Genomic DNA, 68,560 nt, shown 5'->3' with positions numbered 1-68,560 from the left:
GAGTAAACCTGCCTGGTGGTGCTTATATTTCAGGCCAGATACGTTGCCTTTGAATACATTTGAAAACTGAGTATCTAACTCTGCCTGCTGTCAAACTTCCTACCGGGGGATTCAACGTGCACAGTGTGTGAGCACAACCCATGGCAACCGTCAGGCGTGCCAACCCCACCCAGCTTAGCTTGTTAACAGACGCATAAAAGAGACATGTGGCAGTGGTTTGAACATTCAAATTCAATTTGAATTGCAAACTTTCCGCACAAGTCGGATATTTTTATCGTCTGCTGTTTGTTAAAGCTGAAACAGAAGCAACATGATATGGAAATGTGACAAGTCTTGCTAAATGCTAAATGACTTCCTTATCTCATAGCAGCGCCAGCCAAAGGACGTTGTGGAAACAAGATTACAGTGTAAAAGAATCGTCGGTGATAGCATAGATGATATGAGGCAGCATCACTTGTCAAGGTACCAAATTCTCATAACGTTTAGAACCACACCCTAAACGAGGAAAATGTCTGTCGTCTGCACATTATAAATCCAACTACAATTCCGGTCCGTAGGGTGTTACCAACTGTACCTGGTTTTCATTCATAGATTCCCATCAGATGGACATTTTTTCCTTATGAAATAAAACGACTGCATCTGGTATTAATATATGACTTTCCAAGATGTGAGAGATTATCATTGCACCAAGACTGCAACCCCTCGGATGATGAACTGTAGCTACAGACAGATACAGATTTAACTTTGCATTTTTTTTTTCAGTTGCATTGCCTGTGACTCCTCTCTTCAATTTTTTATAGAATAACAGAGATGTAATCATATTTGTCCAGTAAACTTTCAGTAAACACATGCAGAGATGTTTTTCCAAAGAGGAAGACACACCGTGCGGCAAAAACTGTGCAAATGGAAAATATTAAAGCCACATGGAATTAAGTATTCCAAAACCAACATTACGGCCACGTTACAATTAGTGAGGTTATGTGCTGATTTGGGGTGAAAGGCCCTGGCTCATAACTGTTTTTCCAGTGCATCTGAAAGGTGGAGGGTGGAGGTCTGTAAAGAAATGAATTTCTTTAGAGACCCCAGTTTGTACGCAGAGAGAATTGAGGTCAAACTCAATTTTCCATATTTGTTGGTAAAGAAACTATGATAAAAGACCAAAAATATCTGTGTATGGAGAGGTGTATGTATTTGGCCCTATAGTGTATATGTAAGCAGTTTAATGTCTCAACACTAAACATTTTATACTGTGGTATAATCTAGTGTCGACTCATCATGGATCATCCGTGGTCGGTATGTGGTTTTTAGGTGTGTCCGCACCTTTGACACTGGTCTAATTTTCAGCCGATTCAGCACGTTGAATCAGTGCCCAAGTCCTTCGCTAAGGGAGACCACTCTGATTGGCTGGTGAGCTTCGTGGTGCACGAGACGGAAAACAGACATGGCGAAAGTAAACTAAATGGTGAAGTACAAAGTTCATACAAATGGCAGTACAGACTACTGCCACCTGCTGGTATATTGAGTTGCTTATACAGTATGTAGGAGCTGGCCGTTGAGGCTGTTGTTGCCCTCAAAGGTGTGTCAAGCCGTAGGCAGATTGCTAGAGCAGGAAATAATTAAATTCTTATTAACGGATGGTGTGACTCAGTTTATACCTTACGCTTGAGTCTGTGGTTTTCACTTTATTTAGCGTACACAGAGTAGAATACAGCAAATGATAGGAATAATGTACAATCACAGGACGATGATACTGTTTAATACTGGACGCAAGAAGAAGTTTGGGATCCCTATGGTCATGTACATCTTTCTTTTTACCCATATGTTTTGTTCAGTGGCCTTCTTTCTATTTATGTAATTTATTTTGGTGCTCCAGTAGAACAGTGGCGTAATGTTATTTCAGATGCCTCCTCTTGGTACGGAGCCTGCACTGCATCCTGCCCCAAGACCTTCCAGCGCACAGTGAGAGCGGCTGAATAGATAATTGGTGCCCCTCTCCCATCCCTCCAGGACACTTATAATACCCGGCCCATGCGCAAAGCCCTCTGCAGTGCGGGTGATGCCACCCAACCGTCTGCGGAGTCTGCGGAGTCTGCGGACCAGGACCAACGGACTGAGGGACAGCTTCATCCACCAGGCTGTCACTACATTAGTGGTCACTACTCTCTGGACATTTATGCCTGTGGCTCATCAAGACTGTGTATATATATGTATATGTTCATTCACTCCACTCATACTTTTCTGCACTATTCAACTCACTGTTGCATCAGCAACTTTATGTATATTATATATTGTCATGCGCTATGTCATGTTCTCTTTAGTCTACTTTATATACAAGATATATTGTTTTCATATTTTTATATATTCTCAACGTTTGCACATTTTTGTTTACATTTTTTTGTTTAGCTGCTGCACCATAGGCCTTTGAGGGAGGTCATTTCGATCCGGTATTGTGTTGCACATGACAGTAAAGTTGACTTTACTTGACTATTTGGTCACAGAGCTGACGAGCACAACATGTTTGAAGCGCTCACCAGAATACCGACCAGGCCTACATGGTCCAGGTTCATCCGTGAATCACATCCCTGCAGATCTGCCCAACTGGTGAACACGTGGCCCTCAGATTTCTGATGCATGACAGAAGTAAGTAAATACAACACCATTTAAAAATTGACCCTAACTACGGCAGAGAGACTGTGAACACTATGTACTGTATGTATAGACCACACACTTGTTGTACTGGAACAGAGAAAAAACACACATACCAACAATTTACATGCACTTCCTACTAACACATGCCTCCACGGACATCTGTTTTAATTTGGAATAACAGAACAACAAAGTCCTCCTCCTCCTCCTGCTGTTGGAGTGATAACATGAAGACAGTCACCGCACACGTCAACTTGTTTATCTGAACTTTGCTTACACCAGCAGGAAGGCTTTACACGTGCCTCTTGAAATAAATATCACATAGTGTCACAGTTGTTTTGACTTGGAGCCACTTTAGGTACCAAAGATATTTCGATGTGCCTTACTGTTACTGCAATTTGTTAAACATAATGAAAACTTTGCAGATTGTCATTCTGGCTGGCATTCATCTAGCTTGTGTCCCTCTGATCAGGTAGCTTTCCCATTGCAGCTCACCACTGTGAATGCTGGGCCACAAATAAGCGAAATGAGGCTGATACTGAAGTATTACTATAGTAAGTACTACTTGTTCTTTGATTTAAAATGAAAGAACAGCGTACACTACAGTATTTCTTCTCATTACGGGAGCTATGTTCAGTTCGGTACAGGTGTCCTGACAACCGTCTCTTTGTGTTACGTCTTTATGTGTGTGTGTGCATCAGAAGGATTCCTGTTGGTGTTTATCATCTTTGTGCATTTTAAGGCCCTGACGCATCAAACAGACATCAAACTACTGGCAGCAAAGGCAGACTTTGACTCACATCACCCATGTCTAGACAACAAGTTGCGTTCGGAAACTTCAGGGCCAACCTCTGCGTATGCATGAGAGAAAATTATTTTCTATATCAGGGGTCTGCATTTGTGGTCAAATGGGGGAACACATATCACACGAGAAACTAGAAAGAGGTTCAAGCCCTCTTAGGTAGCTGGTGGCTCGTAACATGGTGCGGTGTGGGACAGAGTGCCAAAACTAGGGTCACAAACGCTAACCAGTTAACACTAACAAACAACTATCCACAGGCTCGGCGTGTGACAGCCTTTGTAAGTAGTAGTATCCAAGTATCCAAATGCTGAAACTTCAAGTATGTAAAATCCTAATGCTTACCTTAAAGGGTGTTTGTCTATGTCGGCCCTGTTTAGTGAAAATTTGGCCACCTTTTGCCCAATAACAGCTGGGAAGGGCTTTGGCTCGCAATAGTGTCGAGTAATCTACTGTAGTGGTCAGTTTGTAATCTTACAAGTACATTTGCAAGTGTTGGAATCCCATGAGCGCAGCCTCATTTACAAAACCCACTGCTTTTAATTACATTATAATTACATGAAGATCTTTCTATAATACGGGACATTAAATGTTCATAAGAGCTGGATTTACTGTGTCTGCTCCACCCTCTTTTTGGTCATCAGTTAAATTTTGTGTTGTTACAGTTGTCCTGAGAAAATACACACCTTTTTAGGCACAACAGCCATTCCCTTAGCGTCTGACCCCTGAGACTGCAGACAGCAGCAAACTGAGCTCAAATTATCCATTGCACCAGGGTTCTTTTATTTCATACCAAGTGATTTGTTTATCTCCCTCCGAAACTATGTCCACATAGGCATCCATAGGCTGCTGTTGGAAATCTGTTATAGATTATTTCTCAGGCAATCAAGCCGTGAACTGATGTTTGAGAAAAGCCAGAACTCATTTAAAAGAAAACAAGAGTTTCTGGAAATCGGTATTACAGTACACTCCTCCGTTCTTTCAGTCTATTGCATACTTGATATTTATCCAGGGTTTGGGGGATTTTCACTTTTACATCCAAAGGAGTAATGCAATGAAAGCAAAAATAAAATACAAATGCAAAACATGTAATTTACTCTAGATTGACATAATATAATTCTTTAAATATCTAGTGCGATCAGAAGGCTGTAGCCTTTACGTTCAGGACGCATGCTGGATGACTTCCATCTAATGGTGTTCTCTAGCATTTATTGATCATGCTTGAACTTTATAGTTTCAAGGTAAGAATTCACAAATCTAAAGAGCTTGTGTTTCAAGGTGAAAGTGGTGTGTCTATGAATGTATTATCCTCCGCTTCTCTGTGGTTGAGTTGCAGTGGAAACAGGCTAAGCAAGGAGCTCCAGATGTTTCTTTCCCTGGCAACGCATTCCAGTTCCTCCTGAGCTGTCCCATTGTTTTCCAGGCTCAGTCAAGTTATACAGTATATTATATCAAATTCTGTCTCTGCCCCAAGGTCTGCCAACTCACTGAACCTTCTCAGTTATCTCCTTTTTAAGCAAAGGGAGAACAGCGGTTTTACCCAGAGCTCTGAGGACCCTAGCTCCTCACCCTATCTCCAGGGCTGAGCCTAACCCTAACCCTAAAGAGGAACCTCATTTTTAAGGCTTGCTTAGTAAATGGCCCGCATTACTGCAGCATTATTCACCACTTGAAGGTGTTGTGTCAGGTGGGTAGCTGGCAAAGGTGGGGATCTAGGCCTGCTCACCCCTGGCATTGCAAACCGATTCTAGTCACATCCACATTCTGTGTCAAAAGTCACGTCTGTGTTCATCGTGTCGCTGTATGCTGTTGTTGCATACGTGTCCAGAGAGCTTTCACATCTCGTTACTGCAGCCACTTGCATTGGCACCTTCTTGAGGCCACCACCTGTTGCACTGATGGGCGCAACATGTGTGTGCATTATGTCTGAATTTGCCTTGCTCACAACGTCAGATATCTTCAACGTGTTAGCGCTTCTCCAGTCTCCAGTTTGTATCCTGCGTACCCCTGAAGGAAAGCAAAGAAGAAGCCACACATCAACCGTTAGTCTATCCCTCAAGGCTTGTTCAGCCGCAATCAGAACGGTACTCCTGCTATGAAAACAAAATTTAGATATCCAAGCTTAATTATTGTATCCTGACCAACTTTACAGTGTGTGCTGCGTGTTATGGCATAATTATTGCTTTCATTTTATGCACTTTAACGGCTCTTATCAAAACACCAGGAATGTTCTGTCTGTATGAAACCGCTCACCCAGCGACATGTGCACACATGAAGAAGTAACCAGACACACACGCCCTCACCCACATAGTCATCTCAAGATATTTTCCTTATTAATCCCACAGACATTTCTCCTCAAACAAACTTTTGAAAAGAAAAGATTTCCAGTTTCCAATCATGATCTATCTACATAGCTTCGATGATTTGTGCTTGCAACTTAAGATCTCACATTGTGCCATGGCCACGTTATCGACGATAAATCACAACCCGGAATCTGCAGCTTCAACTGCAGAATCCCATTAAAATAAGAATTATGATCAAATGGGAATCAGAAAAGTTCTATTCCAGTGAGCCAGGGTAAACCTCCTATTCACCTCCCTGCTTTATCCTTGTCTCACTTTGCACCTGGCTTCTCTTTAAAAAACTGCCAGCTGGAGCCTATTTTGTGTCGGAGATGGGGGTGGTTGTGTTTTTGTTTGGTTGATTAGGGAGACAGTGTATGGGAAGAAAGAAAAAATCAAGAATAAAAGAGTTAAAGAAAGAGGTCAGCAAAGGACTGATTAGTTCTTGAAGGATAGGGAGAGGAGAAAAGGACAACAAATGTTAAATGCGTGAGAAGAGAGGAATGAGCAGGCAACAATGAGTCATCTACCATCCCAGGGCAATAATGTTAATGTTATCTCTAGTTCTCCATAGATTCAACAAAAAAAAAAAAAAAAATTAATTTGTCAAATTGGCCACAGTGAACTAATTTCCAGTTCACGCTCCCCACATTTATAATAATTACATTAACTAGGATGGAAGTAGCAGATTTTATTATAGCTGCAGATCAACACTCTGATATTGAAGTTCAAAATTTACATCCTCGCTTAAAGGAACAGTCATGTTGGCAAATGCACATTCTTACTAAGAGAAGGCTGATACTGAGCTGTTCTAGCTTTCCAAAAGCCACAGAGGCTAATGCTACAGGCTACAACAGGCTACAGTACGTTCCCGATGGAAGCTGGCGAATACGAAGGGACAAACTGATAACAGGCACTTGTGGCTAAGTGGCACAACAACAAATTTGAGGTGGTTTCAAATCTTTTTGATGGTCCACCAACACGTCCTCAGAAATACTGTAAAATTACAAAGAAATCTAACTAAATTACAATATGCTGTATCGACTTAGCTAGTAGCACTGCTACTGTTTCATAATATCAGGGGAATATCTCCATACGTTCTCTTCTCATATACACAGTAGACACAACCTCAGGTAAAGGCAGCAAGTGCTACAGTCAACAGTCAAGAAAAAGGCAGCAGAGAGCAGAGCAGGTATAAATACTGCTCTGTGTCATCTTTAAATCTCGCCATTGAACATTCTGTTTTCTTTTGTTTATTTAATCAGAGTACAACCGTATCATATATTACTCTTTCTGAGCATTGTTTATTCACAGCTAGCTAGATGTTTGCCTTTATTTTCTGTTGTTAGGCTTTGGCAATGATGCCCGTCAGCTGCCACAGTTTTGTGTAAACATCTACAGTTGCGTGGCAGCTTTGTTGGCACAGCTTGCGGCCATTGTTACCACTTGAACAGCGATTTGCATTTAGTCTGACTGAGTAAGTCAAAGCCAGTCTTTGAGGCCTGTTAGCAAACTGAACAGAAGGGTGCATTAATTAGTAGTAGTAGTGTTACGCCTGGAGCATTGACTGTATATAATATGAACATGTCCCCACTTTCTTGCATTGGCCATACTGACACTATTTTCCCGGGGATTCGCGCAACCCATTCTTGCGAGTTTGGAGCCAGAGTCTGCACAGTATGGTTTGGAGCCACACAGCGCCGCATCATTGATGACCCATCCGCACTTCTGCCGGACTCACTCGCATTTTCGCACTCTGCTCTACCTCCACCAAGATCAGCGCCCAGTGACCACGAATGGTATTGCACCTTCAGCTAGGTCCACATTGGTTTCACTCTTCAGACCTGGTGGCTCTGTACATCTTTTGTGTTACAGTTCATGCACGTATAAAGGCGACATCAGTCTTCTCTTTCCAACTCCTAACAAGAAAGCAAAATGTCCTGAAATGAAATGCTATTAATTTGCCACCACACTACTGAAGATATAAAAACAGGAATATACTTGTTATTGTTAGTGTTCCCTGATTAAATAGATTTAGCAGTGTGTTTGTTTTTTCCATGTTTAACCAACTAAAATTTTATTTTGATTTGCACAGAGTACTGAGATTTATAGGCATCGTAACCACAATAACACTGTAATTTATGTTTTGCAGAGCTCCTGCATCCTTTCACTAACTTCATCTACTGCATTGACAGAGAAATGAGGAAACAAATGCAACTGGCATAACGTTCATGCTGGCTCACACACAAACACAATAAACACAATCTACTTAGATAGTCTGAAGTGATTCATCTTTGAATCTTCTTCTTTAGTCTGCCAACGGTCAAGATGACCAAAGGTGTGTGTTAGAAAATGTAAACAAGCACCTTGGCAGGAGTGCGTACAGAGATGTGGAGGAGAAGTTCTCCCTTCATGGGAAAGTGATCCTTTTTTTTTTTTTTTTTTTTTGTGCCAAGAACTGGCCAGAGAAAACCCTGCCTGGGCCCAAAGGAACAGCTGGAGGAAATACTGAGTCACACAAAGTTCTCTCTCTCACACACACACACACAAGCACAAAACACACACACACACACACACTGCTGCAGTAGTTTTGACCCTTTGGATGGTTGGTTTTATTAACAGTGATGTCTAGACCGAGTTCAATACAAAAAACAAATAAAACAATGAGTTGACCCAGACCACTGTCTGTCCACAAAGCCTGGGGAGAGGACATAAATTATATTTCCTCTCCCTCTGAGGGCAACAACAACAGAGCTTCTCCAAGAAAAAGCCCCTTTTCTCTGCCACACACGCGGAGGAAGAGCCCGTGGGTCTCCTGGAACACAAAACATATCAGCGCTTGTGTCAGCTGCAGTCTTTCAGCGAGAGAAAGATTGAAAAGAAAAGAAAAAGATGCAGATGTGGACGTGCCAAATGTCACAAGACACGTCAGCGGATGAACAATGCGAGACTTTATTGAACATTATTTGTACAGACACTAAGTATGGTCACAGAGGCTGTGTAATAAAACCTCTGATAGAGAAACAGAAGCTATCTGGAAATCTGGAAGTCTCTGTGCTCGAGCACTATACAAACTAATACAATGGACCAACACAATATAAGCACACAATACATACATAAAATATACTGCACAAATACTTCAGACGTTATGGGAAATAACTTTCTTTCTATTCCACTACACTTATTACTTTAAAGTTACTTTCGCCATTATGGACATTTCAGAACATTGCATTGGTAAAATAGAGCTCTACAAAAATGAATTCATCTCTACTGTCTGCAAAATGGAGATTTATGCATACATATACATGTATATACTCATACTTTTTGCACTGATATTTCAATCAAATATTAACAGACTGTATGAACTGCATGTATTTTTGTGAGGAGAAGGCTGTTACCACTCTCCTGCCTGTTAATCAGGTCAACACTATGCTACATTCAGCTGCTGGTTAGCGTGGCTTAGCTTAAAGACTGGAAAAGGTTTGAAGGTGACAGGGCACCTCTGAAGCTGGTTTATATACACTGACTAACAAACCACCACTCATCACTCTGCGTTTGCGAGAAAAATAAAGTCAGACGTAACTACGCTTCAGTTAGTCAGTTCCTAGCTTCATATTTATGTTTATGTGTCACTCTTCTTGTGGAACTCTCATATAAAAGGGAATAAGCATGTTGTCTAAAATGTCAAACTTGTTCTGTAAGTGACATTTTGAATGCAGAAGTATTTTTTTATCAAGTGATCTTCCTACTTTTACAGCCTCTTCCACCTGCGATAGTAACACTTTAGTCACCGAAAGTGCAAAGTTTAGTCAGTTCAGTCAGTAGCATTCATTTCAAAGATAGCACATCACATATTTTGTTTAAATGGCATGAAGCTATGTGCAAGACATGTGTAAAAAATAGGTTTACCCTTCTTATCGGATTTTCGTCTATCTGTTGGAGTGGAGAAAGACGGTCATTTTTGTCGCTGGGTGAACACCAGTGCAAATATTTATTCAATCTTTTCGTTAGTTTCCTCTGAGCAGATCTCTCTCATAAAAACTAAGCTAAGAAAGACGATTATTATTTCATTATCAGTGACAATCATTTGCATTATTTCACAGTCAAAAAAAAAATTGTGCAAGAAAAGAAATATTGTTAAAACCTAATTTTAAAAAAAGTATGCAACTGGATATAAGTTAAGCATTGTTTTATGTCTTCTCAACAAACTTCCATTCCCACAGCTCTGGCTGAGGACCAGATATAATCCCCACACAAGTTGATTTGAAGGGAGATATTGCCTAACCGCAAAATTCATCATTAAGCCACAAATCATCAACAGTTCGCTCTGACAAACACAGAGAACCACACCCAATGCATATCAGCGGAGAAGACGACGTATTTAGACTGAAAACTTTGTTTTCAGACCTGCAGGAGCAAAACAGATTCCTGAAACTTATGGAAGTCTTGCATCTGCAGTGGTGCTTGCCGTCATAGAAAGGGTTCGGGGATTTTGTAGCGTTGAGCGTTCACGTCTTTTGCACACAGAACACATGTTGTGAGAATTAAATGCATAAAGGACTGGATTCACACAGCTGTTCACAAAAGTCACTGCTCCAACTATGTTCCAGGAGGCCATGCAAAACATCAACAGGCCCTCATCCTTCAGCGAAATGGCAGCCACACCCAGCACATTTACGGTGTGATACGGCACCCACAGGACGAAATAGGTCACGGTGATGCTGGTGACCAGTCTGGTGGTCTGTGGATTGTTGAAAAAGGGCGACTTGTTCACCTTTCTGTTGAGACTTATGTATGCAAACGCCATGACACAAAATGAAACACATCCCACCACGGACTCTGTCATCAGCTCAGCTATCCACTGTGCGTCGGATGAGTAGTGAGCTTCGCAACGCGTCCAGTGCTCATCTGAGATCGGCTGTCGAACCACTAAACTCGGGGTGGACAGGATCATGGCAACCAGCCAGAGAAGAGCCATCAGCCTTTTGCTTCCTACGTTTTGCAAACACCTCTGCACGTGCACCACCAGTAAGTAGCGCTGGACACTCAGCAGCGTCACGGTCAGCAGGCTGCCATAAATGCTGCAGTACACGATGTATGCTAGGAGCTTACAGGATGCCACGCTGAAGGTCCAGCTATAGACCAAAGTGTAAATCCACAATGGAAGTGTCAGCAGACAGAGCAGGTCTGACACAGCAAGATTCAGCATCAGACTCTGGCTCAGACTGGACAAATGCTGCCAGTTTGGTTTGAGGACGATCACGGCGATGTTTCCAGGAACTCCCAGCAGAAAGCAGATGGACAGCACCACAGCAGGGGCCAGACCGGTGGACTGCCAGGAGACAGGTCCAGGAGAAGAGGACACATTAGGAGTCACCACAGTGGAGTTGAGTTGTTCCATGCTGGAAGCTTACTGGTAGAGGAGCGCAATGCTGTGTCCTGAGCAAGCGCTGATGGTAAATGTGCAGCCAGTCAGGGGAACAAGATGTTCCTATTTAATGCAAAGAAAGAGGAACGAATAACAAAGAAAGCACAGTGCTGAGGCAAATGAACTTATTCATACCTAAATATCAGGTGTGCCGTCACGGCTTAATGATTTTCCAGATAATTAGCATGCACATTTGCATTTCTATACATCACAACACCTCCATGCAACTAAAAAATTAAATATTTATCAACCCTGAGCATTTATTTTCATATTTAAATACACGAGATTGCAGATGTTCAATTTTTAGCACTTTATGACCATTTCGGTTTCACTGTCGACCTTTAAAGATTGTAAGACTACCACTACTGACTGCATCTGCTGATCACACAAGACAGAGGGCAGCTTCTTCAGCTTTTTGAATGTATTTCGTGATGAGATGATGTTCTAGTTCAGCAGAAACATTAGGGCGATTTCCGCGGGTACACTCACATAATCTGTCAGTAGAAAACTGGTGTACCAGCATGTGATCAGGGAGAAAGGAGCAGCTCCTGCACTGAATGAACTGTTGTTGCACCGTGCAGAAATGTAATGGTCAAAATAAAGCAACAGCGGTTCCTCAGAACTGCCTCGGTGTGCGCGCGTTTTCCTGAGCGCGTATCTAGAGAAACACCGCAGGCATAAATTTAAACTCGTACTTTCTGACCGCAACAGCGCCAGATAAACACTCACTAAAAGGTAGTTTTGTCGGCAGATCCCTCTGTAAACACATTTACACCTAAATGAATTTCTTTTCACTTCACTGCTTTGCGCGTATTGTCTGCGTGACAGGAATATTTGCGGTATCGGAGAAAAATACCAACACTTGTCTGCACATGGCTCCACGTTTTAACCCTACATCCAGTGTTGTCACATGATCAAAAACTTCAATCGTGCTTCTGGGCCGGCTCCCCCTTCTGCCTGTCGGGCAGTCTTTTTCTCCCCCCTTCTTCTTCAGAGTGGGGGACCTTGCGCGCACCCTCTCCTTGCGCTCCAGTGTTTGTGGAGCCCAGGAAATGATGGACTCCTTCTCATTTTTTTAACTAATGAGAAGGAGTACACTAACTGGATATTTTGGAGGTGTTTCTGAATGTTTGCAGGTAGGAATATTTCTGATTTTGTGATATTTACATCCTCCTCAGACCGTGGAGTAATAAATAAAACCACATCGGCGGTTTTCGACGATCTTGTTGATATTATTTTGTATCTGCTTTTACTAGTAATATAGTCATATAATATAGTCATATATATATATATACACATCTATGATGCGTGTGTGTTTAGGCTGCACAGGAATAATATCAGACTTTAATTTGACTCTATTAATTCATAATAGCATAAAGCCAATGAAGCCAAAATGTTATTTGGTCTGTAATTAATCTGTAAAATAACGTGTTGCATCTGGGTATTGGCATAGTCTCTGTCTTTTGATCCACAGTCTTTTATTATAACTTCAGACCCATCACGTCACTTTATGGTAAAAATTTCAAATACAAGTTGCACTCTGCAGCTCAGACATTGAAATTAAGATTGTGCGCCATCTGCTGGCCATGTATCTCCCAGACTGACAGTGACACAATGATTCTTTTTCTAAACTTTGTATCATTCATTTCTATGAATTATTATTTTATTTTCTACTTTTATTGTCTCCTTCAGCACGATGGGCCTCAAACAGTTTCAGTGCGTGCTGCTCTGTGCAGCTGCCCTCACAGCTTTTGGGGTTTTCAGCCAGGATGAGAGCAGTGACGTGAGAGGGTGGACCAGGCAGAGCCTTCCGGAGCTGTTGGTCACACACACAACACCTTTAAACGCTCCTTTGTTCCAAGGACAGGAGGAGAATGAGGAAAGACAAGTGACAAAGATGCTCTGTGGCATAGAGTGCCAAAACAGCCTACCACCGATAGACCAGACTGAGCAAGAGAGGATTCTGGGCTATGAAACAATGTATGAAAATGGCACTCGCACACATACAGATGTCAAATTGCAAGGGTTCAACAAGACATGTACAGGGACACACTCTTCAGGTCGTAACCGCAGGAAAAGACAAGTATTCGGGGCAGATGGACGCTTTGTGATCTCTGATCCCCACTTCAGCACCAACTACCCATTCTCTGCTGCAGTCCGCCTCTCCACCGGTTGCTCTGGGGTCCTGATCTCTCCAAAGCATGTGTTAACAGCAGCACACTGCGTCCATGATGGCAGGGACTACTTAGAGGGAGCCGCAAACCTTAGAATAGGAATCTTACAGCTCATGTCTAAAAGAATGAGGAGGAGAGGAGGGCAACGAAGGTTTGGGAGGAGAAGAAAGGGGGAGGTGGATGAGGAGAACGGAGGGGCACAGGTAATGAGGGAAGGTGAAGAGAAGAATATCATGGATGGAGAATTACGGAGAGGCAGGAAGGGAGGTGAAGGTAGAAGAGTCAGAGACAGAAAAGGGGGTAAAGACGGAGCAGCTGACGGTGTAAACCGCAAGTCTGAGAAGAGACGGGCAGGGAAACAAAGAAGCCTGAATCGTATACAACGCAGTGCTGAACCCGTAAAGCAGCCTGTCTTTCGTTGGGCTCGGGTTAGTCTAACCCGAATCCCTCAAGGATGGATCCACGCCACGAGCTCTGACAATTCTGTGTCCCCCGACTACGACTACGCCCTTCTGGAGATGAATCGCCCCGTCAGGCAGAAGCACATGGAGCTCGGGGTGGCACCCTCCGCCACGGACCTGACGCGGATCCACTTCTCAAGCTACGACACTGACAAGACCCTGCCGGGTGGGCACGGAGATGAGGAAGTGATTTATCGTTTTTGCTCAATTGAAAAGGAGTCGGACGATTTGATGTATCAGCACTGCGACGCACAGCGCGGTGCAACCGGTGCAGGCGTTTACATCCGGCTGAGGCAGAAAACGGGGAATTCAGGGAGGAGAGGGAAGTTGCAGAGGAGGGTGATTGGGGTGTTTTCGGGCCATCAGTGGGTGGAGTTGGAGGAGGGCACGCAGAGGGACTTTAATGTTGCAGTGAGGATCACGCCTCCCAAATATGCCCAGATATGCCTCTGGATCCGTGGAGATTCAAAACTTTGCAAAGAGGTTTGAGCTCACAGAGCAAAGGTCTTCAGAGGGAAAAAAAGGTCTGAGACTCAGTGATCATGGTCGCTACATATGAAACTTCTGAGGGTTGGTATTAAAAGTTGGTCATTGACGTACCACAATCACCAAGATTGTGGTACATCAATGACCAACCTTTAGAACCTAAGTAGAACTTTTGAAGCTTTGTATAAAACAGTTTAATTCCTAGGTCAGGTTGCTAATTGTGGTAAAAACAAGCCCTTCAACCGTCCTTCAGGCACTGAAGCCAGTAGAACATCTCTGGAGTGCACCTTGTTCAGACTACCTATGATTTATTGCATGATAGAAAGTGTATTGAAGACATGTGCCCCACAGTTACCATGACAATATCCACCTACTTTGGATGCTATTCCTAAAAGTGTGAGAATCAAGATAAAAAAAAAAAGTATGTGTTGTTGTAATAATCCTATTCAGTGCTTCCTTCCAGTAAAGCATTCCTTATAGGAGTACTACACTGACTTAAGTCGAAACATCGCCCATAGTACAACTTGTTCAAAAGCAAGAGATGGAGGTGAAGAACAAGAGCTATCTGTCCAGACGTTCTTGTCTCTTGTTCAGACGTGCTGCCCGTGTTACCCACAATGCAACTGAACCGATGACACTTTGGTCAGGGATTGGGTTTTATAATATACTAGTTGCAGGTGATGTAGCCTCAAGATGCTCTTACATCACGTGATGATGTGGAGTGGGCTTCAGAGGTCTGGTAATCGCACATGTTTAGCACCTCCACATGTTTTTTAACTTGTAGTCATTAGCAGCAAATATATTTATCTCAGCTGAACTGTAAAAAATAGAGGAAGATGGTGTCATTTTTAAACATTTAGGTCACATTTAAGACCAAAACTGCAAGCAGCTTCATGCATGTCAGGCCAGGAGTGCTGATCTGAGACCTGCTCACCTGTTTTCTGCACTATCCTTGATTCTGGATCTGTGGCCTGTTCAGCATCTCATCTGATTGTTTAAATATCATGTTTGTCATTCCACTTTAGTTGTGAGAAAATGTCATGTATATTTTTCTTATGTTTATAAAAAGAGTGTGAAACTTTTGTATTATAACTTTGTTTGTCATGGACTTTGGGTTGGGTGTTGAGATGTTTATTTCGTCCTGAAAAATATGGAATTCGTGCCGGTAATTAATAAATAATGTAGAAATCTCAATAACTAAACCAGAGCAGAGATAAGTGATGAGCCACGACGGTCATTTGGATCTGTGTATTTGTCTTTTATTGCATCTCATTTGGACTCACATGCAGGTGGGGCTGAGGGGGGGAGAGGAGAACGATGCCATCCATAATAGTAATAATATTAAAAAAGAACAAAAAAGTCAGCCTTCGTCAATACTTAGCAAACAATATTTATCCACGTTCTTTTTGTTCTTCCGTGTCATAGTCATCTTTATTTTTCTGTCAACACTTTGTTAATGCCACAATGGAGTAAGATACAGTCACTTTTTGGAAATAAACAACACACAGAACATCCAGCGTATACTTGAGTGCTTTACAATGAGTCTCATAGACTTCAGGGACGGTACAAGAACAAATGCACCGACCGCTGCTGCGTCACAAAAAGAGCTGAGGCCCTGTTTTAATCACAATACCCAATTACTTCCTTTTCTCTTGAATTTCGGCTCTGACATGAACTCATCTTTTGAGGAGACAAGGAAAGGAGCTCTTTGAGAGTTTTAGAACGACTCCCAGATCATTACAATGCAGTATCATCCACCACCAGCAAAGGGCGCAACAGTACACACTCTGGGCAACATTGTCATTCAATACAGTCTCTTAATACAGATTGAGGGGTTCGGGTATGTACAAAAAAAAAAAAGAAAGAAAGAAAACGGGAAACATTTTTGTCTACTTGTTGTTTTTTTTCAAACCACATAATTGAATGTAACTAAAAATATATGATACACTTTTTTTCCACTTAAAATACAGAAAATATGTATAATCTATCATTTAAAACAGTCTAAAATGCATATGTCAATTTGAACATTGTTCACATTTTTGCATGTTTCATACCATCCCTAGAAAGTAAGATAAAGTAAAAATAAAACTGAACACGTCTTCATCGTGTTCAATGATAAGTCCAGATTCGCAGTGCAAGTTGCGTTAAGGTACATTTTGATACTGAGATTTCCAAAAACTTGAAGTAGACAGGTGGGATGGATGGCCAAGCAGATAAAGGTACAACCGAGTCTTCAATGACATTAAACATAGCTCCGTATTAGTTCAGACAACAGGGATACTGGAGTGGGAGTGGGAGGGGAGGTTGGCCAGTGAAGTTACACTGAACACAGTCCACATTTAACAACACAGTCCTCGTCTGGGAGATGCGCAAAGAAACCAACATATATCCACCATTGCAAGTCAGCTGATACGCCAAAATCCAGACTGAATCTAAATACACATTTATTTTTTTGTTAGTTTTTCCTTAGTATATTAAGTAAAGGTTAACACTGAATTACACGCACACCCACACACACGTAAATTGTATCTAGGGTTCACATTCACAGTTGTGCTACAACATTAGATAAGGAGGGCAGGTTTCTTTTTTTTTCGGGGTCTGATGGCTGGTTGGCTGAAGGGGCAGGGAGGTGTGCAGACATCCACATCCACAGAGCTCCAGACACAATGACAAACCTGAAGAGGGGAGAATGTCGATTGAAAGAGGTTCTGGGTAGAAACAGGTGACAATTTGCCACTTCTTCCTTCTGTGCAGTCACTCATATTTATGCTGATATTGTGCAATAACTCAGGTTCACTTTCTTTTCACTGTCTTCATATATTTATTGAACTCTGGACTCACCATGTGGAATAATTCTCTGCAGTGCAATACCCCATATTCAATATTCACATATGCACTATGTTTCTACATATTAATATATATATATATTTGTTATAAAAATTTTTTACATTAATGCGCATATTCTTATTATAATTGCTTGCTTATTATTGATATTACCTACATTGCTCTTTGTTCTGAACACTGGTACATTTTGAGTAGGTGCTGCTGGGATTAATAAAGTAGTTCTGATGTTGATACTTGGATGTGCTAGTATCAGCTAGTGTAGCTTAATGTAGCAGGGCTCTACACGGCTGTGGAAAGCTCCAAACCTCCAGATGTTTTTCATATTGTAGCTTGACGTGTCCCACTGAACCTGAACTAACTTCGGATTTTGCACAGCTCACCTCAAAACCTTTAAATTGTTGCTTCATTATAAACTTGGATCAGGAAAATGAGTTTTCTTTCAGATCAGTATAATATTTGCCATTCACCTCAGTCACATGAAGGACGCTTTAACCCTATTGGCTGACTACAACTGCAGCAAGAAAAAAAAACTGATACGAGGTTAATGTTTGCTGTTTCATGATATGAAAACAACTACTGTTTATGGCAGTTTTTAACTTTAAACCTTGCAACTGTCTGTTTTGTTCAGTAATTGCACCAAGTGTGTACAAAAGCCTAAGTGATGCAAATAGTATGGCGGGTTACTGTAATGTTGAAATCCAGGCTGTTCGGTTGCGTAATAGTCTAGACTTAAGACTGTATTACAAATGAGAGAAAAAAAAAAGATTGCTACTATTGTACCTTGTGGGTTAATGGGTCAGTCGGTCTACATGAAGTCCTTAATATTGAGGTCATCCAGAGCGTTCCTGGGGGGTGGAGGCTTTCTGGGGCTCTGGGCCACTCCAGGAGACATCTGCAGACACATCTTGTTTTAGCACACACACTCCTTCTCGTGGTGCACTTGTCGCCTTTATGTACGAAACTGCTACAGGTGTACGTAATCTGGTAAAGAATGAGTGCATTACCGGTGCTCCGGGGCTCGCTCCGGTGGCAGGGAAGCCTGGCCTCGTCATGGGCATCATGGGAGCTCCAGCGCCCGGTGCCCCAGTCTTCCAAAAGGAACAGATGGAGGGAAAAAAAGAGTTTTAGCCAAAAAGTCTGCCTTCTGATGAATGTGTGAGGGCCGCCTAAGGGGGAGATAGTCCATCAGTATCCAGTAATGTCCACACTGGACATTACCGGGCTGGACTGGTGGTCTTACCATGGTGTAGCTGGGGTGAGTCCCCATAAAAGGAGCGACACCCATTGGTATGGTCTAAAGGTGTGGAAGGGAGGGGGTGGAGAGGAGGAGTCTGTATGTTACTACACTACTTATAGGACACACAAAGGTACTGCACAACAAATGCAAACAAAAAGAAAAGGTAACGCATGAATGTTGACTAGTAAATGCTGGAGACAGACCCACACACACTAATGCTGGACAAAAAAAAAAAAACAAGTCTGGCACACACAAAAAAACGAGAGCACGCCACAACAGAAACCCTAACTTCACCTATTATTTACACATGCACAGGTTATCTTTAGAGAGCAGAGGAAAAACTTGGTGCGTGGAGCCTCGAGATGGAGGTGTCAAATCAGTTGTCGCCAAAAATGCAATCGTGTCCATGAAAGGGAGCGTTCAGCTATGAGGAGAACGGGGTGACAGCTTGTCTAGTCTCTAACAGGCTTGAAAGAAAAATAACGAGAGTTAAGAGAGCTGTTTCCAAGCAACAGCTTCTTAATTTGGCAGTATCATTCACTACTTCATCTCTCTCCAGTATGAATCCCAGAAATATAAAACTCTCTTGGAACCAGACTATGTTAAAAAACTGCCTGAATTTCTGAGCTTGCCTCCGCACTTGTGCTGTTACAGATTTAAACTGCTCTTGGCTGATTTGGATGCAGTGTCTCGTTTCCTTGATTTCCTCACTACCAAGACTTTCCTGTCTTTTTTAGGTCACGCTTGGGACCTGGAGAGTCGGATGAAGGCAATGCCTGTGATTGCTGCTACAGGTAAGCCTGCTTGTCGCTGCCATGCAGCTCCACTCCATGCTATAAGACACAGACAACATTTACCATGGGAGCACCCCAACTGGGGGGAGCTACCTGAGGGGCCGCTGACGTTCCCATTGAGAGATCTGAGGTAAAAAGAAAAAGAGAGAAAGATACTGCAAAAACTGTTTTCATTCACACTGTCATGACCACGTACAATAAGAATAATTGCAATGACATTTGTACATTGCTTTCTTGCTCAGAGGTGAGACGATTGAAACTCTAATTTAACGACAAGCAGAGAGCTACAACTAGGAAGTGATTAGCTTAGCTTAGCACAAAGGAAGCAAGAGTAAACACTCAGTGTTTGTGTCTAAAACCAACTCCTTTAAATCTCTGTTGTGTCATCTGCAGAAATGTAAAACTTTGTGGTTAAAAGTAAGTCAAGTTGTGTTCACACTAAGCAAAATAACAATGGCCTACAATTTATTTTCAGTGGTCCAACCAACCATCCAAACCCCCTAGGACAGTGACCCATGCCGGTTTGTAACTTTTGCTTCTTGTAGTGTGAACGTAGCATCACTTTAAATGTTGCTACTACTTCTGACAGAATATGTAGAAAGTCAAATAGGCCTTTACAACTGCTCCAGTCTTTACAGCCAAGATAAGATAATCACTTCCTGTCTTTTGCTGCATACTTTTAGGAAACTGTTTTTGGTTTTATTTTATTTTTTTCGGGCAGAGAGATGAGAAGATCAATATCCATCCATGTCTATGTCTTAAAATTAGCTCATTTTAGCAGAGGGTCTGGAAACAAACTCTGCCTCCCCACAATTTAATGTCACACAGTGTTCCCCAAAGAATTTCAAAATATTTTTAACCTGTAGATCTTTACACAGATTAAATAATTGTCACTGTGCCCATTGTTTGCAGAAATGTTATTACAGTTGGACAATACTAGGTTTGCTTCATCTTTTTTTCCCCAAGGTTAACTAACGTATTGAAATAACATACATTTAGTGTCAATCTTCTCATCTAACTCTCCACCAAAGAGGAAATAAGCACATTTCTCAAAGCACCATTTCAGAAATCTATTCATGTAAGCGACTACTTACTACTTGCCATGTTAGCCATGGAGGTGTCAACATCCCCCGCCTGAGGGGTCAGAGTCGGCTTCATTACATCCCCTAGGCCATCAAATACTACAGCAGGGGTGGGACAGACACAGGGAAGGGAAAGGATTTAAAAGGGAGGGAGAGCTTAGCATCCTTCAATGCATCCTCACTCTCTACCAACAACTCAGTAGCTGGCAGGTCTTCTTACTACTGGGGATTACCATGACAACCAATAGATGTCTCCATGACGACAGAGAAGAGAAAGGTATTGGAATTGGATCTATTGTGAAGATTAAATTAATATGAAATAAGATATTATCAATAACAAATGGTGACTTTTAGTCAATATAAATAAAATAATTATGGTAATATTTTCTTACAGTATTGTCTTGATTATTTACAGTAAGACTATTACAGTCACAAAATCCTTAATTATATGTGTGGAATGAATATAAACCTGAATTTGCTACCATATATGTGCACTACATTTTCAGTGTTTGGTGTTAAATTTGAATTATGTTGATTTTGACAATGCATGTTGGTGATTGCTGTGGAATCTGTGATGAGGGCAAAAGCACTGCAGCCCGAATGAAGGCGGGTTAATTGCTAAAGAAGCGCTAAATCATAGTGCTACTTCGCGCACTCCTTGTAACCATCAAGCATCTGGTGGCGGAGGGGACAGTGCAGCTGAGCCTTGCCTTACACCACCGCAATGCAGTGCACTGTGGGAAATTAGCGTGTTAAAGAGCAAGGGAACTCACCCAATCAAATGGCAGGAAGCAAGAAATGAGCCAGCCCAAGAGCCAGATGGAGAAAGAGAGCGAGCCAGATAGAAAGAGAGGAGAGTTTAAAGCACAGATGCCAGAGAGAGATAAAAAAGCAATGAGGTTTTAAAGGAGTTGGTGACAATGAGACCGTTGCAGGTTATTGCATGAGTGATGGAAAGAAAGGAGAAGAGAAAGAGTTAAGCCTTAGAGCAGAAGTATTGCAGACCATCAGTTATATAATATATGAGCACAGGAGGAGATGACCAGGTGAGCAGGGGTCCGTGTTGCCATGGTAACAGTTACTACAGTTACCAGCTGCACCGTCACAGAAGGTGCGAAGAATTGGAGGAATCCCCCAAAGACTAATAAACCCAGCAGTAATATGCAGATGAGATGATGCGATCATGACATCGACATGGCCTTATATGGACATTGTGTAAATCCAGTGGCAACAAGCAAAGACACACATTCAAGTGTTTATGCAAAGAATATGAAGTGTTGCGTTTAGTGTGTTTATGACTGAATACATAAAATGACGGAGCAGTCAACAACCAACTGTTTCATTAACTATTTCCACAGTTAATAGAAACAGTGATAAAACCACAAAAAACATTCGATGTGGCAGGCAGACACTACCATTAAGATTAATAAAGTAAAACTAAATTAGTGACGATACGGTTATCAGTAGGAGGTAATGGTAATACAACATGCAGTTACTGAGGAGATTAATGGATCCAACCATGGACAGATTGTGGACAATTGTCCTCAGAGCTCATGGTGACTCTACAGGATACCACAGACAATTATCAAGTAAAGAGGTTTTTTTTATTAACATAAACTGCTTTAGTGACATTACTAGATTTTAATGTAATGTTCAATGTTGAAAACAGCAAATTTAAGAAGCTCTGGTACAGAAGCTTTTTGACCTCCTGACCTGTGGCTACAATGCTTGTTATAACATCCATCCATGGCTACTGTATAATCAGTGAAATACAGATATTTCAGTAAAGTGTTAGTGTGCCCTCCATTGTTCTCATGCTGCTGTCGGTGCTGCACACATCCGGAGGATTTACCTGACATCAGCTCAGCACCGGAGGCAGGAGCAGCAGCAGCAGCAGCCGGGGCGTCTCCTCCTGTGGACTCTGAACCCAAAAATAACCAAACCGTTTCCACGCCAGGTTCAGGTAGGTTGAGCCATTTCCATCGCAGCATGAGGGCAAAGAAGTAATAATCAGCCTTCGGCTTCACACTAGTAATGCCAGACAAAATGTTTAGTGTTAGAGCAGAGGGTTGAAAATGTGAATACACAGTGACAAGCATTATTTTTCAGCAGGTGAACTGGCAGCACACACACTCACACTTCTTACAGTATATTACCCACAGCATTTTGAATACACATATGCATGAAGAAATTACCTAAAAAGTCAATTTACTTTAAAGAAGGCAAAATAAAATATGCTGCTGCAACCAACGCTTTAGTTAAAACTGTAAAGACAACCACTTAATATAATTAATCTTTCCAAAATAAAATGAAAATCCAGCCTACAGCAGTTTTATGCTTTTTGTGTGAAGTCTGTCCTACTCTTCTTGGACGGTGTGTTCGAGAGTAACCGACAGAGTGAGGGCAGGTGCGAGTTACCCACCACCAAACAGGTTCATGATGGCTCCTGTGTCAATTTTGGGAATGGGTGCTGAGGAGAGGATGGGGGCAGGGGAGCCGAACACATCCGCTGGAGAAGGCAAGGTGGACAGGATGTTTAGACTCCGAACAAACACACTTGCACACGTGCACACACTGTTCCCTAGCGATTCATTACAATGCACAGTGCATTATCAATTGAAGTTGCAGTGCACGCAGGGCATGCTGGAATGGGAAAGGAGGTAAGACTCATTTAGTAAACGCTTCAGACAGCTCAATAGCTTTTAGCTGACCCATAAGAGAGCAATCTCATTTCCTTTTTTTTTTTGTTTGTTTTTTCATTCCTGATCAAAGCCAAGGACAAAGCTGAAAAACAGACGCGGCAAGACAGGATATGAGAGGAGGAGCGCAAACGAGATTGAGTGCAAGAGGGTACCTGCTGAAAACAAGTCAGCACTGGGGGCGGGGTCTGCTTTGGAGAAGGTTGAGTCTGGCATGGAGTCAAAGATATCTACAAACACAGGTGCACCGGAAGACAAGGAAATGCTCAAACACTTCAAAATGGTGATGAGAGATCAACTCAAACGTCAATATGCACTTCATCCTCAAGGAAACAAGGGAAAAATGAAAGCAGGGTGAGAAGAAAGAAGAAGAGATGAGGTGAGAGACGACTGCAAGCGGCATCAGACAGGGGATCTAGGATGATGCACATCAGTATGACATGACAGTGAGATTAATAGCAGACCACACACATCTCTAATGTTTACCGCTGAAAAGGTCAGTTGCAGGGTTGGCGGCGCCGGAGGCTATGGGAGCTGAAATGGTTGCAGTGGTGGTGATGGTGCTGGATGAGGAGGTGAAGAGTGGTGAAGGGGAAGGGGAGGGGGAGGGCACCACAGAGATAAAACAGGCGTCCAGCGAACTAGCCGGTTCATTGTTCTCCACTGCCATCATGCCGAAAAGGTCTAGACCTGACGACGCTGCGTTGGTGCCACCGTCCGAAGGAGCAAACGGGTCTTTTGGGGGGAAAAGTAGGTGGGAAACAAAAATGTAACACATGGAGAGGAAGGAAGGAAGGAGGATGTTAGACAATGATTTGGGGACAAAACAGGGTGGACATACAGCACTGAGCTTAAGGCACTATAGATTGTTATTTATCATGCAGTACTATCAGGAGCACATGTGATTGGTTCCCAACATCAACATCAGACTCTGAGAGACAGTCTTAATCCATAGGACACATGTGGAGCAACCTACCTCCAAAGAAACTTTTGTGCTTTTAATTTTAACTGTTTTTGTATGAGGAGGAGTTACTGAGGCACCCTCGCTCTACTTTGAACAGTTTAGCACTGCGTGTTTTATTTATGGTGATAAAATAGAATGAAAGGATCAGAGAGTGGTGAAAAACATCTGAGGAACGTGATTGGAAGAGGAAACGTGCAGAGCCCCAACACACTCCTGATGCCAGTCGAAACAGTCTTTGCGGTGCATGTGCCCATCAAACCACAATTTAACTGCAAATAAAACCAAATGACCACCATGGCCAAGTGTCCACAACAGAATCTGCTTATGGCTTCTCATAACAAAACACAAGAGACAAGTAACGCTGTTGTCCATGATTGCCATGGCAACAGCTCTTCCAGACACAAGCAGTGACGAAGCGTGACTGCACCGCCTGCTACTCCTGCACAAAACCTTGTGATGAAACCCTTGTTTGAAACTTGACACCAACAATAAATGCACGCTTTCACTCACACACACACACACATACACACACACACACACACACTTACCTACGCAACCTGTTGTAAGAAGCATCTTTTCATTCGCAGCCATTGCACTCAAACTATGAAACTATGCAAAAGTCCCAAAACACAAATGATTGAACTAGAACACTGTATTTTAAGTCTTGCTTCAGTGAAAATGTAATGCTGTATTTGTTGCCATGAGTTAAAAGAGATTAAGACTGACTTACTGCCATTTCTGTTGATAGGAACCTATTCTTAATGCATTTTCACAAGGAAAATGGTCAGTCAAAATATTCAATATTCAATATTTTGAAGACATTGGTCTTCAACAGACCTATAGGGGTCTGTGGAGGTACTGCAGGGGATCGCAAAATCTTTGGTTGATTAGACATTTATATATATATATATGTATATATATATATGATGGTATATTTATTTTTTCCCACACAAATTTAAATTTCTTTAAATACACATTAACACAAATCCAACAGATTTCAGTAAAGGGATAAATGGAGGCAGAAGATGTTATCTTTCTATCTACTTCTCACCAGTGCACTGTTTCACACAGAACACCACCCCACACCTGTCAATCTAAGCTTCCTGCACACATTAGGGCCCCGCCCCTGTATTTGCTGAGCCAATCACAAGGCCACATAATACACACTGACTCTGTCAGGTTCCCCGCAATTGGCCAGGGGGTCATTCAGTTTCCAGGTGAAACCCAGAAGCACTCTGCAATATTAGCAGAAAAGAAGCTAACAGACACCTAGCGAGGCTAAAATCAGTCGCTTTGTTTTATTTACTTCATCTTTTAATTTCATATATATATTGTACTGGAAAAAAAAAATTTGATAGATATAGAACACATATAGTAGGAAGGGGGTCCCTACTTAATCTCTCATCAGTTTTGGGTCCTTGGTCTCAAAAACAGACCCCTGCAATAGAGGGGAAAAAAAGTTCACTATTTGTGAACAAAATCTTTCTGACCCTAATTTGATTCACAAAGTCGACAAATGTAGTTGCAGCAAGCAAACTTTTAAAAAAGTAACCCTGTGAAAATGTCTTAAATGCACTAAATATGCACCATGCTATGGTTACATACAATAGTATCACGCCTAAAGAAATACTCTTAATTCGTCCAAGCAAAAAGTCTTCACCACCTAGAAAAACCAGTACCGATAACACATACACACTCACTTGCACACAGATACACATGCACACACACACACACACACACACACACACACACACACACACACACACACACACACACACACACACAGACAGGTTTACATTCACCCACCAGCTCCAGCGTTGGTGGCTGGGGTGGACGTAGCAGCAGCCGCACCATCAGCTGCAGGGGCCTCAGCGGCAGGAGCAGGTGTTGCAAAGGCATCTGAAGTTCACACGAACCCCAGGAGCGGACAGAAGCACCCAGAGAGGACAGAGATACATGAAGAAATAAAGACGAGGAGAGAAAAGAAAGAGTGAGAAGCATGAGGAGGAAAAAAGATTATCAGGATAATGAAGGTGAGATTAAAGCTTTTGAGTGTCAAGAATCTGAGCGCTGTTTGTTAAAGTGTTCAAAACTGTAGCTTACAGCATTGTTATGTGACATCAGTGACTGACAGGTGAATTGACAAATGGGAATACAGACAGGAGGCACTGCAGTGAGGACTAATCTACTGCACAGAGAGCAAAATAAGCCAGAAGTCTACAAATGTTACAGCTGCCATCTGTAGCTGTGACTGTAGCCATGTGACAGAGTTTGATAGAACTGCTTTTCACTGTGGTCAAAGAAAAGCATGCCGGCCTATCAAACAGGACGCATGTGGAGAATGACTGTAGCATGTCTTTGTGCAAGCCAAACGAGAGTGAGTGTTTCTGGAGGAATATTTGGACTGTATGCTTGTGAGAAAGAAGCATGAGATTGTACATTTATAATTTTGCAGGATCTATTTGGTATGGAGCCCCAAATAGGTAATTATTTAATCTATATAAAAACATAATAGACATTTATAAATGAACTAACAGTCTGTGTAATTATTAAAGAAACTGTCTTAGTCAGCTAACTTAGCTGGATGCTAATGTTATTAGTGTTAATGGCAGCAGCCTGTTAAGCTGCTTCCTTGTTAACATTTTAAATAAAGATGTTATTTAATAAGGGTCATCTGACTATGTAAGGGTGTAAGGGTGAGAGTCAAATTGGGAAACATATCAAATCAACATGAATTAACGTGAATTAGCAGGACATTTAGTCTAGTGCTGTGAAGCAAGGGACTGAATGAAGCTGGTGTTGCACGCCTTACTTTTAAACAGTTTTTTGGGCTGTTCCATTTTATGCCATTTTTGTAATGACTCCTTTTTATAAGGGCCTGGTGTTGAAATAAATGCATGAAGCCAAGATCAGCTCAAAATGTTGCTAGTTAGTAGTCTGGATTTGTCTTTACTAGTTCAGAATGAGAAAGTGGCAATAATCTGGGAGTTTGCTAGGAGACGCATTGCTTTAACTCTACTGTCCTTCCATGTGACAATATGAAATATGAAGCAAATACAGAAATTTGCTATAAATAGATGTAAGGAGGAGTTTGTAATTATCTGATTGATGTATGCATTTTGCACATTTTTTGTATATATGATCATATATTCCATAGTTCATTATCTATTTACATATGCCTAAATAATTTGGGGCTCCATAATTTTGAGGCTGTTGAAAATACCTCAAAATAAACTGGAAATGATGCACCAGAGCACTAAGAAATGACTGTATTTGACGATGCAACTTTGCTTACGGTGCACAGACAATATCTGCGGGAAATCAGCAAAGTTCTGTCGACATACTGTGTGTGTTTGAGCATGCAGTCGTCTGTAGTTTTGTATTGTGTGATGGGTTTCAGGACTGAGCTTCCCAGAGTGATTCCTTCGTAGAGAATTTTCTGGAAGCCCACTGACCTCCCAACAGATCCATATTGGCGGCGCCAGGGGAGGTGGCGGCTGCTGTGCTAGTGGGAGGAGCTAGAGAGACTCCAGGTTCTGCCGCTGCAGGAGTGGGCGTTGCTGCTGCAGGGGAGGAGGCGGACTCTGCTGTGAGGGTGGGTTCGGATAGCAAGGAATCGCCCATTTCTGCGAGCACCAATGGGGCGTTTTTGAAATCCCCCAAAGGAAGGCACCAAAATAAACCACAAAAGAGCAACCAAAATGACCAGTGGAGTCACCGGTGTGACAAGTAAAAACCAAAGCCCAAACAAAAGTCCAATTCAAAGCAACCCCATTTAAGATTGTTCAGAATTGACCATCAAAAAGAAAATCCACATTGTAAATAAATTAAAGTCGGAAAAGGATCCAGCACCATTTGGTCATAACCAAGAAATGAAAAACAACCAAAATTGCCCCCGTAAAACCAAAACCAGACAATGGAGTATGTGGAGGGAGGGGAGAGGGAAGGCAGAGAGAAACAAAGAGAGCACTCAGACTAGAGAACAGCTTGAGGAGACAAACAGGGAGTTTACCATGTGACATTGGTCCTACTTTTCTATATTTAATTTGAATTAAAACACTGATATTGTTTCCAGGTCACCTTGATTTTATATTAGAGTTGGTGAGAAGATGTTAACATCAGGGTGATCTGGAGGATGATTTAAGACTACAGTAATATGGGCAAGAGTCTGGAAGTCAAGCGAAGAGGGGAGTGACACTCACCTGATCCAAGAAGATCTATAGAAGCACAAAACAAGGGAGCAAGCAAAATACATGTTTTATTGACCTAGACATTTTTGGACACCAGTTCCTAATTCAGTTGACTCTCCTAAATGGACTACTGTGGTTTTCTTGCAATTCACAGTAATGATGAGTCAGTTGATTTGACAAACAGGAGAGCCACTTACCTCCCCAAGATGTGGGTGCAGCTGACGGTGCGGAGGGCCCAGAAGAAGAGAGTGGATCCAGGTCCAACAAAGAGCTGGAGGGCGATAATATACCAGTCATCATCAACATCATCAACAACATCGTCATCCTTTGCAAGGAGTCATACTTAATCTTTTGTTGTTCTGAACATCCTGCTTCTGGTAAGTTCTGAGTAAAATATTTCAACTGAATATATGTAATAGTAGCCAATTAATTACTTAAATAAACGGTCGTCCATGCCAGCAATTGTGTGAAGCTTGTGCGAGGCATGTTAATTTAGTTCAGCATGCTAAAACATTTGCTAATTAGCACCGAACACAAAGACACACAACAGATTTTGTAACCACTAACTTTCAGATGTGGTGATTGAGTTCGATCAAACATATCAGTTCAAAAGGGTGTAGTAGATATTTAAAGACAAGGCAGAAGACTACTGGAAACAGGAACTTACTCTTCGGCTGGTTCGGGGGCAGCTGAAGCGGCTGCACCGGCAGCAGTTTCCCCGGGAGGAGGCTGCAGTGTGGGAACAGCGTTTGAAGATTTGGCGGGAGTTGATGTTGGAGACACGTTGTTTGTTGGAGACCCCTGGGAGATAGATAGACAAGCCCAATTTAAGTGATGCACAGGCTGGAAGACAAGCTCTGTAAAACATGTATGTAGCTTCTAAAGAAATGTGCATCTTACCTTTGTTGGAGACCTGAAAGTGGAAGAGGTGGAGGCGTCATTAATAATTGTCTTAAGATAGTCAGTTTGATGGGTCATTTTTAAAGTTCTAACTAAAGAAGAAACCAAACAAATACACATGATAGATAGCATCACATGTGATCATATGAAGAGTTCATTTCCAAACGTACAGTATTTTTAACAAATATAATATACAAAAATTACAAAATCCAAAGCATCAGATTGGTACTTAAATTTTTGTTAATGATTCATCTCAGAAGGAACAGAACCCTTCATATACTGATTCACATTGCATATCAGGATATGACAGTACTCATGTGGTGACTTACTGGTCATCAAAGCATGTGTCTCTCTCAGAGATCACACATGTAACCACACCGACACACACATTCCCACATGTGAATCAAGTTAGTTGCTGTGCATAATGTGCACCTGTAATTCACATGTACACAATGTGTCCGTTACCCAGGAGTGAGGTGGAGTTGACAGTAAATTCTCTACATCTACATAGTTTTCTAGTAAGTCAGGTCCAAACAAAACACACAATATATGCTCACCCTTCACTGGTGTATCCAAATCAACATAAAAAAGAATAAAAGAGAGGAGGAGTTAAAGGAAATTATAGTTTAGACTTGTTTCTACAGACACATCTCCTTCCTTATATTTTTTTTAGAACACAACTCGAGAAAATGGACAAGGGAGAAAATGTAAGATTATTGACTTTTTCTATCTGCAATGAACAAGAGGTGAAAAAAATTAAAAAATGATTCTTACCCCTTCTTTCCACCTTTTACATCCTCCAGGCCATTCATGTGTGTTTCCAGAGACTCCAGGATACTGCTGGGAGCCTGACAAAAAATCAAAACTCAAATCATGAATAAATAATCCATTCCACAGGACTCTTGGATCATCTTCTCAGGTACAAGTGCAACTCTCTAGAATCTCCACCTCCACCTTCTAGCAGGGACAATAATTGTGGATGGCAAATTCATAGAACACAATCTACAATTGTAACCCTTGGTGTGAAATACTTTGGCAAGGATTTAAATGGGTCTGACATTAATTTTCATTTAAGACATTTAAGTTTCTGGTGCCGGTTAAAAGACAGGAGCTTAGGAAAATGTCACTGCAATAGCCACATGCATGTATAAACACACAGACAAACATGCACATGTGATTTGTCCAAAGGTGTTTGTCAAATTGAATTAGGATCATCACGCCAACACTTCATCCTGCAAACAGGCACTCAGCCAGGGCACCCTTTGTTTTTGTGGTTACCGGCTCCTCAAGCGGTTTAAAGGGACAGTCCTCGTCATCTGAATCTGCTAGATCCACCACTACCCCCGGGTGGAGACACTGAGTGGGGAGATGATGGTTGGTAAGACATGGGGTTCTGCGTGTGCATATGTGTGTGTGAGTTGGGATGGAGGGCATGTGCGCTGTGCTCTTAGCCCTAAACATTCCGCGGAATGAAAACATAAGAAAAGATGCGAAAGCTGTGATATATCACTTACATAGTTGATGTCAGGAATGTCGTTTTTGTCAACTCCAACTGTCTGTGGAAAGAAATTATAAAACCACAATTACTACAAAACTGCTCAGTCATATTCAACTAAACAACTAAAAGGTTCATTCAGAACGTTAATTGTCTGTGTTTCCACTGTGGTTTGAAGACATGTAACGATTAGTCCACTGAGAAATGAAAAGGGATGTGAAAATGCAAGCTTCCTTATTTTTGAAAGTTCCTGCAGTGGAAAGACAGCTACTTACAGACATTTGGGGTCAGATGAACCCACCTCAGCCAGCTTCATGAATTCCCCGATCTTTGTGACCCGGGTCAGGAACCTCTTGTAGATCTCCAGTGCCTCCTTACAATCACTTTTCTTCATCTTGAAGAATTTCTCTATACACACAAACAAGAGGTTTGTAGACTCACCAACACCTCGGCCTATTTTTCAGTCACAAGGAAGAAAAAATCTGTAGTTAATTGTCCGTGGAATACTGACCTAGTAGGTTGATGATCCCGTCATTGTACGATGCAAAGAGTTTGACCAGGTCCTTGAAGAGAAGAAGGAATGCAGCATTGATGATCCCGTTATTCAGCTCCTTGGGATGAACCTGAGAGGAGACGGGACATGGATAAGAGAGGCTGTCCCTGTTCGGATCATCAAACAAACAAAAAAAAGGCTGTAAGTGTATAAAAGACGCACATCAAATTCCAGGAGTGTGTCAATCTGAGTCTGAAGAACAGGCATGCCTTTCAGTAGCTTCTCAGTGGTCATGGTTCTCATCACTCCCTCGGCACTGACGACACAACACACAGAGCAGTTTACACGTTAGGACAGCTGCCGGATGTGGCACATGGCAAAACAGATTTAAAAAAAATTGAACTTTGCTCAAAGATGAGCTTTAAAGGGTTGCCATCTGGAGGGAAGAGGGAAAACGTACGTTGCAGACCATGTTTAACGTACCCTTTCTTGACCCTGGTGAAGTCGAATGCCATCTGGCGGTAAGCAAAGGCTTTCTCATTCAGGTATCGGCCGTACCGCCTGATGAATGTAGACATGTCATAGCCTGAACAGAAAGTCATCGAGGTCAGGAAATGCTCAAATGAAAGCTGACAGGCTTCATTACGTCTGTGATTTATTTTATCACGTTAATTTCAATCCTATTTCCTGTCGTGTTTCTCAGATTCCTCTATGCATCGCTTTTAGGTGATGCATATTGTGAGCTTTACTTTTCCCAGAAAGCCAATGTTTTTCTATAAGCTACAGTAAACAGTGAATTCATGTAGTGCCAAATACAACAAAATTTAGGGCCATATGTTAACTAGAGCTATCAGATATTAATGAGAGAACTGCAAACATGTGGGTAATACGTTGTCAGTTGTTCTGTCTGTTTGCCAGATGCTGCCCTGTCTATGTCTGTCTGTGTCTCACCTGCTTTCTTTTAGTACACCTGAATGATGGGAAAGCTCACTAATGTGCCATTGTTCTCATCTCAAGTTATCTATGTACATACGGTAAAGCAAAAACAACGACACATAACAAAGGGTTAGACTTAGTATTCTTACCGTGAGAGCCGGTTTTGTCAATGAAATTGCTGAGGTTGAACAGAGAGGTCCGGGAAGCCAAGTACTGAATGAACCTCTGAGAATGAGACAGAAACACAGTAAACAGTCGTTTTAATTATCGAAGAACAATACGACTGAACCAACACTTTAAGACCTTTAATTAGGACTATTGTTGCTGTCCTTTTCCAACACTTTATATCATGTACACGTCTTGCACACACTGGAAACTGACCTCAGAAGACGGTTTTAAGCAGTTGTAACTTAAAATGTTTGCGTGTCTACAGCTTTATCGTACATTGATGAATAAATATGGAGTAGATTAAATCCTAAATGAATCGTTCCATACGCGACTGGTCCGTCTGGCTCTTGCTAACCTCATTGCCGTGGACACACATGTGATGAGTGGTGACGAGGGCCTTGAAGACGACCACCCAGCTGGCATTGGTGGCTCGCTCAAACAGAGTGTCGGCCATCTGAGGGATGTTCACGTTGGTGGTATTAGTGGCTGACACCAGGTCTGCAACACAGCAACAAAGAAACGTATTTATCTGTCCAAGCTTCTCAACCATTTTGTCCCTTGTAGGTCTAATTGAGTGAAATGGCTTAAGCGTTATGTTTTTAAATGGGAAGTCATAGTTGGTTTACCCCTAGACAAATGTCCACATAATGTGCAGCAGCTTCTACTGCGCTGATTAAACCTTGATTGAGTGAGAAGGCCAAGAGTTTGCTGCAGAGCTGCCCCAGACTCTCGTGAGGATATTAAGCCAGAAGGAAGACCTGATGCTCATACAAAATGATGTTGGTGCAGGAACCCACCCACGCACGCAAACACACACGCAGATATGCACACGGACACGCGCTGGCAATGCAGACAGAGAGAGAGAGAATTATGCTTTGTCATCTCTTCTTTCTGGCTGCCAGTTCAGAGACTCAGACAGACAGAGAGGTCTCCAGAAGTAGATCCAGACTTCTGCATCGACCCAAAATGGAATTCAAGTGTAGAGATATAACTGAGTGTAGCGATATAAATCCTGCTATGTTGCCTTATGGTCCGTACGTGTGTAGACAAATGTGTAGCGTGTGACCTCACACACACTTGAGTGGTGACATACAATTTCTCAATCTATTTTCTTCTGGTGCACACTTGCATGTATCTGCAGCGTGTCACGATGAGCTGTCTTCCTGCTCTGAAGAATAGATTCAAGAAATATTTTTACTCTTGAGAATGGCATTTAAGGTATAAAAGGTAGAGGAATATAAAACTGTTATACTGAATGGACTGAACATATTCACTGATATTACTCTTTTCATTAGAAATGACAAATATATTCTATTTACTATACATGACACATAGAAATCCTCTCACTGGTGAACCTGCGAAGAAGAAACCTGAGTGGAGTTTTTGACTAAAACCAAAGTGACCAAAGTGTGAAGTTCTGTGCATATCCCATTTTGACAAAGCTGTACACCTACGTTTTCTGTCATTTTCCCTCATTTATCTTGTCAGACCTCTCAGACATGCTCCAATGCCACTGCCATTATTTGCAACGTCAGCTGTGCTCACAGGCTGCTTTTGTTAAACCAGCCATTGATTGTGGTATGATGACATGAACTGTAACATATTTGTGGCGACATTTTTAATTAATCATCGTCTATGCCTGTGCCCATTTTATTCATTCTGTTTCCTTTTATTCACTCTGTTTGTTAGGCAGACACGCTGTCGTGACATTAAAAGGGGGGAGCGAGAAGGGCGGGCGACTCGGAGGAAGGTATGGAAGTCTGCATTTGTTGTGCTCACAGTAGAAGTAGTAGACTGAATTTATTTTTGCCTTCTTGAAATCTATTTTCTTAGTCCCTGCTGCTGACATTGACATCTAAATAAGAAGGACAGCGCTGAGTGCATCCATAGAGAGAGGAATGCAGCAAATATTGACAGGCATCTCCGATAATGGAACAAGAGGATGGCCACTGCATCGACTGGGCCTTGGATTCGCCTCCGACAGAGTATAATAAAACTAAAATACAAGCAAGGTGATGAGCAGGGAGAGAATAGAAAGGCAACGGTAAGAAGTTAGATGACATGAAATGACATGGGAGTCAGAGCAGTGTTGCTATTCAAGGTCTTTATAGGGTGGCAGGTTGGACGGGGGGGGGTTGGGGCGTTGGGGGGGTTTCGACAGTTGGGGCGCTCTAAGCAGATTAATCACTGATCCCGGTCTTTGCTAACACTCACATATGCATTTCGCACAAACCCTGTTTGACACCCTCTTTGTCATCAGACACATCTCCATTATGAGCTTCCTCACAAATGAGGAAGCTCATAATGGCAAACGATGGGAAATGAATTTGAACCCGTGTGAACGTGTTTCATCGGGCTTTAAGTTGAAAGCGTCGTCACGTATCTTCCTCTGATCTTGGTGGAGCTAATTATGCTCCCATCCATCTGTACAGCTTGACCAGATGGTGACAGCCACACTCTGACTGCTCTAACGATGTCTTTATGCTTAATGAAGGCTGAGGCGACATAAAACCAAATTCCACTCTCAGGGTTTAGATATTATTTTGTGCAACACCTCCGTTCAAAACGTATGCTCGCTCATATTTTACCATTTCCATGCGTGACCTCACTTCTCTGTGAAATGGCCAAAGACTTCTACTCCCCGCGGCCTTTTCAAGTGACACACACACACAGAGACATGGACCACAATGGCTGAAATGTGATTATGTAACATTATCATGTCAGCACCACAGCTACAAGTTAATATCTAATATCGTGAACGCTGCTCTGTCCATAGACTGAAACTGTAGAATTTGATCGGTTTAGAGGTATTAAATGTGTTGCCACATGGGTCATATCACAGGCTACGATCCACGTTTTCTGCTGTGGTATCATAACCCGAAGCAAACACACGCTGACACACAAGTGGAGTGTATGAGTGTGTGTGCTAATGAGGATTGGCCGAGCTAAATAAAGACCTTTACGGTAATCCACGGCCTAGAGGAGGCTTCTAAGAATGAACTGTGAGACCTCATGCTGTGCAAGTGGATGTCTGTGTGGTTAAGTGTGGGTTTTTTTTCCCCCTGACTCTGTGCTTGGTAATTATGTTTCACAGTTACACAACAAATCACTCTAGTACTAGCTAGGATAGTCCAGATTCTATGTGCGTTTGCTTGATGTGTTGTTTTGGCTTTTCAGGTGGTTTCACACCCAATGGGTATCCAAAATCACTGCAGTTTTTACTCCTTCACAACTCCGCATGTCAAAGACACTTCGTACTCAGTCTGTTGTGAGCAGTAAATTGACATACAAATGTAGAGTTACACAAGTGTTCATGAGCAATAAAATGAGAGGGTGAAGTCCCCTTGCTTATTTCAGAAAAACGTGTACAATAATCAGGGGGGGTGAGAGACATAATATTTCTGATTCCATTTAAACTGCACCATGAATTACAAATATGACGTTTGTCAGTTTAAAAAATGACATTTCAAATCACTTTGTCATAAAACTGTTGAAGTATAAGACTGTGAAGATTACGTTCTGTACTGTAGTTACTCCCTGTCTCTCCACTGACCCAGAGATGCTGAAGACCAGGGTAGACACGCTGTAGTAGCGTTAAATCTACTCTCTCTACTATTGCATAATTCATGACAGAACACAGATTGTGACTGATTACTGGACCGGGTCTTTGACTCTCTGTGGGATTGATTTGAGACACAGCTCCCAATATAAGTGACCCTCACATCTCACATGCAACTTCAATGTTTCTCCTGCAAGCAGAATGGATTCATGGTTAAACGTATCAAAACGAAGCCCACCGACTAGCTTTCTGAGAGTTAAGGGAGAGGATCAACATAAAAAAACAGGAAAACAGGAGGGCAAACACACTGTATTAGCCTGGCTTTGTCATGGCAACATCCACCAGCCGCAACATTTGAAGCTCAGTAATTATATTTTACAAGTAACAACAAGACACTTTGAACATAATCCCCCTGCTACAAAAACACCAACGTGTTATTTTTACGCTAAAATAAATTAGAAAGAGCATGCTAATTTTGTGCCGGGAAGCAGTTGTTTTACACCTGGGCAGAGCCAGGATAACTGTGACTCATGCTACTGAATTAGCTGCAGGTTGTGTGACATATCTGTTGTACATTCATGTCCATGTGGTCATCAGCTTCTTGTTCAGGTCCATACGCTAAATCCACTCCCCACAACAGCACAGTCTTTACCCAGAGTGCACTCTCACCATGACTGTAACATCAACAGATGTATTCCAACCTATTGCCTTTGGCGCTGAATGAACTCTACCCATTTAGTTGACCTTGTGTGGACACATGTTCTCTAGAACTTTGTAACACATGCCCTCCGGTGTTCCCGTTCGATACATCACCTGTGTCTATACATGAGTAAACCAGAATATAATATCAATGCAGAGTAAAACATGCAGTTTTAATCCTGCACTGTAAGTCTTGTTTTACAATAAGTCAAATGCACACTCTAATGAGAAAAGTGTTGCACAGATACAGTACATAGCCTTTGGTGCTTTTATTGTGTAGCTGAATCACCCATATTTACACATCAACAACTGATTCTCCATTAGGGTGTTAATTTGATTATCAGTTAGATTGCGCAACTTACTTTATTGTCAGATCAGTTATTATTTTCTCCTAAAAATGCAATATTGGAACACACACACACACACACACACACACGTATTTTACCAGCCATTCAGTGCACTAGTTAAAGAACTGCACATCTATTGTGATTATCTCTGCACTCCAGAGATGACAGGCCTGTCATTTGCCCTCTTCTTTCTCACAGTCCCCCCTCTGTCATTACAGTGCAGTACCCTGACACTCTCAATCTGTTGCCATGGCAACTGCACTGCGCCACCACCACTGACAGCACACGTGCACGTTCGGCCAAAGGGTCACTGTGTGCAACTGTCACAAAGCAATCATTTTAATATATCCGGTTGAGCATCCTGTTCTGTATCAAATACTGTGGAACAAACATCCTGAAAGGTGGCTAATTATGTGACTCATTTGTTGCTATTTTCAATTGTTCTTGTAATTTCAAGGTTCCTTTAAAGATCTTGGTGGAAATGTTTTCAGTGTTTTGAGGAATTGTGAGGGTTTTCTTCCAGCCAAGTCTGTAGCCAAGGCTGCGAGCAAGAGAAGCACAGTGGCCCACATACTTGAAGCTTGTTGAATTGCCCTAGAAACTAGAAACACAACATAACCTCAATGAGCAAAAACCTCAAGGGAAAACATGTCTGTATGTGGTATCTCTCTAAATCGCTGTAAATACATGAGGATATCCTCACGTGTGTGCAGTTATTGTGTTATACGATGAGTTGACATGGCTGGGGGGTGGGGGGTGTGTGTTCCTTATCTGCTGAAAGCCAAAGAAAACAAACCCACAGACACAGCGGAGAATGAGGAAGTGGCTGACTCTGGTGCGGTCTAGCTTGAGCATTGTCACCTTTGGCTGTGTAAATAATGCAAGGCAGTCATTGGCTGATTATTGAATTATTCAGCAGGAGAGCGGATCACAAGATATAAGGTCCTAGAAGAAGATGCGGGGCCAGAACTGCCCTGTGACCAGACACAGACAGAAATAGGTAGACTAGCAGGCAGAGTGGCGGAAAAAAAGGAAAAGAAGCTTACAGTATATCCAACCAAACTACCCGTCATCTCTATTCAGTGCCACGCCACTGCTTTGGTTTGACTCAGTATTTGTGGTGGATGTCTAGTGACTAATCATGATTTGTCAGAAGGTAGCCCCTGCTATCCAATGTAGATGTGTCTATAAAGCTATAACCCCATATATACTGACTGGGGAACCCAGGTTGCTATATCATTAATATAGTTTATGTCCACATTTAACGGTGTGAAGTTAAGGACAGAGGCTTTTCACTGGCACATGGAAGGGAAATTAAACTGCCTATCTACCACAAAATAGGGCCTCTTCTCCCTTCCTCTACCCCCCTCTACTACCTCTTTCTTGGTTTCCATCATCTTCACTGGGGGCTGACAGAAAGGGTCACCAGGGGGGTCATCGCCGTGGCTACATCAATTCATTATAGCACCACACCCATTTAAGCAAAATGAATTAACATGTGACTGCTCATAACGGTGGTGATGGCATGTGGCCTGTGTGTGTTTGACTGTATGTATGTGTGTGCGTGAGAGAGAGAAAGCTGCTACTACAGGAAAAGAGGGGCCACACTTACATTCCAGGTGCTTTTTCTTGGGCGCCATCACTTCATGAGTGGTGGCTTTGCAGACAGCCCGGGCCATATCCGATCCCGTTAGCTGGTATTGCGCAGCGGCAATGCGATCTGTGAGCGTTTGCCCCGACATTTTCTCTCTTCTCAATCGACCACCTCAGGAAATTATTTCACTACAGGCGACGCAAACAAAAGAAATGTCTATAGTATGCGTATAACCCAGCGGCTTCACGGTGCTTCGGTGAGACGGGATCCAGCGCTTTCCTCTTTCCGACTGATAGGCCTGTGACCTTCTGTGTGGGCGGAAAGAAAGGCACACAAAATGAGCTCAGCCACTACACGAATGTAATTATCGCATTCAATGGCGCGGTCACGTTGATAATATTCACTGTGACATGAGTGGACTTACGCAAGGTTTGTGAATTCCCCCACCGCTCGTCCCGTTACTGGCTACGACCGTTCGGTTCAGCACCTTGGACAGCTAAAGCCACCCGGTTATGTAACACTCAGCTGGCTATGAAAGCAATTTTCTCACCGCGATGTTATTATTTGAAAAAATGTACGCCAAATAAAATTAAAAATAATAAATAAGAAAGGCTCCTCTGATGGACAGGTAAAATTTTAGAAAACGACGGAGCGTGAATCAACACTCCATAGGTCGGTCAAATATTCCGGTTGGAGGGGGCATCAGGTTTGGCTGCCTTTCCTCCCGCGTCAGTGCGTTAAAAGAAGCTTTCAAAATAAAAGAAGAAGCCGCAATATCCTATTAGACTGCGGGTTTTCTTTCGTCTGTGATCGGTTAAGAAACGCCGCTTGTGATCCTCTCCTTCACGCCGACAGAAAATGCGCTCCTCTCTCCGCTGGTGTCGCCAGCACTGCGCAGAGGAAGGTGCTCGGGAACAGGAAAAGACAGAAGGGAAATTCCTCTTCTCCTTCCCCCTGCCGTTTGTTTATTTATTTGGCCTATCTATATGTCCATCTAGACTCTCCTCCCCCAGCGGGTTCTTGGACAGGGTTGGACGCCACACGTCGCATCCCACGGCTCTTAAAGGGGTGTCGACGTGCAGCCGATGTACAGAAACGGTTATCACTATGCACCAAAGGGTTAATAGTATACGAGCGTGACTGCGCTATGTGGACTGTGCATCACGCAGGTTTGCACTCACAGCATGCAGATGACAGATGATGAAGGTGAAACACAGATCCCAGCACACCTTCGAATTGTGGTTTGCACAATATGAGTTTCACAGTTTAGATCTGTGATCAGCTTAAGTAATCTAATAGAAATGCACTAGCGTCAGTAACGTTTTGGTGCCGACAAACTGCCCTTTCATGTCCAGGCTTGATATGTGGCACCCATGGGGGTAGATGCCGTTAATACGTTTATTCGGAATGGTTTTTATCTTAAACGAGTCTTAAATCAAGTAACCTTTTACTTTTTAATAACAAACATTTAAAATAAATTGAATTCCAAATGGTGATTTGGTTTTTGCGGTGTCTGCATCAGAGCAAAGAGCTGGATATTCATCCGCTGAAGAGAGACGCTCTGACGGGCACGTGCTTAAGTCACGTGACGTACCCGGAAGTTAGGCCACGTCGCCAAAAGGAAGGCGGAACCGGGGACAACAGGAAGCTTTTCATCACTAGAGCTGAGCCACCAGAACATAAACCAGTAAGTGAATTAAAAGATATATAATCACCAGCATTTTACCTCATTTATATTTAACGTGCCACCTTTAACGTTTAGCGCCGTAAGGAGGATTAGTGCTGTGTTTGATAGGAATTCGAGTGTTTTGTGTAGTGGGAAAGGTGTAAGCTGGTCAGTCATTTGGTTCCATGATTGAGTTCATTGAGATTATTTAAGTGGACGATGAAGCGCTGTGTGCACAATTCTCCCTATTCTCGTGGTGGAAAAGTTAAGTTATTGTGTTGTTTTCAAATAAAGTTTTCTTTATTTGTTTTAAGTACATTTCAGTATACAGCCCTATAGTACTAAAATAGTGACCATACAGAGTCCTGTTTTTATTTAGCTTAATTTTCAGAGTAATGTTTTCAATTGATAAAACATGAATTTTAAGTTTGACTATGACTGCAAGGCTTTCACTTATAATAAAGTACTGTGCATTGCTTTTATTTGTCCTTATTTAAGGACCTAAGTGTTTCCTCCTCCACAGACTTTTCATTCTGTTGCGGTTTATGACGTGTTTCAGCGATGGCCCGTTTTGAGGAAGTAACAAACCAGTCCAGTTTGCACCCTAAGCCTGCAGGGTTGGTTTTGCAGTATGGCACTGCTGGCTTCAGGACCAATGCCAAACTGCTGGACCACATCATGTACAGGATGGGTTTACTGGCTGCACTCCGCTCCAAAAAGACTAAAGCCACCATCGGAGTCATGGTGACCGCATCACACAACCCTGAGGTAAGACATTGATTCACAGACATCTGAATTGCACCACCAAAGGAATGCAGTCAAACATGTCCCCGACCACCTTTCAAATGCATTCTCAATGGGTGTGTCCACACACACAGGAGGACAATGGGGTAAAGCTGATTGACCCAATGGGGGAGATGGTGACGCCAACATGGGAGGCCTATGCCTCTCAAGTGGCCAACGCAGAGCAGGAAGATTTGCTCTTGGCTCTGAAGGACATAATAGAAAAGGAGGCCATAAACATGAGCCAAGAAGCTCACGTGTTTGTGGGAAAAGATACCAGGTATATGACTTTAATTAATATTTAGACAAAGAGATCATGCAGAGGCCTGCTGCAGTGCTGCCACTGATCCTTCGCATTATACCCTCTGCCCGTAGAAGCAGCAGTGCCAGGCTTTCACAAGCAGTGCTGGATGGAGTTTGTGCTCTGGGCGGTCACAGCAAGGGTAGGGTTAATTTAAAGTATATCCTCATATAAAAGTGTTGGTTTGTTTGCCTTCCCTTCCATTCTTACTCGTTATCTGCCTTCTGATTCTCTCTGTCGGCCCTGTCAGATTACGGTTTGGTGACCACGCCGCAGCTCCACTACATGGTTTGCTGTCAAAACACGCAGGGTAAATATGGAGTTGCCACAGTGGAAGGATACTACAACAAACTCTGTCAAGCTTTCATTCAGCTCACCAAGAATGTAAGTACTTTATGTTTACCTGAGCCTAAGCGAGTGTGTTTTTGTAAGTCTTTCATTAATTTAGAAATCCCCACACCCTCTGCTTCTCTCTCTCAGACGACCAACCGTACAGATGACCAAAAGCACCTCTGTGTAGATGGAGCTAATGGTATTGGGGCTCTGAAGGTGCGTGAGATGGAGAGTCATCTGAAGAAGGAGTTGCAGGTTTCCCTCTTCAACGACGGCAGCGATGGAAAGCTAAACCACCAGTGTGGAGCAGACTTCGTTAAAGTGCAACAAAAACCTCCAATGGGTGAGACTCTGCTTTATAGACACTTTAGCAAAAGCAAATAGCGCAGTCGCTGATACTTTTCACAAGTTGGGAGCAAAGATCAGACAATGTAGGTCAATCAAAAGAGATGTAGTTTGTATCATAAATGCAGCCATCATAAAAAGATAAAACAGTGCAGAGCTCCACCACAAGATGGAGACTTTGCACATACAGACAAATAAAGACAAATACTGTACTTCCACAGTTAAAAAAAAAAAAAAAAACTGAGCCTATTACTGAGGTTTGCGTATCGAGTGAGGTGCAACGATCAAATACAAATTCTTTAACTAATGCTCATATATAAAAATGTGTCCGGAAAACTTGCACAAACAAGAGACACTTTAAAAGATGAGTGTTGTGTTTAATGTGCACCCTCTGTTTTAAATCTCACTCCCTCCCATGTGAAGGAATTGAGATTAACTCAGGAGAGCGTTGCTGTTCCTTTGACGGTGATGCTGACCGAATAGTTTATTACTACACCGACTCTGAGGGACGTTTTCACCTGCTGGATGGGGACAAGATTGCTACTCTTATCAGCACCTTTCTTAAAGAGCTGCTCACACAGGTATACACCTACAAAAAAAAACATCTAAACAGCAAGAAGAGAAACACACATTTGGTAAATTGTTCCTCTTTGGACACAGGCTGGACTAGACTTGAAGATAGCAGTGGTGCAAACTGCTTATGCTAACGGAAGCTCAACACACTATCTAGAGGACACAATGAAAGTGAGAAAACACACACAAAGGTCTGTCCTGTTATTTATGGAATTGTTTAATGTTGGTTCTCACATATTTGATGCCTCTTAGGTAATAGTGAGGTGCACTAAAACTGGAGTGAAGCACCTTCACCATGCAGCCCAAGCGTTTGATATTGGCGTGTACTTTGAAGCCAATGGTCATGGAACTGTGAGTAAACAGGAGTGGTCATAAAAACACTTTCTTTCCGTGTGCTTGCTGTGGTGTGAGTCAGTCTTATTATTACCGAGACCTGTGTCAGAGTGTGTTTGTGTTGTGTTCAGGTGTTGTTCAGTAAAACGGCTGAAGAGAAAATCCAGCAGTTAGCTGAGGATGCCAGTGCCAACGACGATAAGAAGAGGGCCGCCGCCCTGCTGCAGAGCACCATCAACGTCATCAACCAGGTACGCGCACACATGTTGAAGCGAGGCATGTAATGAAAGGTTATGCAAACGCTGGAGGCTGGAGAGACAAACATGCTGCTATTAGTTACTGTATGTTGATATTTCCGCATTTGTTTCCTTTAAAGACTGTGGGGGATGCCATTTCTGACATGCTGCTGATTGAAGCCATATTAGCCATCAAGGGGATGACAGTCCAGCAGTGGGATTCCATCTACAGCGACCTGCCAAACAGGCAGTGCAAAGTCAAGGTACACATATCTATTACAAATCAGAAATATTATACAAATACAAATATTACAGTGCAGAAATTGGCCTTGGAAGCATTCAATTCAGTGAATTCAGTGTTGAAAAGATATACTTAATTCTTTAGAAATTAATACTTCTCTTCCATTATCTCCCCAATGAATCACATCATATTTTTACTTCTCTATATTTGATATTTTACAAGGATAGTTGCACTTGAACTGACATGAAGCACAGTAAAAAAGTACAGTAAAGTACAGTAGCACAGTAAAGTGCTTCAGTTTGTTACACTTGTGACAACACTAATACCAGACCTGACTGGGTTTCTGTGTTTTGCCGTCTTTCACCAACTTCAGGAGACCAAACTATTGTTTTGTGTAGACATTTTGTGTAGTAAATATGTTCCACACAAGCAATTACAAATACTTGAGACTGATTCATGTTTTATTCTATAGGTGTCAGACCGTCGGGTGATAGACACAACAGACGCAGAGAGACGGGCGGTGAGCCCAGCGGGACTGCAGGAGGCCATCGACAATTTAGTGAAGAAGTACAGAAAGGCACGCTCCTTTGTGAGGCCGTCCGGCACCGAGGACGTGGTGAGAGTTTACGCAGAGGCAGACACGCAGGTGAGACGTTTTTTTTTTTTTTTTTTTTTTTTTTTAAATCTCTCTCTGGCAGATTTTAATGTTCTTTTATTCCAGCAACAGACATGGGTATGTGATTGTGTTGTGCGTAACGCTCTATGATGTCTGTGTTGTGTTTTAGGAGAGTGCTGATGCCCTGGCACATGAAGTCAGCCTTTTGGTTTATCAGCTTGCTGGGGGAGTTGGGGAGGAACCCAAACCGTTACACTAGAAGCTCAGACGCACACAATATCGACCCATCAGTTGGTGCTTTTTGAGTCCAATCCAGGGAGACACAATTTTCTGAGGTTGCTATGTATGAATTTGCCAATAAGTGGCAATTTATGTTGGCTAATTGTTACACTTGGTACTCTACTTTTTTCCTCTGCACTTTTCTATAACTGTGATGATGGGACACTCTGGGGGACACGATCAAGGGGTGTTATTATATCTCAATGAGGTTTCTATATTCCCATTTCGCCTTCTGATTTAAATAAGCTACTCTCGTGTCGTGTTACTATATGTTACGCATCAATTCATCTAATACAGTTTTAATGTAGGTTCTAAATCACTATGCACTAATGGAACAAATTGAACCTTTTTTTTAACTGTTGTCGCTTTTTTTCTTTTCAAAAAAGTGAAATCATAACTTTAGATGTTAGTTGAATTTTAATTAATTAACTGAAAACATGAAAATGAACAGTCTTTTTGGTATAACAATAAAGTAACTTTTTAGGTACTATAACATTACCATCATGTCATCAGTACTTCTGTCATCTTGCCACTGCACCTTATCTACGTATGTATCTTGTGTTTTTTAAGTGTCCTTGTCCTATTCTGTGTTTTTGTCTTTGCTTTTATTTTCATCTATCCATCTGACACTGATCCCATCTGTTTAGTTAAATGAAAACCACATCTGTGCTTGCTTAATATTTATTTTGTTACTTTTAAAGACACATTCCTGACACACAGAAGGATTAAATAAGCAGAAAGGCTGACATACACAACACAACCGAACTTCTGGTGTACAGACTACGCTGTACGTAGTCAAGATCGTTGCTCGGCAAAGAGTTCAATCTTCATCCATGTCTCCAGCTGCTCCAGAAATAATGATGGTGCACTCCTGTGTGTTGCTCTCATAAGTGTCGTCCTCTGTCTTAACTGTTCTGGGAAAAAGGGAGAGCAGGTGCAAGAATACAAATAAGAAGGGTTACTGTATATGTTGGCCACCTACTGGTTTGACTGAAAACTATTTCAGATCTCATGTAGTACAAGTCCTGTGCCAGTGTCACCCTCTACCTGATGAGGAGCATCTTCCTCTCAGATGTCTCAGTTGCCTGCTCCTCCATGTTGACGTCAGTCTGGGTGTCCGATGAGACCATCTCCGCTTGCCCATCTCCTGGAGCTTTCTCTTCCTTGGTGCTGCTCTTTTCATTGGGGGGCCCATCCAGCTTGGAAGAAGAAGAAGCGCTCATGCTAACACTTGAAGTCAGATGCAGGCCTCCAGTCAGGGACAGGTTTTGGACCATGGTGCTCAGACGGCTGTCTTCCCCTTCAATCAGCTTCCTAGCAAAATAAACAAGGGGATGAAAACATGAAAACATGTCATGTACAAAAGACAGAACATAAAAAGGATACAAATAACATACCATTGTGGTTTAAAAGTCAATGTAATTATAGTCAGTGCACCTGTAGGTGGTGATCTCAAGCTCCAGAGCCATCTTAACATTCAGTAGGTCCTGATATTCCCTCAGCAGCAGAGCAATCTTCTCCTTGGTAACATTCAGATTGAGCTTGATCGCTTCTACGCGCTCCTGTTACAGTAGACCAGAACATTTTGAGGAGGTTCTGGATGACTAGAAATAGTCTAGACAGCATTGAAAATGATTCAGACAATTACCTGCATGTCTTCTTCCTCCTTCTTGTATTTCTCCGCTAAATCACGAATCTGAGCCTCCAAATACTCATTCCTTGTCTTCAGGGTGTCCAGTTCACGTTCCTTGTTAAGGATCTTAGCATATGCACAAAGCGGTTTTCAGGCTAAAACGTAGTAGAACCAACCACACAACAAGAAAAGAAAATCATACTCACATCTTTTTTATGACTGGCAATTTCCTCTCTGAGACTCCGAATGCTTTGGGCGTGTTTGGTTGAGGTGTTGTTCATGTCCTGAAACTTAGTTTTGTACCAAGCATCCATTTCCTGGAGAAGAACAAACATATAGCCTTACAGGTCTCTTTCTTTCATGTTTGCTTATATGTTATTTCAACACAATTAACGTGACTGTAAGTCCTCCAGGGTGAGGTCAGAACATACTTCAGCTTCGTCGTCACACTGTACCTGTAGGTTTTTGGCAGCAATGTTGTCGTACTGAGACTGAATCTGTCTCAGAGCAGAGGAGAGGTCTGGTAGGCCAAAGGTCATGTCCACCTTAGCAGCCGATGAGAAGATGTGCTGCATCAGGTCCTCGACTTCCTTTCATTGGATCACAAATGGTCACAGAAAAAAAAAGCTAAATAAGATACAGATACACTGGTTTAACTAACATTTCTCTTGTTAAATGGACAGCACACCTCTTGCTTGGCTATACGATGAGTTTAGAAACGCAAAAACTGGTATGTAAATGAAGTGATCTTTTATACTATACTCACTATGCTGCCCCTTCAGCTTCCTTCAAGATCAGCATCATGTTATAATGTGATGAGTTTCATATAATAACGTGATAACTTGCTTCACATTATAACCTGATAACTTGATATCACGTAATTACATGATAACTTATATTGGTCAATAATTTGATCTCGGGCAGAGGTGGTCTCTGAGTTTTGTGGAATCACAATGGCCCAATACATGGATACCACACTATTTAGATTCTCTTCTGTTTAGATGTCGTATATATGAAAGCCCTGTTGTTAAAGAAATAAAATGATTTGGTGTTGGGAAATTAAAACACTAACACACACTTGCACGTTTTGAAATACACCTTGTCTCATTGCTATTCTTTAGTAAGCCCATCTGTTGCTTCGTTCAGACAAGCCCATCTCATAGCAGGTCAGCCCCTCAGTGGTTTCAGACTCTCAGTCTGAAGCCATTGCATCCATTGTCAAAACATTGGTGTGATAGCAAGTTATCACGTTATAATGTGAAACTTGTCACATTATAATGTGATCTTTTTTTTTTTCTCGGTGTGGCAGCAATGTAATCCCGTAATTACCAGCCCATTAAACCATGAATGTTAAAAGGATGGACATGCCAGCCACAAGCCTCTGATTCATACACAATATGCATTGAGTAGACAAACATATGTCACCTCCTTGTGAACTCTTTGCAGAAAGATCAGTTCAGCTTCCAGGTTTTCCAGCTGCTTATCCAGCGCAATCCGGGCTGAGGTGGCTTTGTCCACATCCTGACATAAAAGGACACACAAGTCTTGGATGATCAGGGGAAATAAAAGTTAATTTTGTTCTTAAGAGTAAATTACAGCTTCAGAGTTTTCACTGTGTTTACCGGACGTAAAGCCTCGATGTCTTGCTCCGTCTTTTTCCTGGCCTCTGCAGCTTCATCACATTTGGCCTTCACCATGTCCAGCTGACCCAGCATTGCCTCCTTGGCTGCCAAAGACAAATTCTGTACAGAAAAGGGGTGATACGGTCAAAGTGGAATAATGAACCATGTCTGGTCTCTCAACTGGTCACTTTTAGATGCTAACATCTTGAGCAATAATCTCTCACTCTCACCCTCTGCACACGGATTTGTTCAGCTTCCCTGTTGAGTTCCCTCAGCTGAGACTCGTATAGCTGCCTGAGGCCTGATGGTCTGACATGGCGGCTTTTCAGGGTCTCAATCTCAGCCTCCAGCAGCTTGTTTCCAGACTCCAGAGTTCGCACCTACAAGGATGGAACACAGGACGTACTAGATTTTCACAAGGTGAAAGTGGAAAAGACAAAAATTCAGTAGTCATTATGTTGTTCCATTCAAGTAGTCGAGAGGGTTAGGGTTCATGCATTAAGAAATTGACGGGGAACAAACTGAAGAACAGACTTATGTGTATTTGACTGAATTTTTATTTTTAATTTACGAGTTCATATGAATCTGTGTCTATGTGTGCATGGGTAGATTCCTTCTTGCCTTTTCAATATACAACGCCAAGCGGTCATTGAGGGCAACCATCTCCTGCCTTTCATTAGTGCGAGTCAGCATGAAGGCCTGGTTCTCTGCTGCGGCCACATCCAAGTCCAGTTTTGGCCCAAGACCCATGGACATACCAAAGCACAGCGCTCCCATACTCGAACTGCTGCTTAAGTACAAAAGAGCATCCAGTGAAAATGGGACTGGGATTTTTCTTTAATTAAAACTGAAACTCTGCTGTTAATAAATGGTTTCATTTGATTTCACAATTTTTATGTATAGTACAGGTGACCCACCTAGTCATGCGAGTCTTGGGGGCGATGGCCCTCTGGCCCATCGTCCTACCGCTTCGGGTGAAGCTGACAGACCGGTGGCGGGTCTCCCTGCGGATGGGAGATGGACTGGACACCCGAAGCTGGCATGCAGGAGTGGCTGCCAAAGTGCCTTCAAAATGACGGCGGTATGAAGACATCCTCTCTGGGCTGCGGCTCATATTGACGGTCCTAAAACTGCCGGATTTTCAGCTGAAGACTGGAAACTGGTTGCTCACTTTGTCCCTCAGCCTGTGGTGAGGTCTATATATCCTCCTCAGCCCTTCCCTTAACACTACGGAGGAATGTTGAACCTTCCCAACCCAAGCATGTATGTCCCTTCAAACATCTGTCAAGGTTACGCCAAGTAATTTATTAGGCCTATCACCTGTTGAAAGAATATTGCTTTTAAGACTCTGATGATAAAATTCAATGCATGGGTTAAAGTAATGTTATATGGATACTAACCATGAATCCACATATTACTATACATTTCTTCATTTCTTTATCTTGATGCATTGGCTGCTTCCTCCGTGTATTTTAATTTATATGGAATCAGTTAGTCACCTTCTCTTCTATTGGAATGAGTAGTAGCTTTATTATGAACTAAAGTTGTTGAAGAGAAAGATCTATTTTGAAGTGCGAAAGGTGGAACAAAAAATCCGGAACCATCAACTCAGTTCCTCGGAGCGTTTTTAACGTTACTCCAGCGTCTGACTAGCGCAACTATTTTCCCGATAACCACTTCTCTGTAGGCGATTATTATCAATTTAAAGTGTACTTCTCTACCTCAGCGGCTACGACATGGCGGGGAACTTCTGGCAGAGTTCTCATTAGTAAGTTAATATGAACATTTCGACATGTTACCTGTTTATTTCCTATTTCGCCGTCTTTGTTGTGAGGCCTAGCCGAGTATTCACGGCTGAATTGTACGACAGCGCTAACAGTTTCTACTCTACTGTTGCTGCGATATAAAACAGCTACATAAATAGAGATAGGAAAAATGGTTTAAAATAAAACCTCACAAAAACTTAATTATGTGTGCTTCCTTTTATATTTTCGGCGAACGAAACGTAGGTGGCTAACGCAGCGCTTTGTGTTGTTACTGTTTTGCTTCCCGCTAGCTCGATTGTTCGCAGTTTGACTAATCGGCTCTCGTGACTGTGTTTATTTTATTTTTTATTTTATTTTATTTTATCCGTCAAAGTCTGCAGTGGGTCCTGGACAAACAGGACCTGATGAAAGAGCGCCAGAAGGACCTGAAGTTCCTCACAGAAGAGGAGTATTGGAAGCTGCAGATTTTCTTTGCCAATGGTAATGATGGTTAATTTCTTTAAATTGCATTTCTCACCATGTAGACGAATATATCTGCAGTGGTTGCCTTTTTAAATTACTGTATTATACTTTACTATACTCTAAATATTCACAAGCAATTATGTTTAGCTACGTGTTAAACTAGGGTGTTTATTACTTAAAGTTATTTAATTTTTATAATTCTGTGCTTCAGTGATCCAGGCATTGGGTGAACACCTGAAGCTTCGTCAACAGGTCATTGCCACTGCAACTGTATACTTTAAGCGTTTCTACTCCAGGTAAGGAAATATTGGCTTGAAGGTGAATTAGGTTAGATTAAATACACTATTAGCTACATATGCAGTTTGTACAATTAAACACATTTGAACCTTTAGCTGAGTTTTAAAGAATTATTGAAAAAGCATTTATTAACAAAACAGCTCTCCGTGTCTGCTGATGTTTAGTTGAGGCGACTGTATACAATTAATCAGTGTAAATCTAAATGGTTTATGAGATCCAAACTATAAATTTAATGTACGCATATCACTTCTCATGTAAGTAGATGTATAACTGACCATCTGACCATTTATGAATTATGGAAGAACTACATTCTGGTTTTACTGCTATCTGGAGCTAGGTCCTGTACTATACGTACTATATGTATGATTTTTTCCTTTTTGTTTTCTAGTTGTTGTTTTGTTGTGTGGTGTGTTTTGAGTAACTGAGCACTGCAGTGTAAGGATAACTGTGTTGGGTGTGGACTCCAGGAAGACTAGCGATGGCCTTAGCCAAAGCTAATGGAGGTCCAAATAAATTATAAATAAGCTTCTCATAGACTTACAAAAATTTTACCTAAGGTCTGGCAGGAGTTTTATTGTCCCTCATTCAAAGTGTCATTAAATGTGCAGTCAAACATCTGACTGTATGTAAGAATGAAGTTTGCTGTTAAAACATTATAAGAACTAATTAACAATTCAGTTTCTTTTCTGAATTTGTTTGCACTCCTACCAGTCCATGCAAACGCACCAATGATGACGCTCCAGCTGAGTGTGAAAATGTAAACACACATATACTGAGTGTAGAGTACATTAAAATGGCATGATTCAATACAAATGTATTAGAAACTGTCCTCTCACCACTTATCCTCTTTAGCATAGTAAATTTTAAAAATGGTCCCTGTTGCTATTCTACTTTAATTAAAATAGAAATGTTACTCTGGTTTCGTCTGGCTCGTCCAAAACACAAGTGCTGGAAAGATCATTTTACAATTTTTACAAATCTTTGTTCGTGTCATTTTTGATGAAAAACACACTTGAGCTGAAGTCCAGATCTCACGCAGTACAATATTCAGCTTGCCTCTGCTGCATAGTTTATTTTATGCTTAAAGTTTATTTGTTCAGCAGAAACTATTTTCATATTACTCATTTCCACATGTTTGCAGGTATTCTCTGAAAAGTATAGATCCGGTGCTCATGGCTCCTACCTGCGTTTTCCTGGCTTCTAAAGTTGAGGTATGGATGTTTCTCTTTTACTGTCCCATTGCAGCATCTCTGCTTGAGTTTAACAATGAGCAACATACAAAATTAGCCTTAGTTGTAATAAATTTGTCTGAGTTTAACCATTTATGTTTATGCTTTCAGGAATTTGGAGTTGTTTCCAATACCAGGCTGATCTCTGCAGCAACATCAGTGTGTACGTGACATTCATTAACATATTCTCTAAATTTAAATGTAACAGAACCTTCTCAGATGTTTTGTCTCTTGTGAATGTACAATCATGTTTTGTTTTTTCTAAAACAGTGAAGACCAGATTTTCCTATGCTTTCCCTAAGGAGTTCCCTTACAGAATGAATCATGTGAGCAAAACTAAATGTCCTTCTTCTTCTTAAGTGTTTAATGTCAGTAGGATATTTAAATTTGACAGATCAGATTCTCATTTAGCATCTGGATAAAGTACAGCTACAGATCACGGACCAAAACAGAGCTGAATGAGGTAGTTTTCTGTTTGAAAAAATTAACTTGGAATGGAAACTAAAGTCTATTACACTTAAACATTGATGAATAGATTCTATGTAGTAGATGTGCTATGCCATGCATCAAACTAAATTGCTTTCCTGCTTCCTCTGCGCAGTCATTTATGCACTGCCATGTTGCGTTACAGCATGCGGAGAAGCCTCAACACTGTCTCACAGTGTTGCCACATCACTGTCTGTGAATATGTCAGATTCCTCAGCTAATGTTTTCACCTCTCTGATAAAAACGGAGGGTCTGTGAGAGATAGCTTGGTGCCATGTGCAAGGGTGCCCACATTTGTTACGCGCAGAATCTCTCACTGTGGCGGCGAGTGCTGTGTGTGTCCCGCGTCACCGTTGAGTTGCCAGGACGTCAGCGGGGCCGTTGTGACACGCTGCCTGTCTAGAAAGCCGTGTAAACTATTATTTATAGCGCGCGACCGTGGAGCGATAAAAGGAGGGAGTGGTTCACACCGCGGAGAATGAGTTGGCGAGGTGCTGTGACTCCAAAACATAATTTTTCAAGTCCACTCTATGGACGTAGTAAAAGAGAGTGATGGTGGCGCAGGGACAAACAACAGGGCTGGCAAGGTCGATTTCACACAGGGTCGAAAGAGGGAATTCGATTAACGTGTCGACTTGTCGTCAACCCAGCCTCTGTTTTTATTTTAGTTAAGTTTGGGTTTGTAAGTACACAGTTTCAGATTTTTCTTTCTAGTCCGTAAAACTAGATGCCACATTTTTTTTGTTAACAGAATTAAACTAGACAATCTAGTTAAGACCTCGGTTACCTAACCCTGATAACCCTGTTATCGTGACGCCCGGTTAACTTAGATCTGATGTGGTGCGTACTTCTTACAGTCTTTATGTTTGTCTTTACAGATATTCGAATGTGAGTTCTACCTTTTGGAACTGATGGTGAGTAAACGACAAAAAGTGGTCATGTTACTGGGATTTGCTGGTTTTGATTGTCTGACTGATCATGGATGTGATTTATGTTACAGGACTGTTGCCTGATCGTCTACCACCCCTACAGACCTCTGCTGCAGTATGTGCAGGACATGGGACAGGAGGACATGCTGCTGCCTCTGGCCTGGTATGAGTCATCAGCTGGCCAACACATTTCATTTAGCTTTTTTCAGTTTCTAAGGTAAACAGTTTTCTTATCTTGTGATGTGTCTTAAATAGGCGAATAGTGAATGACACATACAGGACGGATCTCTGTCTCCTCTACCCTCCCTTCATGATCGCCCTAGGTAAGACTCGTCTCCATGCATTTCTAATTGTGGCTATATAATATAGTTACTGGCCTCAAATCAGCTTTATTTGATTTTAACCAGATCAGTTCGGTTCTTCTTCTTTTCCTCCCGCAGCCTGTCTACACGTTGCCTGTGTGGTGCAGCAGAAGGACGCCAGGCAGTGGTTTGCAGAGCTCTCAGTCGACATGGACAAAGTTAGACTACGATCTGTTTAAATAATTTGGTGTTTTAGATTAGATTAGATTAGATTAGAGTCTTTATTGTCATTGCACGGTAGCATATAACAATATACATTGCACAACGAAATTGAGGTACAGCTCTCCCGTCAGTGCAAAAGATAAATATTCAATAAATAACTAACAAAAACAGAACCTGGATTAACTCAGTTGAAGACCTATTAATACACATCTTCAAGACAAATACCAACGTCTTGTACAATATTCTGTGCAGGTTTTTACTTTTGAGGGAGCCGTGAGGAGGTTACTCACCTGAAGTGGTGTCAGTCTGGATTCTAGTGAGAAATTATTCTTTTGATTGGTCGCACTTTCGGACCAATTACAGGACGTTATGGCAGATTTTCTGCCTCAAGGGGGAAAAAGTGAAGAAATTAGTTGCAATAGCTCACGGGCCAAGTTTTTAATTGAAATAGTTATTCATTTTTCTCTATTCATTCAAACTGTGATGGAAGCAGCACATCAAATATAAGGAGACTGCATTTGGTTCTTTAGTAATTTAATGACAACAACAATAATAATTGCAAAGTGAAACCCATTAAGATGTATCTGTGTAACAACAACAAAAGCCCCTCCATTATGTCTTTATTCCCAGTTCATCTACTCACATCGTAAACTGCTAATTGGATGAATTTTGTTTGTCTTTAAGTAGCATAGAGTTGTGCAAGTTGTGAAAATGATTAAAATCATTATAGAGATAAAATATGAAATGATGAATGCACTCATCTCATCTCCATAGTAAGTAAATAGTCAGTATCAGTAGAAATGAAGTTTATTTTTATTAACACGTTTGAACGTTATATACAGGAGGAGAACACTTTTACTGTTTTTGACATTCTTTTGAACTGAGCAGTTTTAATTTGTGTTTATGTGTCTGTTAAGATCCTGGAGATTATCCGCGTCATTTTGAAACTCTACGACCAGTGGAAAAATTTTGATGACCGTAAGGAGATAGCTGCTGTCTTAAACAAGATGCCAAAACCCAAACCACCTCCTAACAGGTATGTCAGACCTGGTTCCCGCTTTTCTTTACACAGTTCATACATGTTTTAATATTATGATCGATTATCGATTACATTGAATACAATGAACATTGTGTAAAAATGCACAGATGAATTTAGATATTTAATGTCTTTTCCCATTTGTGGCTGGGAAATGTACAGTTGTGTAACTGATGACTTTATTAAATGCATAATAGTTCAGTTGCAATCTCATGCTCATTTCAATAAGATTAAGAGAAATTTTGCACATTTAAGACAATTTTGCTTTTTAAGCTTTTCTTTTAAATATTGAGAACAAACTGAACATCAGTTGTAGTTTTTTGTTATCCAGGGTATACATAAACAAAACACTCTGGTGCAGTTGTTTAGATTCAAAAACAATAATCTGGATGACTGCGAACCTCCACAGACATATTTTTCTTTCTTTGCCTAATATGCCTCAAGTTTAACATCTAAATGATTGTAAGTAAGGATACAATGATACCACTACAGCTACAGAGTACAGAGTACAGCTACTCATGTTTGTTTTTACTTAGATACAGGGGGTACGGATACAAGTACTTAATAACATTTCCACGGTTATAACCTTAAAACATATTTTATTTATATCAGATGTTTGGATCTGCTGACACCTGCTCTGTCGCTGAGCAAAAATGATCTAAAACAGAAAGTAATAACGGGCAAGGTCGGGATAAATGTCACTGTATTGTGGTCAAAGTTATGTACTGAAAACATTTAGTTGTCACATTGATGAATGAAGCTAGTTTTTTTTTTTTTTTTATTAATTTTCTTACACATTCTCATCAAACACACCCTGGCTGCATGGGCAATATTTCTTCAGCCCGATTGAAATCATTCTCAACTATTGTTCTGTTTGTGTTGTAGCATTTGTTAATATTTGTTGCTGGAAGTCTGCTGGAAGACTTTTTTTCCCCCAACTTTATTTACAACACCACATTAATTCAAAAGAAGAAAATGACAAAGATGGTTTCTGAAGCATGGTCATGCTAAGATGGATGACAAAGCAGCTTACTTTTCTGATTAACAGAGCCAGAACAAAGTGTCTCTGCCAGGAGATTATAGGAACTCGCATTCAGACCTAAATATAGTTCTTATCATTGAGAGATTGCAGCACGTAAAATCTTTTTTTAGGCTTTTTGAGCTGCACTTAAATGTCTTCTAGATATTGTAACCCTAGATTCTATGAGTGTAGGTGGAGAACATGGCCTTAAAGTTGTAACAGGTGCAGTGCTACGGCAGGTGTTTCACATCTTCCCAGCATTCCTAGCAATATGGTGCTCTAAGAAATTCAGTTTGACAAGTTATAAGCTGATCGTAATTATATTTTCTCTCCTTCTACAGTGAGAATGACCAGAGCTCCAATGGGAACCAGAGCAACTCCTACAGCCAGTCTTAGCAATGTGTCTGCATTCCACGGGAATCCATAACGTCAATGTAGAGAGGAGTCTTTTTAAAATGTCACACAGCACGACCTTTGCAATGCCAGCTGAAAGGAAAAAACACACATTTCAGCTGAGCCAGATTCATCTTTGGCCGACGCCCCGGCAAAGACACGACTTCACCTCTCTGATCTTTATGGGTTTATGGATTGCGGAAGCGGCCACTGAAAAACCTGCAGTGAGCGGCCGATCGACGACGACAAACTGTGACGGTGTCTCGATGAGGCTCTCTACTCGGCTTCAGACTTGAAATAAACTAAAAACTGAGGAACACTGGGGGAGGAGGGGGGAGAGATGAGGGGAGAACAGATGTAAGGGTTCAGTAGAAACCTGTCATTGTGATGATCCTGACATCCTTGAACAGCCCCGCGGTGCAAATCTTTAGGGCTCCGTGGGATTCGAGAAAACTTAATCACAAGTACTGTGTGTGTGGGTGTGTTTGTGCGTATGTGCTACGTGTGAGCGGCCAGTCTGGGCGGGTTTCAGCTCCTCAGGGATTGCAGTAGTCTTCTCTGTGCTGTGAGAGCGTGGATCTGATTGGATGCGCAACTGTGATGTGCTGGGATTCACCTGCTCTCTAGAGTCTGTTCCAGTTGATCAAAGACCTAAGGCAGGAAAGATCCTCTTTAAGGTAGAAATGAGCTCTTTGAATGCAAGATTTTACTGTTTTGAATCATGACAGCTCCACCTCCTCCCCTCCTCCCCCAATTCCCTCATCCCTTTTGTAAATAGCCTTATGATTCTTTTATCTTTTGTGTAAGGAAACCGATGGAAATCAGTAGCTGGTTTAGCTTTGTGCTTCAGGTGAAAGTGCCCCTGTTTGTTTCACTGTCACAATTCCTTTGGCTCGCTCCAAGCCTTACTCGTTTTATTGTGAATTATGTTTTATGTAAACTTTAAATTTGGAGCTCTTTCCTTGAGTAAATGCAAATCATAGTCATTCTAGACATGTCTGCATCGTTTTTACCATAAATTCTTAGTATGTCTGTCCGCCTACTGCCATCTGTTGAATCGCTGGAGTGTGTGTGCGTGTGCCTATGAATGTCTATTTTTGTGATGTGATACGGTGGAAGGTGTGCGTGTGGCTAAACCAGGTGCTTCACAGCCTTATGACATAAAAGCTGCTAGTTATAGAGAAATCCCTTCACAAAAGCATATCCAGGTGTATGTAAGGGGTTGGTATTGTTGCATTACTTGGATGCATCTGATGTTAAAAAATAATAATAATAATTAAAAAAAATAAATCTGTGTAGAAACAATAACTGAAAAGGTACAAAAACATACAAGGCCCCTCCCATGGCCTTCTTCTTACCAATTGACATAAACAGACAGTCAATCCTCTGAGAGAAATTGGATGCACCCTCGTTCTGCTTTGCCTTCTGGTACTTTCCACCCCTTCAGCAGACTCCATCTGTTGCTGCCATTCACATGAATGGGCATGAGAACAAAAGGGCTTCATTCCATCAGAATATTCCTCCTACTCCGGGTGAAAAACACAAAAAAACATTTCCTGAATTTTTATTTAATATTGCTTGAGTATCGTTATAATAATAAAATGTATGGTGTGCTGAACAAAGCCTCTCCCTGCTGTCATTCAAGCTGTTATGTTCATGTAATGGAGGAATTTTCCAGCTTGTTATAAAAGTCACACACAGCCCTTTTACCTAACTTCAATGTCAGCTCAATGCAGTGGCTGTGGTAGGACCCCTGGTGGTGACCACCGTAGAGTGTTTTGACAAAAAAAAAAAAGGATGTCTGCAACTTTCCTTAAAAATAATTTTGGAGTGTAAGGTGGTCAACGTAAACTACAAAAACTATAGCGTGTGCTGATTTACTTTAAAGTAATTAATATAATGAATGAGGTTGTGTTTACCAGTGTTGGCCTTGGGGTACAATCAGTCCCTGTGACGTCACTTTAGCTGCATGAAGCCCACAGAGGACAGCGGAAGTAGCGCTACAAGATGCTTCGTGTCTCCTTCAGAACCAAACTCTATGAAAACATGTCTCATAAAGGATATCCTTTTATGTGTAGCACTCATAACGTCAACGAGACAGGCCATTAGGTTCAAGATGGAACCTTTTTATATATATTTTTTGTTTTTAACAAAATATTTTTTCGGAAACATTCCTTTGATTTTACTCATACAACATTTATTTGCTTCATGTTCGACTGCATTATCATGATGGTGGTGGTATTATGTGTCTTTAACCTTTAGTTCATTGTTATTATGTTCAATACGGTCATTTAAACCAATAGTGAACCTAACAAAATAATTTATGACCCCTTGACCTCTGGTATTATGTATCCTTGTCAGCTAATACTCATCAACTACAGCATGCCACTGGAAGCAGTTAGATTTTCACCTATAAATGTGCAGTAAGAGCACATTTGTGGTAGTAACAAGAGAAAAATGCATTTCCCTTTAGATTTGTTTACATGATTTTGTTAGGTAGTTTGATATTAGCGATGTTGCACAACAATGACTGCAGATACACACTTTTATTTTGAAGGGGATAACAGGAAGCAGTGCGGTCCATTAATTTGACTTGACGGTCTGTGGAGAAGGGCAGAGAGCTCCGAGTGGGCTTCGGAGGATGTCCGCCCCGCTACGGGGACAAGCTCCGGGCAGAATGCTTGTGTCCTGTCGGCTGCTCCTCATCCAGTCGCCCAGCACCAGTGTCCGTCGGCACCCATGAAGCCCCCGCTGATGAAGCCCCGAGCTGCCAGAGTGAGGCGGAAAGTGGCCGGAGACAGAGAGCATGTACTGGCGCGTCGGGTTCGCCTGGACGCGGTCGTGTGTGGTTGATCTTGGCCAGAACCAGAGCTTCTCCTCCGGCCTGGTGGGCCCCGATGAGCAGCTCTCGTTTTATGGGTACATCATCGCCTACCCACTGCAGGACTACGGCGGGATCATGTCAGCTTTGGGCTCGGATTCGTGGTGGCGGAAAACGCTGTATTTGACCGGAGGGGCTCTGCTCGCTGCCGCTGCCTATTTGCTGCACGAACTGCTGGCCATCAGGTACCGAAAACACTGACAGAGGCTGTCACAGGAGAAGCTGCAGAGCTCGACACTCCTGCAGCACGGCCTCGCGGGTGCAAACATTATCGATCAGAGTGGTGATCTCTATATGCTTGACTCCAAAAAAAAAAAAAAAAAAAAAATCCTCCAGTTCTCTGCTGTATTTACACTGGGGCCTGATATTACTTAATCGCGTCTGACTGGGCGGGGTGAGAGTCAAAAAGGAATCGTGAGTGGGTGGGTTGTGATGTAACGGAACACCCACCCCCAACTCACAAACACGCACATTAGGAGGTTTCCATTTTCCTCTGCGTTTTATGCATTCATGACACCGGCGACCCGCAGCGACGGTCGCGGCGTTTAATTTGTCCTTGGCCATTCAAAAGAACAACGGTTGCAAAACATCTAATTTGACGTGTTGTATGATGAAGTTAGTGAGCTGGCCTGAAGGCCTCTTGCTGCCATACCAGCTGACTTCATAGACTGCAGGTCACTTTCAATTGTCTGTATATCAAGGACAAGGCGACAAGGGTCACGTTTATTCCACCGGCACACAGTCTGGTGGTAGCGGAGCATTTACAACTGCAGGAGTGACTGCTGTACACAGATACCTGTGAATATGTGTTTACATTCATTATACATTGACAGAACTCGAGTAGGGATATTCTTCTTAAACATGTCCAGGCCTACAAAAGTCACGGGGGGGGGCTCTCACCAGTGCAGGATTCATTGTTGTTGTCGGTTAGAGGATTTAAGTTATACACGTTCAGGGCGGAAACACGTTATTGTGCTCTGGTGCAGCTTTCCATGTTTTTCGTCGTCTTCTGCGGTTGTTTTTTTTTTTCCCACCGCGACGTTACAACACTGCAGCTCTCTCTCTCTCTCTCTCTCTCTCTCTCTCTCAAGGCTTCATGTTACCATCCACTGTGTATCAAATAATATGTTCTTTAGGCTGCCCTATTAAAAGCAGCCTCCGTTGGAGTCGGGGACATTTCAGCACCACACTGGAATAGACAGCTCCTCTGCTTCTGTGCTGTTGTTTTTCTTTGCGTTTCAGCACTACGTACATTGGACAGCTCCCCCTGTAATCCTGCACCGTGTCCGTGTGACTTTGTTTCCATTATATAGTCCGTTTGTAGCCAGGAAGTAGCCTGATACCATTCTCATTATCCACGTGGATACACGGGAATTTGTCACAAATGGAAGCTTCACCATTGTGGCAGTGCAGTTTTCTTGGCTAGTAGAGATGGCCGTGGGCTGATAGTCAATCGGGGCCAGTTGATTTATTCAGATCATCATATTATAGCCTAGTCCACACGTCTCTCTCTCCCTGCATCGCTTTCTCGCTCTCGTTCACACACACACACACACACACACACACACACACACACACACACACACACACACACACACACACTTTTGAATTTTCCATAATTCAGACCTCATTCTTTGTGTAATCCAACTTTAGCAACTGACTCTTCACCCCAAAGGCAATCATTCACACACATACTGCATTTTTACGTGGATTACCTTGGAGGACATTATGCTGATGGACATTAATTTCCCGAAGACTGTGCTAACCATGATCACAATGATCCAAGTACTTGGCCCGTCCTTACCTTAATCTAACCTTCATCTAAAGTGTGATATTAAGTAAAGCTGTTGTGCAAAGCAGACTGCTAATAGACAGATGTGAGAATGGTGTCAGTGTCTTCATCTCACCAAACAACATTGTTGAAGAGCGAATTTTCAGTTAAGTTCATTACAACCAGGATAACTGAAAGCAATGTTATCAAACCTGAGTGGCATGCAGTGAAACAGGGGCTTTGTCTGGTTGGCAGTACAGCCTAAAGGCCCAGACACTGAAACCTAAGAAATAAACTTGGATTGTCTGTATCTGGACCAAAAAGTTGCGCTTTTGTTGACAACATTCAACACACTGCATTGGCTGAAAAGCCTCTGATAGGGGTCAAACTAGTGCAAATGATGTGGGACACAAAAACGGGGCAACAGACTTCACCAACGGCCCAACACCAACTAACAACCTTCACATACACTTAGCCTTACCCTGAAACGCTACCAGCCCTGAATTTGAATGTTGCAGGAACTATTTGTAAGGATTCCAAGTAAACGCACACTTGCAGTTTTTTCACAAGCTTCATCGTCAGTACGATATACATCTCTGTCCCTCTTTGCTCCATCCAGAAAGGAGGAAGAGCTGGACTCTAAAGATTCCATCATACTCCACCAGTTCTCCAGGCCCAAAACTGGCGTCCCGTCCCTGTCCCCTTTCTGCCTTAAACTGGAGACCTACCTCCGTATGGTTGACCTGCCCTACCAGGTATGACCCCAGCTGTGTGCTGTGTGCAATGGAAAGAATACACACTAATACTTCATCTTCTTCTTTTGTTAATCAAACGCAATAGACCTATTTACATTTTGCTGGCTGGAAGATGCCTAAAGGAGTCCCTAAGACTGTTTAACATCCATGTTTCACATGGATGGTAGCTTCTTTTTCCAGGAGTCATTATTGTCAGAACATAAAGTCTGACCCAGTTTCCTGATTTCCCTTAATAACAGTCACCAACCACTTTCTACCTTCCGTTGGTCCTCTCTTGCAGAACTACTTTGATGGGAAGCTTTCGCCCCAGGGAAAGATGCCATGGATTGAGTACAACCAGGAGCAGGTGTGCGGTACTGAATTCATCATCGACTTCCTGGAGGAGAGGCTGGGCGTGAGCCTCAACAAGAGCCTGACACTACAGGAGAGGGCCATGTCTCGCGCCATTACCAAAATGGTGGAGGAGCACTTTTACTGGTAGGCGACTACTGAAGTTCAAACTGCTTCTTTTTATTTTTCCCTAAGAGTAATTACTTATTCGGAGGAGGGTCCAAAGGAGGAAAATGTGAAAGACAAAGCAAAAGGAATGCATTAGACCCATTACATCGAGTATTAACTCAGTCAGTTATTACTAAATATTAAATATTGGTAGGTTGAATTAATACAAGAGAGGTTTATTATAAATGGTCATGACATAATTCAGTAATACTTGCCCTTTAGAAATTTTATCAATGGCATTTTATGATTTGTGTCCCAGGACTATAGCTTACTGTCAGTGGGTGGACAACCTGGAAGAGACCCAGAAGATGCTGTCGGTGAGCGGACCCCTGAGCGACCTGCTCAAGTGGATCCTGAGTCACCTGACTGGTGGGATCGTCAAGAGGGAGATGTACGGGCACGGGATCGGGCGGTTCTCCAAAGAGGAGGTTTATGCCTTGATGGAGAAGGACATGCGTACTCTGGCCACTCTGCTAGGTGAGAGTTTTTTTTATTGTTCTAGATTATAAAACTTGGCAGGGCAAATTTAATCTATAAAAGGAGGAGATTTATATTCTTCCAAAGAAGAACACAAAACTACCCAGTCAGAATCAAGTGGTGCACAGCTGTGTCCTCATGGTTCTTACTTCAGTTTATACCACCTGTATGTCTTTTTTAACGTATTTAGTTTAGTTTATTTCACACTATTTACATGACATATATTTTGTCATTTTATACAAAGAATCCTTTAAATGCTGAGTCCCTCTTTTTGTTTGTTTGTTTTTAGAGGTTTAATGTGTGAAGGGGGAGGGGCACCCCAAGGAAGATATTTAAAGGTTTTAAGAGGGGGCCTGTTTTCCCACAGATAACAGACAAGAAATTGGCCAGATATCCTTAACATACAACAACATACAAACAGATGTGTAATATCCAATTGACAATTCCAACATTCTGGTTACATTAGATTAGTTGGTCAATAAACAATAACAAATCTATGCAATGTTAATCAAGACAAATAAATAAGATACAAGTGATATTTATAATAAGTAAGGTAAATATACATTGATGGGAGTCAGATTTTTTTTTTTTTTTTTTTTAGATTTTTCTTGAAGCTGGAGATGGAATGTGACATTTTTAATTTCTCATGAAGTGTGCATAGGAAGGAAGATTGAAATGTTGAAGTGCTTTCGTTTTTTCAGTGTGTTCCTAGAGAGCCGAGACACAAAAGATTGGTGTTGTCAAGAGACAGCAGTCTGCAAAAAAAGGATAACATGACAACACTGACCTCCTGTGGTTCATTTTAGTATTGCAGAAAAGAATCGCTTTAAAATGCTTCTCTGCAGGTCCTGCAAAATGTGCATGTTTTGCACCACTACAGCTACGGCTGCTCTTTGCTTAAAACAGTGGAAAACATCATTCAAAGGACGTGCAGGAGCACATGACCATGTGTGTATTTTTGTGTTGTAATTTGACCCTTGCTCTTTTGTTTTGCTGTGCTACCTTTAGGTGATAAGAAGTACATCATGGGCTCTAAGCTTTCGACAGTAGATGCTGCAGTTTTCAGTCACCTGGCCCCTGCTATGTGGACGCTGCCGGGATCACGGCCGGAGCAGCTAATCAAAGGTGACTTCACAAGAAAGACAGCATTAGCGTCCGAAATTTGTCTTGTATCTAGACCTGTGCGCTGTTTCATTTTCACAGTTACATTTGACAGTCGAAAGAGGAGACTATTTTTGTTTAAATACATAAAACATCAGTCGATTTATTATCGTTTCTTCTTGAAAAACAACAAATGTGATTTGATAGTGACGAGAGAATTTTGCATGCAAAGATTCGATGAATCAGTGTGTTCCAGTTACAAACTCTGCTCTGCATGAGACTAAACTGTGTTCTTCAAATGTTTGTTGCGGAGACATTTATTGGGATGAAAATATCTGTGCAAAACCAAAATGCAAATTAAATTTACTTTACTGTAATTCAGTTAAGCTTATTGTCTGCTGAGGATAAAGGAAATGGGAACAGACTGAAGCACAAACAAGAACACTTTCATCTTCTCAACCTGTTTTGCTAGAAAGAAAATTAAAAAATAACTTTGTGAAGAAGAGATGACCATCGCTTCACCACAACTGTAGCTTCGCATATTATCAGTGGTGTTGCTTGACATTTGGTGTCCATATCCCCCAGGGGAGCTGATCAACCTGGCCATGTACTGTGAGCGCATCCGCCGGCGTTTCTGGCCCGAGTGGTTCGTGGACCTGGAGGACCTCCGCTACTCCGACATCACAGAGGACAGTGACTCGCCCTCCAAACTCCCCGACCTGGGCCTCTTCTCCGGGACGGGCACTTTCCAGGATGACACACACTCACACACTCCCCACAGTCCCCACATTCCCCACACTCACACGCCACAAGACCCGCCGTCGCCGGACAGTGACCCCACGGGCCACTCGCTGTACGACTCTGACATGGACACGGAGTGCTCTGAAATAGACCAGCTCAAGTGTTGACCAAAACACACACACAAGACAGTGCACGCCACATGTACGAACGCACACCACGGGAGGGAGCTGCATCCCACCCGTGCACGCGCTCCCTACCTCTCAGATCGGAAAAAAAAAACAGCCGGGGAGTGTTTCTGGTGTTGCCTGTGGCGGCGAAGGGGTTAACTTTAGAGGAAGAGATTTCACAGTCAAAGGAAAGGAGAGCAACTTGGGCGACGGGGGAAAATGGGGAGAGAGGAAAGGAGTAGCAGAAAAGTCGCAGTGGAGGGAGAAGAAGGAGAAGAAGAAGAAAAAGGTTAAAAAGTAAGAAGCATCAAAAACCAGGAGTAAATGACGCAGTCGCTGAGAAACTCCTCCACGTGGTCGACATCATCTGCAGTCACAACCTTCTACCTGTTGTCGCGTTTCCTGTAACCGTGGCAACTCCATGTGCGCGTGCCCCGCCCTACTCCTCCATTCCTCGTAGCAGTTTGCACCACACAGCCTTGTGTGTCCTTCAACACCTCGTGACACTGATACTTAGGGAACTGTACAGGATTCATGTGAATGAAGACAATTCAGTGTAAATACATGAATGAATGATTTAATTCTCAGATGTGATGGATAGAATATCTGATTATACGTGAGTATAAATAGTATAGATAGCATCTCCTCTGTCTTAAGGTGTAAATACTGTAGCTCTTGTGTTGGACACAAACACTGTCTTGTAGTAGTCTCAATGAATACCCTGCTCTGCTGGTCTCGGATCGGCGAGAGGAGCCCTCGTTTACACTGGGGACGTAACAGTAATGCCTGCTGCCCATGTTTAAGTAGTGCAGTAAAATTTCATAGCAGATAATGAATCTTCCATAAGCACTTTGAAACTATCTTTTGTCTTATTAAGACGGTTATTTTTGCCAAAAAGAAAAATGCCCCACGTCAGAAACCTTGAGTTCGGATTATCAGACTCCTGTGCGGACATTCAGAGCATCGAGAGCGAGCAAAACAATCATGTAGACTGAACAGACGTTTAGTCTGGATAAAAGAGCATGGCTGGTACGTGCCCAAGGAAAATGTCCCTTTACTCATCACAATGTTACCTACATGTCTTAGGTATATTTAAGTTGGATGTTGGTACCTATGTCCAAATCACGAAGACGCGGCCGATGGAAACATCTGAAAAATTCCTTTTTTTTTTCTTTTTCTTTTAGCAGTTAGGTTTTTTTTTTTTTGTGACCAACGTTCCATAACCAACATGATGGACTGCTGTTAAAGTGCATCGTAAAGCAATAAGTGAGCAGACGCAGGTCCACTCCGCTCTGTTGTGATTGTATGCTAGGCTGTAGTAGTGACGGCAGGTTTTTATGTGTGTTTGTCGTTCAGCAAATGCACATACCAACAACATTATTTGTGTCAAGGCAGAACGGATGCAAGCAAGGAGTACACACACAACATATATATTTAATATATATGGTCACCCTCTGTGAATGAGTGATGGCACACTTGTGAGGCTTCACAGCTGAACCTTTCCTCCTAGCATACACACAAACACACACTCACAAAGTAATGATTCCAGTTTTAGGAGGCCAGAGAAAAGGAAGTGGTCTGAGAGACAGGACGGTGCGGTGGTTTATATTGATGGTGCTTCTTATTCTTTATCTAGTTTAAAGTAGAAATCATGTTAGGAATAAAGAGGAATCTTTACAGTGGCCGACCGGCTGATCAATCAGTGAATTTATTGGCTGGCGTTAGCCTCAAGTCTGTTTTGTTTAAAGGCCTGGTCACACCAGGAAATGGTTCGCTAAATTCAATCACTGTGTCATTTTGGTGATATACAGTAATGTCAATACTTGCAGAGCTAGGCGGCGGACTGCTGCAGCTGGTGGGCCAACTTCTAACTCGCAAGTCATCTGTACTGGAGCGCATCAAACGCAGCAGCTCACGGGAATTCTCTCGGCTCCACTCAGTGTTGTAGATTAAAAAGTTGCAGAGAAAGAGAGAAACTAAAGCCTTTCGGGGCTAATGAGCTCAGGTGTTCTGCACCCACAAGCGAGCTTTTATTAGAATGATTTGAAGTTGCTGTAAATTTTTTTTTACCATTTTAAACGTAACCAGGCTTTAATGGAGAAATATTTCTGTGGACATATAGCGGACATCAGCCGGTGGGTTCCACAAAACTAATACAGAAAAGCTAAAAATACATTTGAGGCAATTGAATTAAAATGATATTAGTTCACCAGAGATATCTGACAACTAGAACGTCGGACACGATTTTAAACAACCTATTTTTAAGGTTGCTTCCTTATGAAAATCACTTCTATATTTTATTTATTTATTTACTTATTTATTTATTGAATGCTCCATTGTCCAACATGTGCCCCTGAGATGTGTCTGGCTCTTCTCCTGAAGACGCTGCACACATGTGAAGCTCACCTCGAGTTAGTGATATGTAGCATGTAGCAGCATATAGCGAAATAAGAAGTAACAGTATGGTACCACAACATGACAGACGATGCGCTGCCACTGGTAACAAGTCAGCGATGGAAACGTGAGGCTCCTTCACTTTTAGGCTAAACACACCTTTGAGTCTGAGCGAGGCCTTCAGGAGGTAAACAGCAGAAGGTGAAGCCTTGTTTGTGTGTTTGTGATTTTCTTTGTCTTAAAAACCCTTTGCCTGCATGATATTGCCTTCTCCCATCAACAGTCAGATTTAGCCTTATGGAAAATGAAGCTAAACTGTTTACTTTATATCAGTGCCAGCAAATGAATTATGTTTTTTATATGTACTATTTATTTATTTATTATATATCTATTTTATGTTGATTGGGATGGTTGATGTGCTTGAATTAAGGCAGCAATGGTATGTTTTTGCACTTTTCTTCTCTATGTTTACAGGCAGTCTTTTTTTTTTTTTGTTCTGTGGCTGAGAATGAACGTCACTGATTATCGATTATCGACCTGTGTATTAGTGCAATACTGTAGATTCTCTTACGACTTCTGCTGGCGTGACGCCGAGCACATTGTCATTGCCGTAGTTGCATGTGCGTCCACCTCTTGAGATGTCATTTGATAATTGCTCATGTCGTGGCGTCGCCACCATCATCCGCGTTAAGGTGCGCCAAGCAGCAAATGTTTCCTCCATCTGAAGAGAAGTAGGACTTTTTACCAAACCGGCCACCTGATCTCAGATCAGCAGATGCATGTGAGGCGTCCTGCTGATCGGCTGGTCGTCGGCGTCTCCTCTCTCTCTCTCTCTCTGTCTTTCACGAGTTCACCCATTCCAGGACAAAACTGACCATTCGTCTTAACGTTCCTCAGCATTTAAAGGTCAGGGGTCAGGTTTTCAGTCCTGCCCCCGTGTGTCACTTTCCCACCACGATCCCTGCTTGTAGACTAGAAGCCATATTGCATCGTCTGTTGATGTTGTTCGTGCTGAAACATTTGTGGAATTTCATCAGACTGTAAATAAGATAGCTTGAAAAAAAAAAAAAAAGATGTAAAGTGCAAACTTAAAAGCTAAGGCTGTGTAAGATTTAAAAAAAAAAAAAGATTCTTATGAATGTATCATAACTAGAGATAAAAAGCTGTATGAGGATGGATAGAATATTTCATTAAATATAGCTGTGATATTTTCCTCTGGTTTTGTTTCCGTTTTTGTGGTTGAAATTTGCATGAAATCAGATGAAAAATGTGAACCTCGCTGCGTAAAAGCTGGTGGGTATCAACATTTAGAGGTGGGTATATTCTGGTACATATCTGTCTCATAATCCCTCTCCCTCTGTGCTTGCTACCATATGACAATACTAAGCCCACCCAACAATGCTGAAGGATTAGCTCTCTGCCCTTTTCTTTGTGTCTGCGCTGGAGCTCTGGAGGAACCGAGTGAAAATAAGAAGGGCAGGCGAAGATAAAAGGCAAGTTGCGCGAGTGCCACTGTGGAGACGGAGCGTGGGGCCCGGGTGAGGAAAGGGCATGAAAAGGGGAAGAGACAAACAGTCGTGAACGGGGACGAATGATATTTTGATGGATTTGGCTGGTCGCGTTTCTGAGACCATTGTGCAAAATCCCTGGGAGATCCCCTGCACACAAGAAAGCAGAGGGACAATTCAGAGCTGACAATGACACCAGAGTGTAAACCATCTCTGGTGAGTCAGAGATGGCATACAGTGTCAGAGGTGGCAGCTGTGTGTATGTGTGTGTGTGTGTGTCTGTCTAACACGTGGCTGTATGCATGAGGTGTGAGGTGGGACATTGTGTGCAGTGGTGAATAAGTGTGTGTGTGACTAAAAATATGAATAATGCAGAGGATGCCTGTAGGAGCGTGAGGGCCGCGAAGAGGGCAGATGGTCGCAAGCTGATAGGACAGAATCCAGGCAACAGGGTCCTCCAGAGAGCTGGGTTTAGACCCGGTTTAATGCACGCACACACAAACACATGCTGACACACACATACACAAAAATGCACGTGTCTCTCGCTTTTTCTTCTTTGTCAGTTAGTTGAGATGATAGAATAATAACACCTAGTCCTTAATATGAAAAGTGAAGTCATTAGCTTCAGTGAGGCTGATTGAAAAAAAAACTAAAAACTTGGAGACGGAGCGCTTTTTCTGATGTTGTTAAATATGTTATTTGTGTATTTCTTTTCAACTGAAAACCATTTTTATAGTCTGCCCTTCTCTAGACCTTCTCTTTCAGTTCAGTGAGAAGGTACGTCCAAACTTTTCACTGGTAGTATATATATAAATATGTAATTATA

The 68,560-nt window shown here is 42.1% G+C and overlaps 8 protein-coding genes across 17 annotated transcripts; 4 read left to right on the top strand and 4 right to left on the bottom strand.

Moving 5' to 3' along the window:
• Positions 1-8,536: 8,536 nt before the first annotated feature.
• LOC124999206 (leukotriene B4 receptor 1-like) lies at positions 8,537-11,243 on the bottom strand. The gene has a single exon (XM_047574013.1). It carries the CDS (start codon positions 11,186-11,188, stop codon positions 10,223-10,225), a length of 966 nt encoding a protein of 321 aa, XP_047429969.1. The 5' UTR covers positions 11,189-11,243; the 3' UTR covers positions 8,537-10,222.
• Positions 11,244-12,195: 952 nt separating this feature from the next.
• Positions 12,196-15,418, top strand: LOC124998689 (serine protease 23-like). Its single transcript, XM_047573162.1, has 2 exons — positions 12,196-12,351; positions 12,908-15,418. The coding sequence occupies exon 2, from the start codon at positions 12,912-12,914 to the stop codon at positions 14,337-14,339; it is 1,428 nt and encodes a 475-aa protein (XP_047429118.1). The 5' UTR covers positions 12,196-12,351; positions 12,908-12,911; the 3' UTR covers positions 14,340-15,418.
• Positions 15,419-15,573: 155 nt separating this feature from the next.
• snap91b (synaptosome associated protein 91b) lies at positions 15,574-39,409 on the bottom strand. Of its 8 annotated transcripts, none has more exons than XM_047573149.1 (23): positions 38,762-39,407; positions 38,356-38,645; positions 32,494-32,636; positions 32,120-32,195; positions 31,518-31,620; positions 31,257-31,350; positions 31,053-31,164; positions 30,843-30,949; positions 30,561-30,602; positions 29,821-29,894; positions 29,604-29,609; positions 29,047-29,059; positions 28,814-28,947; positions 28,344-28,417; positions 28,159-28,173; positions 27,412-27,582; positions 25,763-25,855; positions 22,146-22,214; positions 20,306-20,392; positions 19,275-19,336; positions 18,185-18,268; positions 17,961-18,072; positions 15,574-17,011 (listed from the first exon to the last, which is right to left on the bottom strand). In XM_047573149.1, the coding sequence occupies exons 2-22, from the start codon at positions 38,483-38,485 to the stop codon at positions 17,986-17,988; spliced, it is 1,776 nt and encodes a 591-aa protein (XP_047429105.1). In that variant the 5' UTR covers positions 38,486-38,645; positions 38,762-39,407; the 3' UTR covers positions 15,574-17,011; positions 17,961-17,985. The 8 variants fall into 8 exon arrangements, with proteins under 8 accessions (XP_047429105.1, XP_047429107.1, XP_047429108.1 ...); XM_047573151.1 differs by having other exon boundaries at positions 20,306-20,377; positions 38,762-39,405; XM_047573152.1 differs by having other exon boundaries at positions 19,305-19,336; positions 38,762-39,404.
• LOC124998690 (clathrin coat assembly protein AP180) lies at positions 22,190-24,808 on the bottom strand. Its single transcript, XM_047573163.1, has 4 exons — positions 23,479-24,808; positions 23,148-23,222; positions 22,716-22,802; positions 22,190-22,321 (listed from the first exon to the last, which is right to left on the bottom strand). The coding sequence occupies exons 1-4, from the start codon at positions 23,768-23,770 to the stop codon at positions 22,317-22,319; spliced, it is 459 nt and encodes a 152-aa protein (XP_047429119.1). The 5' UTR covers positions 23,771-24,808; the 3' UTR covers positions 22,190-22,316.
• Positions 39,410-39,880: 471 nt separating the features above from the next.
• Positions 39,881-44,541, top strand: pgm3 (phosphoglucomutase 3). 2 transcript variants are annotated; one of them, XM_047573157.1, is made up of 13 exons: positions 39,881-40,024; positions 40,527-40,771; positions 40,882-41,066; positions 41,162-41,229; positions 41,338-41,471; positions 41,568-41,763; positions 42,189-42,346; positions 42,426-42,509; positions 42,591-42,689; positions 42,803-42,922; positions 43,048-43,170; positions 43,621-43,794; positions 43,934-44,541. In XM_047573157.1, the coding sequence occupies exons 2-13, from the start codon at positions 40,565-40,567 to the stop codon at positions 44,021-44,023; spliced, it is 1,638 nt and encodes a 545-aa protein (XP_047429113.1). In that variant the 5' UTR covers positions 39,881-40,024; positions 40,527-40,564; the 3' UTR covers positions 44,024-44,541. The 2 variants fall into 2 exon arrangements, with proteins under 2 accessions (XP_047429113.1, XP_047429114.1); XM_047573158.1 differs by having other exon boundaries at positions 39,892-40,024; positions 40,563-40,771.
• A 167-nt stretch (positions 44,542-44,708) lies between these two features.
• On the bottom strand, positions 44,709-48,493 carry ngs (notochord granular surface). Of its 2 annotated transcripts, none has more exons than XM_047573159.1 (11): positions 48,216-48,493; positions 47,920-48,085; positions 47,529-47,678; positions 47,299-47,418; positions 47,102-47,197; positions 46,132-46,266; positions 45,883-45,993; positions 45,692-45,802; positions 45,481-45,605; positions 45,091-45,357; positions 44,709-44,957 (listed from the first exon to the last, which is right to left on the bottom strand). In XM_047573159.1, exons 1-11 carry the CDS (start codon positions 48,410-48,412, stop codon positions 44,864-44,866), a joined length of 1,572 nt encoding a protein of 523 aa, XP_047429115.1. In that variant the 5' UTR covers positions 48,413-48,493; the 3' UTR covers positions 44,709-44,863. The 2 variants fall into 2 exon arrangements, with proteins under 2 accessions (XP_047429115.1, XP_047429116.1); XM_047573160.1 differs by having other exon boundaries at positions 44,709-44,952; positions 48,216-48,492.
• Positions 48,494-48,911: 418 nt separating this feature from the next.
• Positions 48,912-56,432, top strand: ccnc (cyclin C). The gene is made up of 12 exons (XM_047573459.1): positions 48,912-49,066; positions 49,438-49,544; positions 49,738-49,822; positions 50,965-51,034; positions 51,164-51,215; positions 51,323-51,378; positions 52,417-52,452; positions 52,539-52,630; positions 52,723-52,790; positions 52,908-52,987; positions 53,909-54,027; positions 55,390-56,432. The coding sequence occupies exons 1-12, from the start codon at positions 49,035-49,037 to the stop codon at positions 55,442-55,444; spliced, it is 852 nt and encodes a 283-aa protein (XP_047429415.1). The 5' UTR covers positions 48,912-49,034; the 3' UTR covers positions 55,445-56,432.
• Positions 56,433-56,893: 461 nt separating this feature from the next.
• faxca (failed axon connections homolog, metaxin like GST domain containing a) lies at positions 56,894-67,444 on the top strand. The gene is made up of 6 exons (XM_047573458.1): positions 56,894-58,507; positions 60,713-60,848; positions 61,129-61,325; positions 61,606-61,823; positions 62,832-62,948; positions 63,510-67,444. Exons 1-6 carry the CDS (start codon positions 58,248-58,250, stop codon positions 63,830-63,832), a joined length of 1,251 nt encoding a protein of 416 aa, XP_047429414.1. The 5' UTR covers positions 56,894-58,247; the 3' UTR covers positions 63,833-67,444.
• Positions 67,445-68,560: the final 1,116 nt, after the last annotated feature.

The sequence above is a fragment of the Mugil cephalus genome, chromosome 21 (assembly GCF_022458985.1).
Source record: "Mugil cephalus isolate CIBA_MC_2020 chromosome 21, CIBA_Mcephalus_1.1, whole genome shotgun sequence".
NCBI lineage: Eukaryota > Metazoa > Chordata > Actinopteri > Mugiliformes > Mugilidae > Mugil > Mugil cephalus.
Note: the sequence above shows the minus strand (reverse complement) of the source record. Positions and strands in the feature narration are given on the sequence as shown.

Excerpts from the sequence above, each read along its gene's own strand:
- LOC124999206 (XM_047574013.1), bottom strand. The coding sequence starts at position 11,188 with ATGGAACAACTCAACTCCACTGTGGTGACTCCTAATGTGTCCTCTTCT.
- LOC124998689 (XM_047573162.1), top strand. The coding sequence starts at position 12,912 with ATGGGCCTCAAACAGTTTCAGTGCGTGCTGCTCTGTGCAGCTGCCCTC.
- LOC124998690 (XM_047573163.1), bottom strand. The coding sequence starts at position 23,770 with ATGTGTTACATTTTTGTTTCCCACCTACTTTTCCCCCCAAAAGACCCG. Across the intron at positions 23,223-23,478 it reads TGCAACTGACCTTTTCAGCG|ATATCTTTGACTCCATGCCA; the intron begins GTAAACATTAGA and ends CTGTGTTTGTAG. Across the intron at positions 22,803-23,147 it reads TGCTGACTTGTTTTCAGCAG|CGGATGTGTTCGGCTCCCCT; the intron begins GTACCCTCTTGC and ends TGCCTTCTCCAG.
- snap91b (XM_047573149.1), bottom strand. The coding sequence starts at position 38,485 with ATGTCGGGGCAAACGCTCACAGATCGCATTGCCGCTGCGCAATACCAG. Across the intron at positions 31,351-31,517 it reads TTCACCAGGGTCAAGAAAGG|TGCCGAGGGAGTGATGAGAA; the intron begins GTACGTTAAACA and ends TTGTGTCGTCAG. Across the intron at positions 22,215-25,762 it reads AGCCACCAACGCTGGAGCTG|AGTCCACAGGAGGAGACGCC; the intron begins GTGGGTGAATGT and ends TTTTGGGTTCAG.
- pgm3 (XM_047573157.1), top strand. The coding sequence starts at position 40,565 with ATGGCCCGTTTTGAGGAAGTAACAAACCAGTCCAGTTTGCACCCTAAG. Across the intron at positions 40,772-40,881 it reads CCGCATCACACAACCCTGAG|GAGGACAATGGGGTAAAGCT; the intron begins GTAAGACATTGA and ends CCACACACACAG. Across the intron at positions 42,347-42,425 it reads TTAAAGAGCTGCTCACACAG|GCTGGACTAGACTTGAAGAT; the intron begins GTATACACCTAC and ends CTTTGGACACAG.
- ngs (XM_047573159.1), bottom strand. The coding sequence starts at position 48,412 with ATGAGCCGCAGCCCAGAGAGGATGTCTTCATACCGCCGTCATTTTGAA. Across the intron at positions 47,679-47,919 it reads TGGCGTTGTATATTGAAAAG|GTGCGAACTCTGGAGTCTGG; the intron begins GCAAGAAGGAAT and ends CCATCCTTGTAG. Across the intron at positions 45,606-45,691 it reads AGGAGGAAGAAGACATGCAG|GAGCGCGTAGAAGCGATCAA; the intron begins GTAATTGTCTGA and ends CTACTGTAACAG.
- ccnc (XM_047573459.1), top strand. The coding sequence starts at position 49,035 with ATGGCGGGGAACTTCTGGCAGAGTTCTCATTA. Across the intron at positions 52,453-52,538 it reads TCTACCTTTTGGAACTGATG|GACTGTTGCCTGATCGTCTA; the intron begins GTGAGTAAACGA and ends TTTATGTTACAG. Across the intron at positions 54,028-55,389 it reads CCCAAACCACCTCCTAACAG|TGAGAATGACCAGAGCTCCA; the intron begins GTATGTCAGACC and ends CTCCTTCTACAG.
- faxca (XM_047573458.1), top strand. The coding sequence starts at position 58,248 with ATGTACTGGCGCGTCGGGTTCGCCTGGACGCGGTCGTGTGTGGTTGAT. Across the intron at positions 60,849-61,128 it reads TGGTTGACCTGCCCTACCAG|AACTACTTTGATGGGAAGCT; the intron begins GTATGACCCCAG and ends CCTCTCTTGCAG. Across the intron at positions 61,326-61,605 it reads GTGGAGGAGCACTTTTACTG|GACTATAGCTTACTGTCAGT; the intron begins GTAGGCGACTAC and ends TTTGTGTCCCAG.